The sequence below is a fragment of the Mauremys mutica genome, chromosome 8 (assembly GCF_020497125.1).
Source record: "Mauremys mutica isolate MM-2020 ecotype Southern chromosome 8, ASM2049712v1, whole genome shotgun sequence".
NCBI lineage: Eukaryota > Metazoa > Chordata > Testudines > Geoemydidae > Mauremys > Mauremys mutica.
Window position 1 is genome coordinate 22,269,733 of NC_059079.1, and position 72,089 is coordinate 22,341,821.

Here is a 72,089-nt window from a genome sequence, read left to right on the forward strand (position 1 = left end):
ACATGGCTACCCCTCTGATACTTGATATATTGCATAGCATACTGCGTGGTGTCTCTGCTAGTATGTCGTACACAATCAAAACATCTGTCACTGCACTGCACTACATATTTTGTGGATGTATCACTGTTTTCTTTTTTATGAAATTAGCTGGTACACTAGCACTGCTGATTTCAGCAAGTTTTTTCATAGAAAGAACATGAAGTGACATACACTATACAGAAGGATATAGCACACAGTAACATTGTTGGTGCACTAATGGGATGACAGTAATGTTCTGTGAGCAGTTACACAGTGGGGGGTGGAGGGGCGCAAATACATTTCAATGCATGATATAAGTTGAACCTGTGGAAATAAAGGCACTCACAGTTAGGGCTCCCACTTTGTTCTTATCACACCCTGCTATGCCTACGGATTACAACCAGCTGTTCATATGGTTTGAAAGATTAGAGGTCTATGATACAGCACTGTAACAGTATGCATAACAGAAGGAGTGAAAGGGTGATGGGGTAGCCTTGAATTACCTTGATTTTCTGGGTTTAAATCAGTGTCTTTACATTATTTTAAGGAACTTTTGTATTTAATTATCCAAAAGTACAGTGTCATTACCATTCTGAAAGCTTTTTATTATAAATATTCATATAAGTATGGTCTGTTTTCAAATTACATTGCTCTCCTCTAATCTTGTTTTCATAATGAAATTTATTTAAGTCTAATATAGGCATAATGTAGAGTAATGTATCTTCTGCACCTTAAAATGAATGTTAGGAGTGTAAATTCATTATTTCTTCTTCAACAGATCTCCTTTTTATCTCCCTTCTGTAGACATTAGAGTAATTTTTCCCCTGAATACACTGATGAGGATCCAAAACTAATTTTCATTCAAATGAAAACTCCTTAAAAATATACTCTTATCATATTTTGCAGCCCTTTCAGCTGTACTAGAGTTCTTTACTTTAATCTCAGACTTAATTTATAGATGGCATTATCAATGACCAACCCTGGATGGTAAATTTCTTTCATCAGAGCAGTTTATTACTCATGAATTTTGGTCCGATTTTTACGTTCGACGCAGCCCAGAGAAGAGGAGTAGTGTAAATTGCACTAACCCAGTCCTGGGAGTCAATGTGACTCGAAGATCCTGGATAAAATTCTGGCCCCAACAGAGTAAGATTTAATGAAGCTAGGATTTACTCCCCTGCGTCTAACCTTGCACTGGAGTTATGTGAGAGGAGTAATTTCCTGCTGGCCTCTGCTAACAAGAAGTTACAACAAACCCCACACTGACTCAGCTGTGCTGGCCGGTAAATAGGAGAGGTGCTGACCCAAGACTCCATCCATTCCCTGCTCAGCTGCTCCTTCTAGTATGCCTTGACCTAAGGTATGGGCAGTCTGCATAGATGTGTAAGGGCATGTATTAATCCCTTGTCCAGCCATGCTGTGCAAGTCACAATCTAGCCCTATTTGTATAAAAAGAGAAAATGAACAAAGTTACATAAAGTAACATCCCTTAGTTCTTGAATGTTGGCATTAATAGAAATTTACTCCTATGCAGAGGGCCACTCTTTGGATTATATTTCACTTAAATTTAATTTAAGATTATGGATTTAAATGGTGCATGGACCTCATGCCGGTCCTCTGCATAGGGGTGAATCTGACTTGCTCAGAAAATTTGCTAACAACTGTTATTCCTTAACTATGGAGTTAGTGATTTAACTTAATATTTCTTTTAAGGGAAGGCTGCTAGAAGAAACCCACTGCAATTTTACAATAGATCAATGTAATTTTATCTCTACGCTTTATTCTTCTCACACCCAGTTCTTTTTGTATTGCTCTGTAGACAAATAAAAAATGAAGTCAAATACAGTAGTTGTCCTGAAAGCTATTATCACAAGATTGATTAACTTATACCATTTTATTTTAACAATAGATTTTTGTGAGAGAAAAAAAATACATTTCCCTCACTCTTAATGCATGAAAAAAATTAGACACTTATTACTCAAATCGACGTGGTAAAATCAATACATGTTTCTCAAAGATGTATGCAATTTACTTTAAAAAATTTTACTTATGTGAACTTCAAGTACTCAGAGTTGCTTTGATAATTATTAACAAAGGACATGATTGCTAAAGCTAATAAAATGTGTATACTGAAAATTTTCCAATGTTTCATAGGTTCATAAATCTCACTTCACTGATTTTAAACCATGGTAAATTTTCCTGATTTCACTGAAGTTATTCCTTATTTACAACAGTGGAGGTGAAACAAGAATATACTTGTGTCCTGACTCCCAGTCCCAACACATGACACAAACACCATACGTCTGCTGGCCTCATCTGTAAAATGGGCCTGCATATTAGCAATAGGAAAAGCCTACAGGATTTATGAGGGTCACAGTCATGGGGAGGTGAGTTAGCAATAGCCCATCTTACAGATGTGGGGCAAGTATGAGATACTTCATCTATTCTGTATGTCAGCTGGGTTTGAGAGCTAATAGGAATGCAAACTATCACCGCATGCATAATAATAATTCCATTTCAGACTGGTATTTGGCTATGCAGTTGGCCAGCTGGATATACATATATATAATATCGTATCTTTCCTCCTGGACAGTTATGCATATACGTAGTCTACATATCCTTATGTTTCTATTATTTATTATCCTGGTTTTCCCCTCCTTTTACCTTTCCACTGTGTGTACTCACATGTTAGGCAACTGCTCCTGTTATGTGTAGCATGCAGATAGAGTGTTTTGCCCATGCAGATACTCTGACTCCACCTACATGCTACCCACATTGCAGAATCAGGGCCTCCAATTGTGAGCTCTTTGGGGAAAGGACTGTTCCACTCATCCAGATGGTCAAAGGCAAACTGGGAAAAGTGAGGGAAAATTCAGAAGCAAGACAGACACTGCCTCATATCCAGAATCTGTGTTGTCATTTGTGACCTGAAGAAGAGCTCTGTGTAGCTTGAAACCTTGTTTCTTTCATCCGCAGGAATGGATCCTTTAAAAGATATTACTTCTCCCAGCTTGTCTCTCATATAGCCATTAGAAGAAAGGTTGAGAACACAAATAATTTGAGCACATTTTGCAAATGAAGTCAATCTTAATTTGAGCTACTTGGCAGATGGGGTTTGCCCAGTAAGCTGTCTTTTTTCTTCTTATCTCATGCAATTAAGCAGACTCAGGAGGGACCCTACAGAACTGGCTACCTTCCACTGAACTGCAGAATTTGGGCACCACTATTCTCCACTTTGAAGTCGATCTTCTTTCTCTTTAGGATGGTTTTTTTTCTTGACAAACAGAGCTGAACGAAAGGCTGTACCATGTGCTAACTATCTTCCACAGCTTACTTCCAGCTTGCTCTAGCATTAGATTTCTGAAATCTGGAGGCAGATGCCAAGCTGCTTCACTCCCTGGCTGGCCCTCTTCTACCAATGGAAACCACTTACTCTGTTGTGAGGGTCTCCTTCAGAAAGGAACACTAACTACTTGAGGCACCTTGCTGGCTACTTAGCTCCAATACTGGAAATTTGATGGGTATGAAATATGTCCACCTTTATCAACAATTTCATAGCAGGAATTCTGGTAGACAGGGTGTACAAGGTTTTCTGCAGGTGGCTTAGATGTGATGATCTGAGCCTGTGGAAATGTCTACAGCTTTTACATCATCCATCCATCTTTTCTTTATATAATGTCCATCATCATGGTATATGAGGACCTAGTACCACTGATCAGGGAAATGCTCCTAGGAAAGACATGGAAAGCTAAAGGAGCTCACAGTTTTGCAGTGTTCTCTGTCCAGGCCCAGTGTAATCTTTCTGCCATAGCCTAATGCTGGAAGATAGCATCTTAGGGACACTTGAGTAGAAGCAAGCCCAGTGATCCTGAAGCAGTCTCAGATCCCAACACTTTTCTAACATCTTATACACCTACTTTGTCATAGAAAGTGCCTGAAAACAAGTTTCTCCTGTCTGTCCTGAAAAAGGCCCTCAGATAGGCAGAGTTCCCTGGTTTAACCATAGTGGAGTGGGGAGGAAGGAGCCTCCCTGTCGGGCAGATGTTCAGGTGTCAGATCATGTTAAAACTCATATTCAGGGGAAGAGAAGTCAAACTTTTAGTGCAAGTTTCTCTGTCTTGGGCCTAGCATCATCATAAGTGTCATTGATTATCCTTTTAACAAATAATATGGCATTATTTCCTGATGCCTGTGGCCCAGTCCTGATAGGGTGACCAGATAACAAGTGTAAAAAATCGGGCCAGGTGGTGGGGGGTAATAGGTGCCTATATACGAAAAAGCCCCCAAAACCGGGACTGTCTCTATAAAATCAGGACATCCGGTCACTCTAAGACCATAAAACCCCTATTACTCATGGGAGTAGTCCCACTGATTCAAAGGAACTATTAATGTGAGTAAGGACTACTCATATGAGAGACGGGTTTATAGGATTGTTCCCATATTTTGCATTCCATTGATTCTGTGTTAGTCCTTTGTTCCCATGGCAACCTTGCTCTTGTTCAGTACTTTGATGCTAAGACAATGCAAGGAGACCCTACCATACCTTTGTGTATGCATGTATTGTGGGAAGAAGATAAAATCCTTGGCTTCTTTCTGTTTCTCGTAAAGCATTTTAATTTAGTTAGCAAAGTGGTCTTTTGAATTGTTTCATATTTTTTCTGCTAGTGTTCAGCAAACCTCTTAGCAACACCTAACTATGGAGGTTGCTGAATCTTTCTATTAATTCTAAATCCTCCATTTCTTATTAAGCCACAAGAGATAGCTCTCACTTTGTTTCCAACAGAAGGTAATTTAGACTTTTTTTTTGGTATTTAGAATGTCGCCCGCCATTCCGGATAGGCAGGCTTTCTTAATTGCTTTGTTGCAAAAACAATTTATGAGTTTTTTAATGAGTTTAATTTTCTTTTAAGTTTTCTTTATAAAATGCGGTAGCATTTTGAAACAAAGTAAATTAGCTACATAGCTGAGTCAGTGCTCTGTTCCGCCATCAGTAAACTAAAGACACTGCCTCCGCAAGACTTATTGTATAGAAAATATGTATTCAAAAAGGGAGCCTGAGTTGGCGTGAAGAAAAGGAGAAATAAAGCAAGAGATTATTACCTGTATTCTAAAAAACATCCTCCTACCACCATACTGAGAGCTGAATCCCAACCTAGATATTCCCAGCTGAGATATTAGGGCTTGAAACACTGGTAAAGAAAGCTGAGATTACATTGTAATTACAATGTGACTTTTACCACTCTCTTTAAAGAAACCATAATGTTTGGTATTGGATTTGAATGTTTTTTAAAAGACAAGAATCTTTCAGAAATGTACAACAGTGTCTGTATTTCCTTTTTCTTTAGTTTTCCTGAACCAGCACACTGGCAATTAGTAAGAATAATGTCAGGTAATGACTGTAAGAAAAGAAAAAAATACTGCACAATATACAGAGTAAGTTTGGACACAGATAAAGTGGGCAAAATCAATATGTCAAAATCAAAAATAGTTAATGAAGATTTGTCATTGGAGGCAATGGACATATCTAGCAAAGTTGCTATTTAAGTAAATATTTCTGGTCTACAGCCTGAAAGATCATGACTCATCCATGTTATTCATTTTCATCTGCATTGTGTTCTTGTAATCATATTTTCTATTAATATGGTGCCATGCACCCCAAGAGCTCTACTGTGTTTTTATTTTTTTCTATAATCACATCACCAGCCATTAAAATGTGGATATGCCTGGTAGAAAAAATGGCCACCTCTGAAGAAAACACAGTAACAGGGCAGGAAGTGAAGAGGCAGATCATATCCAATTGAAACTGTAGAGGAAACTTCAGGAAGACCAAATGACCCAAACTGAAATTTGGCAAGGACACTGGAGTAACAGTCCTGCTCTTGTCAAAAAATTCATGGAAATTTTGATTGCTACAAATTCTTGGAAACCTTTTTTTAATATCTCATTTGAACCTGGCACATCCAACAGCATAGCATTTAACAGTGGGCACTTTGTGTTAGAAAAGTGTTTTCCACCACTTAGTAGGGAATCCACTTCCTGCAACAGTCTATGTTTTCCTGGGAGAGCTATCATTTAAGTACTACCCATCTTGAACCTGCTTAACTTGTGAGATATGAGAAACTCACAGATGACAATGGTACATTATGACTGACATTTAACTCTGATTTGCTTCACATTTTGCTATATTTTTGGCATGGTGTTCTCTTTACAAGATATTACATAGAGCTGTCTTATAAATATTGTTTCAGTTGAAATATAGGGTGCCTGGTCTGAGAAGAAATGTGAGCAAACTGGAAGGATTATTTGAGAAAGGAATCACTGCAGGAACAGTAGAATGAATAGTCTGAGCTAACTATAGAAGTCAGGATAAAAGGACAATAGATACCGGCCCATAAACAAAACTAAAGCACTTTGAGGAAGAAAGAAATCATGGCAGAGTGTATTCACTCCACACTGGCACTCTGCTTCCAATGCAGTGGAACATCCAAATGGTTCAATAACTGAGACAGACTGGTCTAATGTTCGCTTGAGCTGGTTCTTCTTGAGTTGGCTTCTGAACAGAGGCGTCAATCCACAGTTCCCAAACACACAGGTATTATGACCAGTGAAATTTGATGTTGTTCCTAAAAAATGACACCTCTGGGAAGTGACACTTCTAGGAATAATATGACAGTGACAGCTAATTAGTGTTTTATGATACTTCAACAATGTCATTCCTGAAAGTATCACTGTCCAAAATGATGAATTAACATGGTGGCTCTTACGGAGAGAATCCAAACAATGACAGCTCGGTAGTCAAGCAAGAATCAACTGTTAGACAGACCTGAGGTTATTGCATTTGGAATTACCTGACATTTTCAAAACAGTCTAGTTCATTTTTTTCATTGACAATAAACAAAGTTTGAAAAGCTATGGAATTCATCTTCCTGCTCAGGAAGCCTATGGGTATTCAGTTTTTGCCTGAATGAAATGCAGCTTCAGAAATGCTGATCATTTCATTCCCTAAGTGTCATCTTCCAAATGAGATACTATTATTATTTATTTATATGGTCATGTGTGTGTGCTTGGCACTTTAGAGACATGCCTGATGACAAGATCTCAGCCCCAAAAGCTGACACTCAGCACACAATCCTGTAAATTCTTCCTATTGGGCATTGTGATGACCACCATCTGTAGTCAATGGGACTTTTATTCCTTTCTCACATGTAGCCTTGTAGTTTCCCTGGATTCCTTGTCAGTCGCAGATCTCCCATATCACTCCCACTGTAACAATATTTATATTACTTCAGTGAGCCATCAGTAGGGACTCTGCCCAATATAAAGGGCTTGTCTACACAGAGAAGTTACACTGGCTTAACTAAACTCTTATATCAGTATAAAACCGGTTTCTATCAGTTTAGCTTGCACTAGATGGACTGATACAAACTTGCTTCAAATTGATATAACAGAGTCCACACAAAAAATTATACTAGCTTAATAAATTAGTTTAACATCATACGGTTTTAATGAAACCAGTGCAATATTTTGAATACTAAGTATTTACAAGCTAAGACCCTAAATAACCAATGCAGATAAAGACAGGATGGAAGAGGCACACAACATAAAAGCAAAGTGACTGGACTGACATACTTGACATATATCTTGTTGGAGAACATCCCTCCACTATTGCTCCATCTCCTATACTCCCTTTCTAGGTAAAATAGCAGAGAAAGTGATGATAGTCATACACTCTATCTGCTGACATCTTGGACTGTTCATCACCAGGCTTTAGTCTTGGACAAATCACAGCGACAGTTCTACTAGCACTAATGGATGGATGACCTCATCATAAGTGCATAGAGTCTCTCTCCCCGCCTATACCCAACTTCTATTTCAGACAAAAACCAATCTAGTAGAGTTTTCTTAATTTCAAGTTTAAGAATATGATTAAAATGATGATTCCACACACCCTTGTCTTATACCAAACTTTGATGTGAACCATTCCTTAATTTCCCACCAATTTTTACAGCAATGCAGAAGTCTTAATGCATAGCTTTTATAATTGCAAATATCTTATCTGGACCTCCGTATGATTTTGCTACTTTCCAGGATGCTTCCCTCCAAACGAAATCAAATGTCTTTGTAAACTCAATTAAAACAGCAACCGTTCTTACTTTTTTTCTGTCAGCTGTTGGAGTGTGAATATCTGATCAATGCAACTTCAATCTGGTCTGAAGCCCTACTGTTCCTCACCTACTATTTCCTCTAAAACTGGCCTTAATCTGTTGACAATTACTTTCATCATGATTTTTCTGGGTATTGACGATAAGCATATAGCTCTGTAATTATTTGGATCAACAGGACCTCTGTTCTTCAAGACTAATACAATTATTGCCCTTAACATGTCATCTGGTACCTCCTCTTGGTCACATATCGGCCTTGTGTATTTTTTCTAATGCTTTGGTAGCATCAACTTTTAGTAGCTCAACTGTTATATTATCTATTCCTGCCGTTTAGATTACTACTGCATGGTCCGGAAGCATCTGCATTAAATGAAACAGACATCAGAAGGCTGGAGGCAGTAGAGAAGAGAGGTCTTCAAAAGGTGTCAAGTTGAATGATTTTAAAACAAAGAAGAAGTTAAGAGGACCAGCAGGATGTGAAATAAGGGTATAGGATTGGTACAATCAACAAGATTATGATGGGGACGGGGAGACACTGCAGAAGAAAAACATGTGACAGGATCAGGGTGGGTGCAAGGATGTTTCACGCCCTAGGCGAAACTTCCAACTGCGCCTCCCCCACCCCCCTAGCCCTGTGGCAGCTCTCTGCCCCCTCAGGCCCCCCCCATGGCAGCTCCCCCCCTCCACCCTGAGGCAGCCCCCCCCCCACGGCAGCTCCCCGCCCACCTCTGCTCCGCCTCCTCCCCGAGCATGCCGTCGCTGCTCCACTTCTCCCACATCCCAGGCTTGCGGTGCCAATCAGCTGTTTGGCTCCACAAGCCTGGGAGGGAGAGAAGCAGAGTGGGGTGGCTTGCTCGGGGGAGGTGGTGGAGCAGAGGTGAGCTGGGCCGGGGAGCGGTTCCCCTGTGTGCCGTGACCTCCTTTACTTGCTGCAGGCGGCCCTCCCCGTGCCCCCCTGCCCCAGGTCCCTCCACCTAAATGCCAATGACGACCGGGGCGGCTGAAGATCCGGCCTCTGCGGTTGCTGCCGAAGGACCCGAAATGCCGCCCCCCAAATGTTAGCGCCCTAGGCGACCGCCTAGGTCACCTAATGGGTTGCACCAGCCCTGGACAGGATTCCAAAGAAAATAATGCAAACACAACCAAGGTCAGCCCCACCTCGCGGCCAGCCACTGACTTGATGGTGGGAAATTGTACACAGCGACATGACCAGGCTGGGATTCCCAGAGGAACATGTCACGGACAGGAATGAATGATGACACTGTACTACTCCCCATATCTGGAAAGATACTCTGAGTTGAAATAATTAAGTAGAGTTTTCTAGAATGGGGGGGAAAACCAAACACTTAATCCTCTTTTAAGTCAAAGGGGGCTGCCAGCACAGCGCCAGTTGCAGGATCAGTGCCTTAGATACTACAATAATGGAGAGTATGGGAAAATCTAAGCTAGGTAGCTAGATAAGGATATTAATAGTTCTATTCAAATATTTTTAAACAAGCTTGCATTCTTTTGCTTTATTAAAATTAATTGTGTGAAGCAACAGCAGTACAATTGGGTGGCCTGTGAATGAGGATTTTGGGTCACCTGTGTGTATCGCTAGGTTGTGGAATTGAGATTCCACCTCAGCTCTACAGAAGAAAAAGCAGCAAAACTAAAATGCATCCCAAATCAGGGAGTGTGATAAATTTCATATATTTCAATTTGCACAATTTTTATTGCCCCAGATCATTTATTTGTTACATTACTGTAAAAACATGAGCCATTACGCTTATCAACGGTCTCTTCTCACAGCAACAAGACATACTGTATATCATACTGACGTTTCCTTTGAAGATGATGCTGGATCATTGTCTAGAAGAGTGAAACTTTTTTTCATTGTCTCCTTTGTAGGCTAATAATATTTTTTTAATTGAAAAGTGTTTAGTTTCTTTCTTGTTTGAAATAAGTCCAGCCTGTGTCAGAAAAATAAGAGCCTGTGTTGCTATTTTTTCTGAAAATGCAATGCTTTTTCCTCTTCTTGCAAGATTTCAACTCTTTTGGCTTTGGAAAAGAAATCACTGTGGAAAAAGTACTTTCTTGAAATGATGACAGAAGCAAAATTTTATTTCTTTGTAGAAAACAGGGACATTTGAAGACAGATTTAACTACTGGTACTTTGTTCTTTGTTCAAGGAAGTTTGAATTCTCAGGTTCTTAGACCATTAATCCATCCCTATTTTATTTTTTGAAGATGAATATTTCAAAAATGAGGTATTGTACTTGCAAGTTCTTTTAGAAAATACCTTTTCCTCCCATCCTATGTTCCAGCTTTGTGATAATTTGCATGATAACTTGACAGTTTATGGCTTTTCCTCATGAATATTTATTTAACTCTAATACAAATAAACTCCCAAAATTATGGCTCAGAATGGTATTATGAAGCAAACTCTCCTTGGAGTGGATTCATATTAATCACAAATGATATGTAATGGGACAAATTTAATTGCACTAGTATAAATCTGGATTAACTATTTATTTCCACACTGAGTTTTCCAGTGTTCAGAGAAACAATGCACCCTGTTTCCCCTGTGCAGAGAGATGAGGGCTATGAACAGTCCTCCTGCCTGCTCTTCTGTGCCAAACGAAGGGCATAATATGCTCCCGGGGACATACCTCTAGGGATCAGCCCCTGTGCTCAGCAAGGGCTATGCAAAGTGAAAGGCTCCCTATGTTTCCCCTGCACCTGATACATGGTGTGTGTGTTTTCTATCCAAGAAAATTTGAATATATTTGGATAGTAATGTTTGATGAGACACTGTAATGCTTGACAAAACCCCAAACCCTTTGCTTTCTTTTCATTATAAATATAAAAAAATCTGAACTGTCAGCCAACATTTGTCCTCTATAAATCACTAAAATGACAGTTACCCTCCAGGGGCAAGTTTGTGCCTCTTCCCCCGTGTGGTCATGCAGTGAAGGGGGAGGGAGTAAGGAGACTCCCCCTCTTTGTGTGGCTCACATAAAGGGAGCCCAAAATTGCAATCCTTGCGCTCAGGGAAAACTGGAATTATCATCAAGTTGCTGTCTACCTCGGAGTAACACTTCATAAAGTGCATGGTGCCGTAATGAGCAGAGTCATGGTTATGTCCCCCATGCACAACCATGCTGGGGAGAGTATGCTGCACTCTTTTCAGGATTTAGTAACTTGCACAATACAACAGGGATCTCTGGGGCGAAGAATGCCTCTTGATGATCCCCCTTGAGCACTGCACTTCTACACTACCCCTTTACTACATGCAGTATCTCAAAGGCACACTCTAACCCTAAACAATTTGTGAATTTTCTCTCCTGATATTTGTCCATTAACTGAGCTGGGATACAAATCAGAGTTATGGGATGATATTTGCTGGGAGCATTCCTCTTTGAATATCAGCACTGCATTACTTTCCCTCCAAACTTCTGGTACCAATGCTGATTTCTACAGCTTTTCAAAAATCAATGGCATGAGATACATTAAGTTAATTTACTGATTCCCTTAGGCACCTTAGGACGCACATCATACAGGCTGGATACACTGTTTATGATCACATTTTCCAGATACTCCTTTAGTCAAGAGCTACTTTCAAAATGACTTTTTAATTGTCCAAACATCTCTTTTTCTTGCTGAAGACAGATTTTAAATAGGATACCCATATTCCATTGACCCTCCTCATTTCTTAATGGACCTGCTTTCCCTATGCTAGATCTTATTCCCTGCTATGTTTATTCAACTCCTTCTTCTACTCATCCACTCCTGGGAGTACTATTTAGTGCCTTACTTCTTTCTCTGCAAACTTTATACTGACTCTCTTGTTTGGTTGTTCGCCTATTTACAGTCAACTTGGTTTTGATTAGAATTCTAAGTTCTCGAGCAGTGCCTTCACGAAGTCATCTTTCCCTTGTTTTTTTTTCCCTGCCTTCTCTCCAGGTCTGCAAAGTTTGTGAAAGATTGTTACAATGATTTTGAGCAAGTTGATTGTAGCCAAGCCTCTTACACAGCCATAGAGTGTAAAAATATACCTTGAGATAGATGTAATATACACAGAATTTAGTCACCAAAATTTAAATGTTCACAATTTTCTGATGAAAAACAATGGTGAATTATTTCTGAATATTTTGGGGAAAAAATTAATTTCATTTTTTCAATCAGCTTTAGTTAATAGGGTTTGCACCTATAAGGCACTTTAGGAGTGAGGAGCAGGAACCCTGCCTCTGTAGGGGGCCAGATGCCTTATCTCTGCACAAGGAGCAGCTGTTGCTATATTAGTTCTACCATATATGTTCTTCACAAGTTCACCAGAAAATGGGCTGGGAGTAGAAATTTACAAATAACTGCTTTTATTTTATTGTTCTTTGACAATTCCGAAAAACAACAAGCAACTTGTCAGCTTGAAACTAGAATGTTTTAAATTTTTTAGCAAACCAAAAAGTTTAATAAAAAAATAGTTTTGAGTTGAATGAAATGTTTTGTTTTTATTTCCATTTTTAAGGTCTTTCTAAAGAATAAAATTGAAGGACAGTTCTAAATGAAAGGTTGTTTTGAATAAAAGTATCAAAACATTTCATTTAAAAAATATCGATATAGAACATTTTGATTTTTTTTAAATTGTTTCAGGGTGAACAATTTGGCAAACCCAACACCAATTTGCATAACGTTTGGTGTTGCCAAATCTGCATTTTTTTCCACTGAGAAAAAGCTTCTGCCAAAATTTCTTGGCCAGCTCAAGTTCGGAGTGATATACTCACTCCTGGCACACCTTGAAGTGAATGTGGCTACTCACATGCTTCAAGTTAAGCATGTACTTATGTGCTTTGTTGGAACAGGGACAGAATGCTCAGTCAGCACCCTGAGGAATCAAGCCCATATTACCTAGTATAATTACCTCTGAGGTAGAGTGCATTTGGTAAATTATTTGATCAATATGTTTGTTTCAGTGGTTCCAAATTTAATAGAACTATACACATTCAGGAGGGCAGAATGGTAGTGATGAGCATCAGCATTGCAAAGGAATCGTCTATAATACTGAATATATATTACAGCCTGGGTACATGAATTAAACTTTTCTGGAGGCGATTTTTTTAATGCACGAGGCATTGTGGTATCTTACTCGCCACAATATATTTTACTAAATAATTTGAGTTAAATTGAAAATATTTCTGAAGCTCCAAAGAAATGTATTGCTGTTCCCATTGTATCTTGCACAGCTCAGTCTGCCTAGAAGGTGACAATCCTTTACCATCAACTTTGCAGGGCTGGTTTTCAGACATGAGTGAAATTGCTTCTTTTGTGAAACTTACCCATAGATTGAATGGAGGTGTGGGATGATTTCAAACAACTTCAAACACTTACTAGAATGAAATTATCTTCCCACTTATCTTTTTGCTTTCATTTCGGCTTATGTCTCATGTTCTCTCTTTCATAGAATCTCTCCCTCTCTCTCTTCTATATTGTATATGTTCTCAGATGGAAGCTATATATTCTTGCAGTGACTATTTGCCATTACACTCCTTATCTTCCTTATTTTAATTATTATTAGGATATTATATTTACACATTCAGCATAGGAATTTTCTTCCCCCACCCCCAGAATTGGAAACATTTTTTAAATATTTCAAGTGGAGGACAAGTTACATGAAATGCTGTGCATATTTGTCTAATCACATCCATCTATTTTCTATATTTTTACATATGTATTCCTTTTTCATGAAAAGTTTTAGGAGACATTTTGCAATTTGGGAAATTTTAATATATTTTATTGTGCATGATAACATTCTAATAGTTGCTACTCTTGTCTGCCTGTGTTACAAAAGTGTCAAATATTTGCTATAGTTAAAATGAACATACAAAAGTTCTCATATGAAGTTTATCTAAAGTTATCCAAACCAAATTAGGATGGAAATCTGACTAGAAATAGCCTTTCTTGTAATATGTTCATATTCCAGCTGAGTAAGAAGTCGTCTCTTCTCTCATGAGATTTCTTCTTCTTGTCTCAGTTTACACCAGGAAGTAACTGAAAATTGAAACAAACCATAAACTACTATATGAATATTAAATATAAACAGGGGTTGACTCAGTTAATCTACTTAATGAAGGTTCTTATCATACAGTGGGCACTGCACTTGATTCAAGAGAACACCACATGTAACAACTCAAATTGTCAACTTTCTCCCTTTATAAAATAGTTTATCGTCATCCATAAGGGAATAAATCCCCTAGATAGATAAATGGTAAACACTGCATGGAGGGGGTGGAGGAGGGGAGAAACTTCACACGTTTTCCTGCCCAGCCAATATTCTTACATGTTTTGTGTTATGGCCCAAAGTATATTAACACCAGACTATGACACATGTGGAAGTGTGAATTTGAGGACCATTCAATGTTGTGAATTTTCCCAGTTTATCAGTTACATAAACATCTCTGCTAACTTTGTGCTGTGAAAATTCAGTGTTCAATAGCCTTAACATTTCTCAGCTCTTAAATGGTGTGGAGCAGTCTAACTGGTTGCATATTGAGCTTCAGATACACACTGGTTCAGGACTCCTCAGTTTTGTCTGTGTGTCTAAGAGAGAGCGGTAGCCTTGTGCTTCCGTGTATTTTAATTGTTTTTCCAGAAATTTCATTAGTTCAATGATTCTGATACTGTAGGTTCTAAAGATGCCACTAGTACTATTATAGAGCAAACAGAAGCCAAACGTAGAATGAGAAAACAGATTAAAAAAACCTAGGGTGACCAGACAGCAAGTGTGAAAAATCGGGATGGGGTGGGCGAGTAATATACGCCTATATAAGAAAAAGCCTCAAATATCAGGACTGTCCCTATAAAACTGGGACATCTGGTCACCCTAAAAAAAAAAAAACTCATATGAGAGCACTAAGACGTAGGGCCAGATCCTCAGATAGTGTAAACTGCCCTCACTCCATTGGCCAGTGTACACCAGGAGAAGATCTGGCTTTCCCCACTTTCAAGTACTCAGAAGCTGCAAACATATATTAAGAAATATGGTTGCATGGAATATAGTGACATCTCCATGATCATAATATAATCCTCCAATGGATCACTGATGTATTTATAAAACATAAGCCACATTGCCAGTAGGAGTAAAATGGCATAGACCCATTTATGAGGATTTGATTACAAAACACACCTTATGCTGGTAAAGAGATTCAAGCAGGAGAATTGATCTAGGCCACAAGAGGTGGGAAAGGTTACCTAAGGATCTGAGGCATCACAGCAATAATGATGAGGTACACTCAGATGAAAGTGGTGAAAAGTGAAGGAGATTAGGGGATCTAGAAGGCAGGATTTCAGACACAACACAGTAAGGGATCAGGAGACATTTATTAAATAGTGGCCAAATTCCTTGCATTGTAACTCCATTTACTTCAGAGTTGCATAAGAATTTGGGTGCAAGTATTAGCATGAAAATGAGAAGACAGGATTTCCTTTTTGGTGTATATTTCCTGGAAAGAACCCATTGTGTCTGGTTTAAAGAGACTGGATATCACTTAAGTACACTTTATTGTTGACAGTATTCTTTAGTTTGCTCTCTTAAACAAATATGGTATTTTGCGGGAACACTGGAATCTATTCAAGGTGATGTCTCTAATTAGAGATTAAAGTAAAATCAGGAAAATTTCCACTGGGAATATATGGGTGAGTGGAGAATAAGGAAAGAAAGGAATATGTAAAGACAGTCATTAAAAATTGAGGTATAAATAGGAAAAGAAAATAAAAGACAGAAACAATGATAGGAAGGAGAGAGTCAAGGTACAAGGGAGGAAAAACTTAGCATGAGCAGGGCCAGTGCAAAGATGTTTCGCACCCTAGGCAAAGCTTCCACCTTGCGCCCTCCCCCCCCCAGCGCCCCTGCCCTGAGGCGCCCCCCCGCAGCAGCTCCCCCACTCTACCCTGAAGCGCCCCCCTTGCAGCAGCTCCTCACTCCCACTCTCCGCCCTGAGGTGCGCCCCCCCTGCCCCAGTTCACCCCTGCCCCACACACGAGCACGAGCACCCCGAGCACGCCGTGGCTGCTTCACTTCTCCCGCCTCCCAGGCTTGCAGTGCCTAAGCTGATTGGCCCCGCAAGCCTGGGAGGTGGGAGAAGTGAAGCGGCCACAGCGTGCTCGGGGAGGAGGCGGGAGAAGTGAAGCGGCCACGGCGTGCTCGGGGAGGAGGTGGGGCAGGGGTGAGCTAGGGTGGGGAGTTCCCCTGTGTGCCACCCCCTGCCCTTACTTGCTGCAGGAGGCCCTCCCCATGCTCCCCTGCCCCAGCTCCCTCCGCCTAAATGCCGGCGGCGACCGGGGCAGCCAAAGATCTGGCCACCGCGGTCGCTGCCGAAGAAAATGGCGCCCCCCAAATCCTAGTGCCCTAGGCAACTGCCTAGGTCACCTAAATGGTTGCACCGGCCCTGAGCATGAGCAACAGACAATGATACAACAACAACAAGGTAGAAGAGAAATCAAAATAACAAAACTATCTTCAGTTAAATAACAGTAGCAGATATGTAACCTTTCCCCCTTACCTCACAGAACCCTCTGAATTGCAAACTCTGCCTACTCCTCCTCTCCATTCACCTCCAGGGAAGGTGAACTTCAAAGCCTACATGAGCCATTTAGGTTGAGATTTTGAAAAGTGCCTTAAGAAATTACACACCCAAATCTTACTGATATTCAGTGAGAGCCAGGATCCTCCCTTAAGCTCCTTTGGAAACCTCAGCCTTAAATGATAAAAATTAAACAAAGTAAGTTCTATTTTTCTCTTAGAAAGAAAAATCAAGAAAATTAAATTTAAAAAAGTAAATATTTGACATAAGTAAGAATTAATGATACAAAAAGTACTAACAGGAGCAAGGCAGGAAGACACCCGCTCCCCCTCCACTGCAGTCAGCAGTGGTGGCTGCCCCAGCAGGTCCCTGTCCATAGGGTGTGGCTGTCAGCTCCAATGCATGGATAAAGTCAATGAGAGGGGCAGAAAGGGCGGGGCTGCGGGGTGGGGTGGAGACAAGGCGGCATTGCTTCAGTAAGGAAGGTGCAGTCCCTGCTTCCAGATGCAGAGCCACAGTGGCTCTGCAATGCTGTGGCTGCTGCCGCCTGGAAACCTCTCAACACCTTTCCCCTCCCATCACAAGCAAACAGATGAAGCCAGTGATTTAGCCTGCAGCTGGCTTCCCCTAGAGGAGTGCAGCAGGACATGCCCAGCCACCTCACAGCTCCTGCAGTGTCACAGCAAGGGAAGGAGGAGGGAGATGGCAGGGGGTATAAGAGTCAGGTTTCATTTTCTGGTTCATCTGTATAAACTCCCAAGAAAGTCCATCTCCATGGAAGACTTTGGGGCATCACTGATAAAGCCTGCCTGACTTATTACAAATATGGTCACACAAATGACCTTTACAAAACCTGTAGTTATAACAGTCTGCTAATTTAGGGCCAGATCATACTGCTGGATCCATGCAGGCACCTGCAGCGCTCACACTCTCCTGGAGAGGGGGAAAGAACAGTTCAGCAGGGCCCAGCAGCTTTGGGAGGGATGGGCTATATCTGCACCTCCGCAGTGAGCATTCCTGGAAGAAGCAGAGAACAGGAGTCTGTAGGACCCTGGGACATGCCTGGCCTCCCATTGCCAGGTCAATGAGTTGTTGCTAAATGAAGCACTTCTCAATCTGCTAACACACTGTAACCCACCTAGTACAGAGTCTTTCCTCCTATGTAACTCAGTGTGCCTGTCCCCTCTAGTGACTGCTCCATGTGAGTGGAGAAGAACCTACTAAAACAACTAGCTGGAGGAATCACCTCATTAGCTCGAGACATAGCAGCTCGTGATTTTAGTTATGACAATCCCAAGTTCAAATCCTAATGACCACCCACATAAGAGAGGGCGGTATTGGTGATATGTTGTAATAAATCTGTGTCAATTGTTATGAAGATATAGGAAGTAATCACAACAAATGTTTTCAAAATAGGCTATTTTTTACATTTTATCCTTCAAAAAATCCAAGCACTTCCAACTCCCCCTGCTACCACCACCACCAAAGTTGCACTTCTCCTGCTTTGAAATCTGATATAAAACCTCTGAAAAAGGCTCAAAGCGCTCAGAGTAATAGTAAGACATCACATTTCACAAACTGTACTGCTTATATTTAGGAATATATTTGACAGTAACTAGTTATTAGAACTGGTCAGAACATTTTTGATACAATTTTTTCTTCAAAATATGCCATTTTATTTCATTTGAAACATGTTGTGGAGTTTATATCAACAAAACTTCTATAGGAATGTTTGTGAAATCTAGGGTGGACTCTCTGGTCTCTTCCAGAGAGTGAGAGTGAGAGAAATAAAAACTTGACTCTTTAGATTTGAAAATGGATGTTTTGACACAATTCAATATTGCAAAAACATCTGAATGGTTTTCTTTTCATTCCTACATGAAACAAATACAATTTTGAAATCTCAAAATTTGTCATGAAAGGTTGTTCTCTGGCTACCTCTACTAGTAATCAAAAATATTACTTATGTGCAACGTAGATGCATAAATGTTAAGAGAACCTGAGCCATATCACTGCATGATTTCGTTTGTTTCAGCTTATTAAATTTAATATTAGACCAATGTAGTTTTTGCACTCATTAGTAGCACTGACATTTTTATGTATCTCATAGCTATTACCTGAATAATTGGGAGTCCAAAGATCAGGAGAAGAATCTCCCCTCACATGGCATCACATTCTAGTCTCTGGGTTTACGGAGAGAAGAGACTTCATGCCAGGCATGAATTATTTTCTTGCACAATTTCAAATTCAGAGGATCTTAGTCTTACTGACCTTGACCTGCCTTTGAGTCATTGTATCAAATAAGTTTCTGGAAGAAGTTTTTGGTTTCTCCTTTATCTAATGCTGAAATAGTGCAGCTGAACAAATAGTGCAGCTGAACAAAGTCTCCACATTATCTCTAAGAGGATATATGTTCAGGAACATTGAGCACATTCTGTTGCATTTGCTTTAACAAAGGCATTTGGTACCATATTCAGGGGGGTTATTTGTTTAGTTAGGATAGGTCTATTTCAGGATTGTTGTTTCATGATTTGTAGTGGTTTTTGTTTGGTAGGCTCTTTCTTCCTCACAAGGCTAATATTCCCACTGGGTATACGATAGAAGATAAACCTGAAAAACCCACCAAAAGTAATGTCGCTGTTGTGGGCACCAAAAGTTCAAACTCTTCGAAGAACAAGAGCTAATGGAGCTGTTGAAATGTCTGGCAATGTCCAAAAGAACATCTCTCCATTGTGAGCTTATTCTGAATGAGAGGGGCCTTATAGCCTGGAATGTACAGCAGTTTCAGAAAGGCAGAGGGACTAAAGCACTAAAAAATCCCTTTGAACTGTTGGTGGTTTTCTTTAAAGCAGTGAGAAACTGAGGATATTGGCTTTTAGGCCCAAAATTTTTACTGGCTGATTTCCTTCGCTGAAATTATGAACAAGGTAGAAAGGAACAGAGAGGTGCATAAACAGAGCAATTCCTAAAACAAGTCTCAAAGCGTGAGGAACTTACTGAGTGTGCTATATTGGGATCTACTCATGTGTTTAAACCATATCAGGAAGGTTACGTGTGTACTTTAGTCTTTTCCTCTAGTATAATTTTCTATCAACTTTTAAGCTGGAGAAGATGAGACAGATATGAATGACTCTCTGATCATTTTTATTTTATAAATGTATGAGAATACAGCACTTTTGAAGGATGCCAAAGGATGTCCCATTTAACCACAGAATAGGCATAGCAGAGGCCCTAACTCAATGCCTGTTCTCTCACCCTGCCTCAGTAAATGACCTCATCTCTGACAGAGAGGAAATACCACTAGAGGTGACAAGATAGAGAAGTCAAGGCCTGACCTGTCAGCAGGACAATGCCAACAAGAGTGCCAAAAATACTAAGCAGGTTGATAGCTCAAGAGATGTGGATACTTTCTACAAATGGAGATGGACCAAGACCAAACTCATTACATACAGATCACTAAACAGTATCAGCTGGTGATATTTAGTCACTACCAGCCAAATCTAGATTTAAAATGTCAACATAAAATTGAAATGCCCCTCACAATATCAGAAAGCACATGCTGAGCCATCCAGTCATAATGCTTTTATCTCGTGCGTGAAACCAGGGCTTGAATTCAGCTGATATGCAGCAGTGTGGCATACCAGCACCTCTTTCATGCTCCTTTCTTGTCTTCCAGAATCCGAACATACATTTAAAATAAACATAAGTCTTTAGCTGTTAGGGTGGCGAGATAGCTTTGAAAATGTGAGCTGAATGTAACTGCATCTGCCTGCCTTTGCAGAACCTGAATCAATAGCTCTGAGAGGTGTGAACTGCCCCATTCCTACAAGTGGGTGGTAACTCAATGCCAATGATAATACTTTAAATGTCAAAATTAATTATTAACTCACTAGTCAAAGCATGTAATGAAGAGGGAGGATTACATTAGGGAGGTCTGCACAATATACTATGAGTGACAGCTCATTTTGGCACTGAGTGGGCTTGGGAGAATACCATTAGTTTTTTTCCCCACCCACAGTAAACAAGGATCTAAGCCCAACATGCGAAGGAGGGCCCAAAGGAGCATCTGATCTCACTAAAGGGGGAGCCATGTTCAATTAGCACAGCAGGCATTACAAGCCTCACTGAGGGGAAGCTAAGGCTGAGAAGCACAGCAAAGCCTGGTGAATCATAGAAGATTAGGGTTGGAAGAAATCTCAGGAGGTCATCTAGTCCAACCCCCTGCTCAAAGCAGGACCAACCCCAACTAAATCATCCCAGCCAGGGCTTTGTCAAGCCAGGCCTTAAAAACCTCTAAGGATGGAGATTCCACCACTTCCCTGGGTAACCCACTCCAGTTCTTCACCACCCTCCCAGTGAAAAACTTTTTCCTAATATCCAACCTAGACCTCTCCCACTGCAACTTGAGACCATTGCTTCTTGTTCTGTCATCTGCCACCACTGAGAATAGCCAAGCTGAATCCTCTTTGGAACCCCCCTTCAGGTAATTGAAGGTTGCTATCAAATCCCCCCCCTCACTAGTCTCTTCTGCAGACTAAATAAGCCCAGTTCCTTCAGTATCTCCTCATAAATCATGAGCCCCAGCCCCCTAATCATTTTTGTTGCCCTCCGCTGGACTCTCTCCAATTTGTCCAGATCCTTTCTGTAGTGGGGACACAAAACTGTATGCAATCCTCCAGATGTGGCCTCACCAGTGTCAAATAGAGGGGAATAATCACTTCCCTCAATCTGCTTGCAATGCTCCTACCAATGCAGCTTCTCGTCCATTTTAATCCCCAGGTTCTTTTCTGCAGAATTGCTGCTTCGCCAGTCAGTCCCCAGCCTGTAGCAATCCATGGGATTCTTCCCTGCTCAGTGCAGGACTCTGCACTTGTCCTTGTTGAACCTCAGATTTTAGCCCAATCCTCCAATTTGTCTATGTCACTCTGGACCCTATCTCTACCCTCCAGTGTATCTACCTCTTCCCCCAGTTTAGTGTCATCTGCAAACTTGCTGATGGTGCAATTAATCCCATCATCCAGATCATTAATGAAGATGTTGAACAAAACCAGCCCCAGGAAAGACCCCTGAGACACTCCGCTTGATACCGGCTGCCAACTAGACATTGAGCTGTTGATCACTACCCATTGAGCCCGATGATCTAGCCAGCTTTCTATCCACCTTATAGTCCATTCATCCAATCCATACCTTTCTAACTTGCTGGCAAGAATACTGTGGGAGACCATATCAAAAGCTTTGCTAAAGTCAAGAGCTATCTTGTCCACCGCTTTGCCCATATCCACAGAGCCAGTTATCTCGTCATAGAAGGCAATCAGGTTGATCAGGCATGACTTGCCCTTGGTTAATCCATGTTGACCTTTCCTGATCACTTTCCTCTCCTCCAAGGGCTTGAAGATGGATTCCTTGAGGACCTGCTCCATGATTTTTCCAGGCACTGAGGTGAGGTGTATTAAGACCCCACCAAGGGAGCACCAAGTCCAAGGAGCCCAGAGACAGATTCCAAAGCCAAAGCCTGGTCATGCATCCAAGGATCGGATTAGCTCTTTTGACCACAGCATCACATTGGGAGCTCATATTCAGCTGATTATCCACCACTTCCACCAAATATTTTTGAGAGTCACTGCTTCCCAGGATGTACATTTACATTTAGATGTATTAAAACAATACTATTTGCTTGCACCTAGTTTAGTACACTATCCAGATTACTCTGAATCAGTGATTGACCACTTTGTTATTAACCACTCCACCCATTTTTGTGCAGACTTTATCAGGAATGATTTTATGTTGTCTTCCAGGTCATTGATAAAAAAGTTAAGTAATGTAGGGCCAAGAGCTGATCCCTGCGGGATTCCACTGGCAACACACCCGTTTGATGATGATTCTCCATTTACAGTTACAATGAGATTTGTCAGCCAATTTTTAATCCATTTGATGTGTGCCATGTTAATTTTATAGCATTCTATAATTATGCAGGATTATGTTTTGAACATAGACACAATGTACAGCAAGCAGTGCCTCCTGTGGGTGGGGCTTGGAAGAGAACCATCACATTTTTTCTCCAATCTGGCCTCTGTGGAAAATATTGCTATATGTTCAGACTCACTTCTTTCTGGAACATTTTAGGCTAGATCCCCAGCAGGCATCAATCAGCATAGTTCCATTTCCTTTAGTGGAGCCACACAAATTTACACCAGCTGAGAATCTTTATTTTTTGCAGCCATTTTAGTTTTGAAAAGCAAAAGCAGGCACCTGAATGTATGTGACTGCTTCCTCCAGCTGACAATGTCTCTCCATACACATTTGCAAGTGTCATCCAAATGCCGGATCAGAAACACAGCAATAGAGAATCCAACTTTTGGAGTAAAATTTACATTTTGGTGCCATCCCAGAAAAGTAATAGTCAGATTTAATTTCCTTTAAAATGAAGAATCGGGAAAATAAAATCTGGATGCCCTTCACTACCCAATTTGTGTGTGATGAGTGAAAATGAAGCCTGAAGCCTTCTGAAGTGTTAGCCATACAGCAGTACTTATAAGCAGATGTCTCATTTATTTTATCACACATTACATGAGTAAATAATAAAGGAGAAACACTGAAAGTACTCTGACAGTAAGAGACCAATTACTGATTGAAACATTATAGGACATTTTAAAAAAATGCCTCTGAAAGTCCAGCTCCAAAATATATGAGTTCATTATTTTCATTCTCAAAGACCCACTTTTCAACCCTCAATTAGCCTGGGTCCCTAGAGACCTGAGGCAAAAGCTAGTCACATGATTATTTGTTGTGATGTTTTGCAATTTTTCATCAACTTGCAAATACATTTTCCCACTCTATAGCTAGCTCTATAGATGGTGCAATAATACTACTCAGATAAATGAGTTGCAAGATTTTAAAAACCTTCAGTTGGCAATTAATTGATTTATGACCATTGTACTCTACCTGTGGCAAAATATCTCTCAGCTACACTTGGGCAAATTCAAATGAAGTGAAGCCCACCAGAAATCAACTGATAATGATGAGAGAGGGCTCGTGGATATATATATATTTAAAACATTGGAAATGACTCAGAACCACCAAATGATGCAGATAGCTAAGCTATGTAAGTCTATGTCAGTGGTCCCCAACCTTTTCGTCTGGCGGGTGCCAGATGAAGGACCGTGGTGGCGGTCGAGCATCTGCCGAAATGCCGCTGAATTTTGGCGGCGACGCCTCTCGATGACGTCGCTTGTCGGCGGCAAGCGGCATCATCCAGAGGTGTCGCCGCTGAAATGCCGCTGAAATTCGGTGACATTTCGGCGGATGCTCGACCACCGGCCAGGACGAGGGCGCATTTAGATGCCCCCGCGGGCGCCATGGCGCCTGCAGGCACCACGTTGGGGACCCTTGGTCTATGTGCTTATTACTGTAACTCTGTCAAACTGTAACTCTGTCACGTTGCCGTGAATGTCAACTTCAGTGCAGACTGTCAAGAAGCAAAGTAGAGACCCCAAATTCATTGTGTGTTCTATAATTAGACATCACCAATCCAGTAACAAATGTGAACTCCTAACGCACTATAACAGTATTACCATGGAGTCACAGTCAATCTCCTTGGGCATTCCAGTCCGTCTTGCCACCCATGCAAGTTGGACTTAGTGATAGCTGGTTGCTATATACCAAAGATCACAAAATATTCAGATTGCTCCCAGTCCCAAGAAACCAGTCACTTGCCTCAGGTCAATTTGTACTTTATATCTCACACCAAAGACAACACTTGTAGCCAGTCCTATAATAAACCATCTAAGGATTTATTAACTCAAAATAAATGAGAGGGTTATTGTAAGGTTAAAGCAGTCAAACATATATACACAAAAGGTGACAGTTGTAGTAATCTGTCAGCTCTGAATGTCTTTTAGGGCTAACCCAGATTGACCCTGGGTTTCTGATCTCTGCTTCTGTTTTGTCGCTCCAGACCTTTGTCAGCTATTTTTCTTTCTTTCTTCCAGAATTGAAACTGATGGGACGAGCCCTTTTACACATTGTCTCTTCATGGGTGTGGGGGAGCAATTAATGAAATCTTTGTATTTTGATGTCCCACAATGACCCATTTAGTTTTGACAGGCCTTCTTGATGGGAAGACAACAATCCCTCCTGACAGGGATCACAGTTTCAGAGCATTTTTTTTTTACACTTACAAAGCAAAAAATTAAATATTACCTTACAGCATGTGATAAGGATATTATAAGTGAGATTAATGCATGCAGCAAAGGAATTTATCGGGTGGGGATGATGGTTGGTCACCTGAGGGCAGGGCAGTAGAGTTCAAACCAATGACCAGAGAGGCGAGAACAGGCCAATCACAGCGCTGTAATCGACCACGGTGTCTACACTGGCAATGCGCACAGAAATCTGTACACCTCACCTTGGGGTGGTTTTTTTAAAAGCACTACAACTGCACCGTTTCTGTGCACAAAGTGGCTTGGCAGTGTGTACACTTCGGGAGTTACAGCACAGAAAGCTGCTTTACTGCACAGAAACTTGCCAGCGTAGACAGGGCCTTAGAAGCATTTCATAAGGTCTAAACGTTAAACACATTGTTATAAGTGCAATACCCACCGTAACCACACTAACACACAGGGGAAACAGACTGGTTCCCAGTAATGAATTTGGCAGTGTTTGGCTGAGGCCTAAGGCCTTGGCAAGAGTTGGCACCTGGTCTGCCAGGGTCACACCCTCATTCTCTTTCCTCTCCACTCCTCTTGCTTGTTAACACTCACTTTCTGCTGCCAAGTGCTACCAATGGCTCACCAAGGCTGCCAATGTGCTACACATTGAAGAAATAGGGCCCTAGATTGGATGTTCTCCAATGCAGGAATGCGTGTGCACACCACCTGGTACAATGGAACCCCAGTCCTGATTGGGATCTTTTAGCTACACAGCGGTACAAATAATAAATACCAATTAACAATGAAGTTACAATAGTATAACTGAGCTAAGAAACTGGCCCTAGACCTTTACCTAAACTAACCATCTTTTACAGCTTGGGTAGCATCATGACAGACAATTATCCAAGTAACTCACTTTAAAGCTCACATAATGGTCATAGTTTCAATGAATGATAGTGGCAAACCAACCAACCTGTGCATGACCCAAAACAACTTGACAAGAGGCATTACAATTGTATGTGAATTTCAAAGAGATGTACTAGATCAGCAATCATTAACCCATTCATTTGTAGTAATAGAAGTCAAGGGTAGATGCTAAATGTATTTATCTGTGTACCTGTATCCTGTTAGACGTTTACCAATGTAACCAAATTAGCTTCTAGATGCTAAATCCTTTTCATGTCTTAATTGTCTTACATTATGTATGAGACTGTGTTCAGTTAACCTTAATATCAAAGATATGAGATACTGCAGGAAACTAATAATATTATCTCCATTGTCTTCAGCTTATCTATCTCTATTATAATGAAGGACTGGCTAATTACCTTATGCAAATGAGTGTAACTAGATTACCTGTATGCAGAGGAAATTGAATGTTAACTTCAAAGTGGTGGGTCCGTGTGTGCTCAAAGAAGAATCCTCACTCACATGCTGTGCTCAAAACACTTAACAGCTCCCTTCAGCTATAAAAGTGAAACCACAGGCCTGATCCTGCATCTGCTGAACTTTAAACAGGGAACCTTTACGCTATGGGACTGAGATCTTTCAAGTAGTTATTTGGAATACCTGGAAAATGCATGGAAAGACTGTAACAGACTTTACATCTAAGCTGCATTTGGATTCCAACATTTTGGGCTGATTCCAGAAAGACTACTGCAAGCCAGCAGACTCATCCATCAGTGCTACAAACCTGATATAAGGGCCTCACAAGCATTTGTAATTTATATAATCTTTTAACCATTCAATAACTCTCTTATTAAAAAAATCTTTAGTTAGTTTACTAATGATTGGCTGACAGTGAGATATTTGGGGAAGAGCTGACACATATTGACCCTGGGGTAAGTGTCTGATGCTTTGAGATAAGTAGAACCTCGCATACAGTGAATTAGGTTTTCAGTAACCCCTCACTATATTAGACCTGTTTGTCTGAATGGGAGCCAATGACTGGAATGCCTAAAGGGGACTCTGTTTGACTTCTTGTTAACCAGTATGGTACTGCGGAACCTCTTTCTTACTGGCTTGGTGAATCTAATTATGGACTAAACTGCCAGTTTGGGGGACTGTCTGCCCTATTTATTGCAGTCTGCCCTGAATGTGGCAGTCTCAGTATGGTCCATCCCAGGCACAGGTCACAGTTACAAATTAATAAACAATCCAACCAGTTTGTTGAACTGACCAAACTGATAAAGTTAGTTGAGAGATAACTGTATTACAGGTAAGGGGTTTGCAGTGGAGATGGAAAAAAGCCCATTCTGAACAGGAAGCACTGACGTTGCAACTGACAAGTTGGCAAATAAAACTACACATTTGCCTATGATAATCAGCTACATCCAAATACCACTTGATCATGCTGGGGACAGACATTGGAACAGCTGTAGATGAGTATTCAGGACATTAAGCAAACAGAAGGGCATCACATTTGCACTTAAGACATTATATATCTCCAGATACATTAAAATATATAAATAATTTGAAAAAACATATATCTATATATCTGACTATAACCATTATGGCAGAGCTCTGACCTTGCCCCCGTGGATCCTGCACTTCCAGGCAGTTTATGCTAGCCTCAGTGGCTCACTGTGACCCGCCACATAGCCCTTCTCTCTCTAGGGCAGGGTTACAGTCTACTGAGCCCTTTTCATCTTGAGGCAGCAAGGAGGTTGGTGAGAGAACTCCCACAGTCTCTGTTGTCCCTGGGGGCTTATTTCAGAACAGTTTAGCCTCCTGTCCTGACATGGAACTAACACGATGTTCATCGTTCATGATTATTTATTTATTCAGAGTGAAGACTGTCTTTTTAGGTATTTCTACTTTACCTGCCACAACAAGGCCCCAATACTAATTGGGTTCTTTGAAGAGTGTATTATAATAAGAACAAATATCAATATAAACTCCCATGTAAATCGGTGAACAAACTGTATGCCTGTAAATGCAGTATGTTTTTCCATCCTGATGTATGCTCCATCATAGCATAAAACATAGGCTGCAATGGACTGCTGAGCCTGCACAGAGCCCCGCTGAAGTCAATACTGCCCATGCGCTATCAATTACAGGATTAGGGCCAGAATCAGTAGCAGAAAATATACAGCTTTCTATGCTATCTTAGAAATAAAATTCCACAGGTGTTCTGGGTGGTTGGAGCAATAATTCAATATACAGTCTCCCTTTTCCAGCTCTTTCACCCTTTTTTTTTTTTTTGGATTAAGCAACGGTACAATAATGAAGAGCAAGCTTTAAAAATATGGTTACTACCTAATGAGTACATTAACTTTTACTAGTTACAGCTACTGATTCCTTATTGTGAACATTATCTGTTTAGTGTTAAGTAAATATGATGTGCTCAGTGCTGTACAAAATTCAATCTGTGAAAACAACAACTGAAAATGTTAGCCCGAGAACAGGGAAGTTGTTTTGTTGTTGCTGTAGCTTGCATTTCAACTGAACTGATCAGTGCTTTGACAGAGTAGGACACAGACCCCTCTATCTACAGAGTAGGTACACACAAGGACCTTCTCCACACTGCCCCACTGCTGTTCCGAAAGCCCCAGCTCTCAGGCTGAGACTGAATCAGTCTCCATATCAATTGAAACCTTGGCCTCTATGCTAAGACTTCCCACAGTGCAGCATATTGTGACAGTATTTTTTGTAATGTGAACCCTCATCCACTCATATTACAGAACAAAAAGCAAATTAATTTGCTGTAATTTTCTATACCCCCATGCTGCTATTTGTGTTTAAATAACAGCCTACTCTCTCGCTACCCAGCTTCTCTTTATACTTAATCCTGCAGGGAAGTCATCTTACTGTTACATTAGTGATGCTATAGTTAATTTTGATTTGGCACTTCCATTCTCAATTCCTGTTTTCAACAGATTACAAAAACTGCTTTTTGGACTGAAAATTTCTTATATTTGGTCTCAGCCAAGATTTGTGTGTGTGTATAATTTTGAAAACTTTTTAAAAAGTTAATAGATTTTTGATAGACTATTTGGATGGAGGTGGGGCATTTTCATTGTCAGTTTCTGCAGATGATTTTTTAAAATACTTGGATCTCTCAGCTTAAAAGTAGTTGTCTTTTAAACCTTCAAACCTGGCAAGAGAAAATTTTTTGGAAATTAGAAAGTTTTCCCACAAGCTCCTGTACTAACATATTCTGAGAATTTCAAAGACACTAAAATCTCAGTGGATACAAATGTACACTTCTGCAATATGGACACCAAGTGACAGATCCTTCCCAGGCACTGACTATCATACAACTGAACTATTCTCAAAGTAAAATAAAAATGCTCATACTTGGTAATGAGTGGTTTCATAGATATCAGGTGAAGTAAAAACAGACAACAAACTTTTGGAAGCTATATTACAGAAACCATTGTGCAAAGGTCCAGCTAGAATTCAGAAAATGACCATGAAATTATAAGAGTACTTTAAAAAATGTGCTCTATAGACCCAGAAAAAAAGCTTCTTACAGCAGACTCTTTGCAGTGTTATCTATAAACTTAAAGCCAGGAGCTAAACAAAAGTTTGGAGTTTGAGGTTGCTACAACTCAAGTATAACCCATTTCTGAAACAAAATATGACAAGCAAGCTCAAAAGAGAAACACAAAAAAACAAACCTTATAACAATTTAAGACAGCAACTATGGATGGATGATCAACAGAAAAACCCAAGACATCTCCACACATAAAAATCTGATTGCAACTATCAAAATGATTTTTGGCATATTATTGGATTCCATACAAGGGACATTGTGTCATAAGAATCCACATGAGGTCAGAAATACTAAGTATAGTCCACAAGGTCCATTTGAGTATTAATATTTTTAAGATCAGAGCCTGCTGTGTCCTATTTAGGCCAAGTGCAAATGCTGCCAGGATCAAGACAGGATCAAGTGTGAAATTTGCAATAAAATAGGAAGGAGAATGCAAAGGAACCACTGAAACCAACTGTGTCTGCTGACTGCCCTTAATCCAACAATGGTGAGAATTGTTTGGATTAAATGTGGAAGAAAAGCTCTTATGAACGGACTACCACTCAAATGACTTGGTGAGTGACGTATTGCTCAACACATTGAGTAGCTATTTGATAACACACTGTAAACTGCAGTTAGCTCATGTTATATTAATTCCAGGCAAATGAAGAACAGATCATGGCCCACAGTACAAGAGTGGCTCATTTCACCATTTGCTGGCTATTTCAACTCAACCACAGTCCAAGCCTTCATTCTACACAAAGTCCGCATCACTTCAGCCTCTGCATACCTCATTCAATGTCAGAGGTCCTTAAGTCAGCACCTGAGCAACTGGTGAGATTTACAGAGGCTGAGCTGATCCTGAAAGATGCTCTGCAGGAAGGCTTCACAATATAGGGGCACCCCTAATTTTGTCAACAACAAAAATAAACTTTACTCATATGACTGTAGGCTGAGAACTTGCTGCTTTATTTAATTGCATCACAACAGAGTGAGGGAAACTCCCATTACCAAAAAAGGAAGCAAGGGAGGGGTGGAACATAGCACCAACCCATAATACTCTGAATAACTCAGTTAACCCCTTGATGACCACTTTACCTCAGTTTTAGTAGAGCAGGCTGGCTGGGGGGTTGTGCACTGCTAAGGTGAGTGTGCACTGAAAGAGAGCAGATGGTGGCGATATTCCCTCTTTCCCACAGACTGAATCCCTTTAGGCAGATGGCCAGGCTGATGCAGGAGATGCAACTTACACAGTCTGTCATTAGCTTGGGTGAATCTCACTATTTAAATCCTGGCTAAAAGCTTTCATTTTTAGCTTTTTTGTTCTCTCCACGTTATTTTTTGGTGCTCTGATTGAAGGGTGGTGTATAAAAATAATAAGATTGTATTGCACTTTATAGTTTCAGGGAGGAAATATGAACATCTGGTGGGTACCAGCAATACAGAGGAGGATACTTTTTCTAAAGTTGCTCTGGCTGAGTGTATATTTCCTACTTTTTTTTAAATACAGATCTCTGTAATCACAATAACACCATGAAAAAATGACCAGCCACAAAGGAGCCCTCTCAGACAGCAGACTCCATTAGAACCCATTTGAAAAGTAACATGTTGGACAGATTGCATTCACAGTAATGAAAAGAAAACAGCACAGAATGTGCTGTGTGCTGATGAATAAATAAATGAAACTTTACTGATTAATTAAACTGCTGTATTAAATCTAGATAACACACTGTCAGTCCAGTCCTTCTTATAGATCAGTCCATGGATCACCTTTTACTCACGCTGACATTTGCAATGGAAGCAACCAACCCTCTGTTTTCTCAGTCATGCATTATTTACTATCTAACAAAGCTGGAAGCTAAATTATGTAGAAGTATTTTTATCATACACTTTTCAGATCACGAGTTATTATCTTCCTAGCATTTCTATTCCTTAACAACTTATGAGGGGTCCAGTGCCATCAGACACTGTTCTGTCAGAAGTCTTTTGGGCTAGTTTATGTCTATATTAAATGTCTGTGTATGTGTGCAGAAAAATATACCGTGTATTATAATGGTGTCTGATGCTATCCTATAGTTAAGGATCTGCTGGCAATTCCATTATAATCCTGTAGTTTGAAAGGTTTATAGCTTGGCTTTTATAATTTGCCAGGATAAGTCTTGACAGAATTCTCAGCCTGGAATTGATTTTTTTACCCCCTCCACACAGATAAATGATATAGGATATATGCATAGCAACATGGGACTTGTGCAAATTATTCTTATTATGCAAAAATGAACAGGTGCATAATACAGTGTGCTGACACGAAACATCATAATGGCTTCTAGGAGTTGATATGATGTATTGTGCAAATGCTTAGTATTCTTATTACTCATCAACAAATAGACCTTGGCAAATGAAATTGCATGTCAGTCAGTAGTAAGAGTATGGAACATTAGTGTTATTCACATAAAGAATGCGTACTACCATGACTCAGGTGGTATTGGTATTTCTGTAAAGACAAAAAATGTTAATTTTTAAAAGGAAGAGAAACAGGGTTTTGGTGGAATATCTACTCACTATTTTATTTCCAGTTTCTTCATATGTCTGTGTTTACTCTGGCTATTTTGAATGTCAATTCCATTGTGAATTCATGGGGATCTAAAGGAGAAACAGTGCATATTTACTCTCAGTGGGATGAAAATACTTGAACATATTTCTCTCAAATCACGGGTCCCAGTTCTGTTATTAGATATGAAAGCTCATATAATCATATTGCTCATAAAGTCTCTTTAAAAAAGACTTTCATACTTGGGCAAACTACCTGCTTCTCCTCAGCAGGTTCAGTCCTTTTTAGCCTTGGAGACACAGGCTTGGGCAAAGCAGACCCTTTTAGGTAGCACAGGGTCTGGCTAATCCTTCCCTCAGTCAATCCCTGGTGCTTGTTTTCTCCCCTTCTGGGGACAGAGTACAGCCTTCCTTGCTGGAAAGGTTCAGAGCCTTGCTGCACCTAACTTGCTGGCAGCTTCCCTACTTCTATGCCAGAGAGGGTTTAAAAAGGTCTCTAGCAGTTGGAGCCAGCTGAACCTAATTAGTTCCCTGGTAACCCCTGTTCCAACTGAACCTTATTTCCCCCTGGTTATCTCTCCTCAGTGGATTGGGAGAGGCCTTTTAACCCCCTGGGACTAATTACTACCCCTCCCTTTGTAGCCATTTATTCTAGGTTTGCCACACTATGTTGTAGATAATAATTCTGGTAGTATACAAGCATAAAGTATCTTAAATGCTGTAGATTAATTATATGTATTACTTTCTGGGAGGGGTTTTGAGAGGCTAAACTGCCATATATTTGCTGGAGTTTTTGTAAGATCCTATACTTTTTAGTTTTTTTGTTGTTTTGTTTTTACAAATTTGAAAAAGGAGTATCATATTTAGAAAGAGAGGGTACCTTTAAACAAAAACTATTTGCTTTGCCTGTATTTTTTCTTCTTTTTCTATTACTAAGTTGTAATTCTTGCTACTTGTGGAATGGTATTTGAAACAAAGCTCCCTTTAGCACACAACACAGTTCTGTGGCTTCTTCATCCTGCTGAGTAGACTGTGTTATTTAGGTACAGCCCTGCAGTTTACAGCATGCCTCCCAGGCCTTTGGGTGTGCATGGGGAGAGCACACTGTGTTCTTATTAAGGCATGGAGAGCAAGTATTTAGCAATTGCATTATATTTATTTAAACATTACATAACAGTGCAGTGAGCATGCTGTTAGATTTAGCCAGCCACAACATATTCTGCCTCCTGCAGTCCAGAACTCACTTTCCAAAATGGAAGGTGATGTTTGGTCTCTTCAGCCAGACCCATCCTTTTATAACAATGACGGATACTCCATATATACATTGCAACATCCCTTCCAGACACACACCATACTTCCTGATCAGTACATCATGGGGATGGAACCATGGCTCTGCCTATTCTCCACCCCTTTATGTCTCCTTTGGGCTGCCATATTCCTTGCTTTAACTTCCCAGAGACACAACAGAGTATTGTTTCCCTCACTCCACTCTCCTCCCCTCAGCTTCAGATTAGCTAGGTCTCCATCCATTCTCCCTCCTCTTCAGTTAAGGGACAGGACTCTCCCTCCCATTTCTTTCCAGGGGAGTGATCTTTCATTGGTCCCCTCTTGTCACTCATGTGTTATCATTAGGAAGAGATAGAGTCATTGTTCATACCTCTCTGAGGCCTTTCACATGGGCAGGAGATCTGTTTGCGCCACTTCACCTGTGGTCTGTGCCCTGAGTTCACGGATGACCCCGACTCTCAAGGCAAAAGGAGCAGTGGGCTGAGCAATTTGTGAGGCCTATAGACACACTCACTGAATAAACTGCTGCTGCTGCACCCAGGGTTCCATATTCCCAAAATCAGAGGCTTGGATAATGGTGCTCCAGGGATCCAGCCTTAATCTGCCAACAAATTGAAAGTTTTTCTTTAAAATAAACTGTGATTAACGGTTAGACTAGTTCTTGTCTGTGTAAACTTCCTCTCAGCCAGCTCTTGACACCAGCTAGGCATGGGTGCAAAGTAAGGACCATGAGAGTAGTGAGATAACTCCCCCCAAGTGAAACACAGCAGGAGAAAGATGACTCTATATGGGAGGCCAACTACTGAAGAGACGCACAGAATCAGCTGCTCTCTGGGCTTGGCCAGTACTATACAGCCGCTGGGACCTTAGCAGAGCAGGGGTTACAGGCACATTGCATTGTCGTGACCCAATTCTGGGCAGACTTTCCATCATCACAGAACTTGAGCTAGGTTTCCATGGGCAGAAGCCAGCCTTAACATGGGAGTGAATCAATTTCAATCTTTGCTTTTAGTCCCAAGAGCCTCATTTCTGTGTCTAGGTTAACAAAGTATTGAATAATTTATCGCCTGTTTATTTTCAAAATACTTGTCTTTGTGTATTTTGTATGATTTGTACCACTGGTGTCCTTACATATAATTTTCTAAGGTCTTGTTATGCGTTTATGTCAGGGATCTGCAACCTTTCAGCAGTGGTGTACCGAGTCTTCATTTATTCACTCTAATGTAAGGTTTCGCGTGCCAGTAATACATTTTAATGGTTTTAGAAGGTCTCTTTCTATAAGTCTACAATATATAACTAGACTATTGTTGTATGTAAAGTAAATAAGGGTTTAAAATGTTTAAGAAGCTTCATTTAAAATTAAATTAAAATGCAGAGCCCCCCAGACTGGCAGTGTGAGTGCCACTGAAAATCAGTCTGTGTGCTGCCTTTGGCACGCATGTACATCTACAGTACAACTAATGTGAAACCCACTAAAAATAAAATTGGCCAAAAAAACTCTCATCTGAAGCAGCAGTGACCTGTAAAATTGAAAAATGGGATGATGGAAGCAGCACCAATAATTTTATCAGACCATCTGCAGTGGGACAAGGGAAATCGGCAGAATAAGTCTAACAAACAAAAACAGTGAATTACAGTTGGTGGAGGAAGCACAAATCAGTGTCTTTTTCTCAGTGTCTCCTTCTATAGTGAACTGTTCAAGACCTATGCTGGAAAAATGAGAAATCAATGCAACTGTCACAGAAAGAAAACTATCTATGGAAAGATAATGCAGTTAGACTGTGGAAGGTGCTAGGTGCAAGGACTCAATGGACAGAAGTATGGGGAGTTATTAAGCATATCTAAATATAACTATCCACCTACTAAACAAAGTTCTCTAGACCCTCAAAAGATTTTCACTGCAACTGCTAATCTTATTCAACAATTTCCTCACATTCTTCCTGTTATGCACTAGGGGGTTCAAATGACATGGTCATTGGAACACCCTTTGTGTCTAAAATGAGGATTTCCTGAAAATCAACCATGATTGATTTAGCACACACCTGCCACATCAAAGATGGGAGTACTAAGGAAAAAACTACTTCAGATGTTTTTGCCACCATGCCATCTAGAGTTGCTCAGAGGAGGTCTATGTGAGTTGGTGGTAGAAATGCTATGGTCAGTCCTCCTAGTGTTACCATAGGTCCTGACTAATGGTGGAAGGAGTCCCTCAAATTCTCTGTACAGATAAGACAAGGCCACCACAATTAACAAGCCTTGTTGAAGCTATTCTTCAAACCCCAAGGTATGTTTATACAATGCTGGGTCACACTCAGTAATCAAATCTCGAAACAGTCTGAGTATAAATATAGTCACAAAGCAAGTGACATGTAGACACATACTTGTCTACAAGAATGTCACAACTTACTGGTTACCCTTCCAAAAAACATCAGCATTAGCCACTAGCAATGACTTTCAGAATCAAAGTGTATTTTGCATCTCTGGCATTCACAAAGATCTCAGAACAGTCAACATGCTATCAGAGCTTCTGAAACCAATCAGTGTGTGCCTTACCTCCCAAGGTCTCTCTCTAGTTTTATTATTACTAATAACAGAGCCATGGTTGCAAGAGCATGGCCAATTCACACATGCTCTTTTTTATAGATTGCCTGAACATGCTGTAGCATGATTTTTTTTTTCTGAAGAATGACAGCAGAATTAAGAGTTTTTCTGGCAGAAGCTCTGGGAATCTGCACCCATTTGAGTCACTCAATAATTAAAATATTTGGGAACTGTAGGAGGAAATTTATCTAACTCACGCCAAAATTAAAATAAGGGTCAGCCTGATCAAACTGGACTTTTTACAGGCTGAAAAAGCTGAGCAGCAAAAATCCACCCCTAAATCACCAAGGACACATGAATTATGCTATTCTGACTCCGGAGAATACAATATTTTGCATCATGTGGCAAATGCAATGAGCACAATTATTTATGTGTGCGTTAGCGCACCACCTCCTACTTATTCTCCATTACACTCAAACTCAAACTCAGAGTTACTTAAGGTCTACCCATTCTACCAATTTCTAAGTTTGCATGATTTAAATAGTGAGGAGGCAGAAAGAAGATATAAATTAAAGGCCAGGTGAGTTTACTTTAAATTGCGTCTTCTTGGCTCTTCTGAGTTTAAGTTACACTACTTTAGGAATGAAGTATAAGGAATTCTCTTTTAGTTTAAGGAGCGCTAGTCTACACACACTCTCTGAATTTGGCCCGCTGAGCTTACGTCACCTAAATAGGTAAGAAAGTCTAAGGGCTTGTCTATACTGCCTTGCAGTTTGGACTATGGGAGTATGAATAGCAGTGTGCACCAAAGTGCTACTCTATAACTCCACCATGTGGACGCTGCATGCTCACACTAAATGGTTCCTAGTTCACATTTATAGAATTCTCTTCAAACAGAATTACATTAATGCGAACTAGGAACCTTTTAGTTCATGCCTGCAGTGCCCACTGTGGGGCAGTGTAGACATAGCTTAAGTAAGTGTGAGGGAGTCTAATGATGTAACAGACATACTGAGTGAAGTGTAAGAAAGTGTAGCAAACTTTTCTTCCCCTTAGATTTGCATAAACTCACCTCTGGATTGTCTGGTATAGTGAAAACTAGGTTGGTATCAGTCAGATAACTTTCCTTAAACATTCTTTTAGAAAGCACACTGAGAAAATCTTAGCAAGATTTTGAAGGTGAAGCTAGGGCACATTTGATACAGCATATTTTAGGATGAAATAATATTTTCCAACCTGGAAGAATGTCCCACTCATCTCAAGCTTCTTAACTTGACCCAAAGTCAAACAGTTTTCAAGTCCCATTTCCTGTTTATATTATGAATTTGCAAACACGCTCTTAGAAGACTGTGAAGTTCTGATACAAACCAATAAGCATCATCTGAGTAGAAAACAAAAAATAGCAAATAAAACTAAAATCTTTCCACAGCATCTCCTGCTTGTTTATCTTCCTAAGCATTGCTGACTGGATTATTTCTTAATTTTTATTGCTGTAAAATGATACAAAGTGTCATAAATAAAACAAAGAAAATCCCATCACTGTGTTTTATCTATCAAACTTTGAGATACAAAGGAACTAATAATGGACTAAATTCCACCCAGATATACACCGCATGCATACCCATTCTCCATACCTCAGGAGCTTCATTCTTCTCACAAATGGTTCTGAAAAGCACATAGCTTTGTCCGAACCTCTTTGAAGTTAATGACTTCAGTGGAAGCAGAGTTCAGCCAATGCTGGGCATTTTTGAAAATCCACCCAGAGTCAATTATTTTGTGCTGCCCTATTTTTATGCCTTCGTTTGAAATTTGACTTTAATTAAGCTTGTGTAAACTTCCAAGCAGGGAGAGCCTGAATGATTTTCTGAAGCTCTCCTGACTCCAGTTGTCAGCATCAAAAGAGAGAAATCATTGCGAGGAGAAAAAGCATGTCTGGGTTCTGTCTCATGGTCGTACCATTGAACCATCGTATTGGTGAACATTGCTGGACTCTGGTTGTGGGCCAGGCAAATTAGTTACAGCCTGATCGAAAGCCCCATTTGAAATAACTGGGTGTCTTTCCAGTCACTTTAATGGGCTTTGGATCTGGCCCTTACACATGACTAGCTAGTACATGACTCATCACACACAGTCTGATGACATGTAAAATATTTTGGACTATATGTGAATCAGTTGGAATGAGTACAATGAAAGACAAATAATCACCCATTAATTATTTATTGCATGAAAGTATCTGACAGACACAGTTACAAGACTTTCAAATTCTATGATAAAATATTTAGAAATGAAATTGGTGTGCAGATATGGTCCATTCTTTATACCAAATCTGTGAATATCCTTAGAAATGTACCATTTTTGGAACTGGTTTAGCCCTGGAATGTATAAGTATCAAGCATTCCTCACATTAAAAAATAACCCATAGACAGTAATTGAACAACTGGATAATGTTCCCACTTGGCAATGGTATCCCGTAAAAAAGCCTACAGCTTTAGATGAGAAAAATGCAGTTGTGGGTGGAATGCCTAGAATGACAATGCTGCCTGTCTAAATGTTTGTCTGACAGCTTTACTACATAGCACTATATCAAACTCTCTGCAGTCCAAATCTCTTATGGGAAGAGAAACATCATCAGATGGTAGTCATTCATAAACAGACCACTGATCAAAGATTTAATTCTCCACAAGGTAGGAGTATAATGAGTGATTTCATTGCAAGGGGGATGAATAATGGGGACCAGGTGAAAAGAAGCTTAGTGAAGCAATCCTTCTACCACAATATATTATTTAATTGGAATAGTCTTCCTCCTATCTCCATCTCAGAATAAAGGCTGTTTTTATGCTCCCGATGCCATCTGGAAAGAAGGCTTTCTGCAGGGTAAGGAAGCCTCTGCTATCTCATTAACAGGGAAATTGGTGACACTGCACTGTCAAGACTGACCGTTATCAATCCAGGACTGAAAACACTGGAGGCTTCATTGAGTCCTTTGACCTCATCTACTATGTCCCCAAACCCCAACATGATTACACAAATGAAAGTTTTCTTTTTACACTGGCTTTTTCCTCAAATCCTTTTCTTCAAGTTTTTGCCCGATCTTTCTCTTTTGTTGGCCCTTTGATAAGACATCACTAGCAACAGATAAATGCTACCCCAGGGAGAACTGGAGTCAAAGTTTCAGAAGAATCAGGGCTGCAAACAACCATTTATAAATATTGTATTAGAACATTCTGTGAAGTGGTTCCACTGATTGCTGAGGATGTTACTAGTGCCACCTCTCATAAGCAATGCTGAATCAGCCACTGAACAAGCACCTGTGACTTTGTGGCAGACAGTCCCCATTTTAACTTAGCCTAATGACTAAAAATGGTGATTGTGAAATTCAATGTGGTCTCCTGTCACTTTAGAGAGCAGTAGCTCATCACTGACAAATTTAACACTTATGCAAAGTCTACATTCTACAGAGTTATTATTTTCCTATTTAGAGTGGTTTTTATGTGCTGTCTTCACATGAAAGGGCCATCTGTGTTTTTAAATGTACAAATTTTCCAGTGTTTGTTTGTTTTTGTTTGTTGTTTTTTCAAGGAGGTGTAGGCAGGAGAATTTCCTGATCAGGGTCAATCTTTGCAGTTTCTTCCATTGGTTTGTCTTTTCTAATCTGAAGCTCAGATTCAGTTTTGGGCCCTACTCTGTTTCTCTCGTCTGCTATTCCCCACTCTAGAAATCTTCTTTGATGACTGGAACAGTACTCACCAGCCTCTTGTGTAATAAACCTTCTGGTTTGGGCATGCTAGGTTTGAACCACTCACAACCTGTCTTGAAACACGGAGACTTCCTCTGTTTAACTGGCATAATGAAACTGCACTCCCCACATACCAAATGGTGCGCAAGATGCCATTTGAAATGGCAGTGATTTGCTTGCACACCACAATTATCTATTGGCAATACCATTAGGGATTTACTGACACAGAGATCATTTGAAGCTAGCCTTAAAGTAACACTTTCACTGATGAGGCATTTCTTAGCCTTTATAGGCTATATATAATCACAGCAAATGTAACTACATCAGACTCCATCCTGGTATCCTGACATACAACTACTACAACAAATAAGTACTAAACATATAATGGGATGTTATCTTTCACTAACTTCACACCTGCTGTCCTTCCCATTGATTTCAGTGGAAGCAGGATTGGGTACTTCATTTCTTCCTGCTGATTCTGAGCAACAGACATCATTTTCCTTTATCCTGAGTTGAAAAGTTTTTTCAGAGAATTGTTAGAAAGTGTATTTAAATTGTTCCTACAGAAGAAGCCTTAACTGACAACCAGTGTTTGATTCCTTATTGTAGAGCTATCCTGCATTCCTAATTCAGGCAAAACTCCCAGTGACATATCCAGTTTCTGGAGCTCTATTCTGAAAATGTGCGGCAGTTCACAAAAGTATCAAACATCAGATTCAGATCTGTTACATCACTAAAAATCTGCAGTAAATCAGTTGATTTTAGTGGAGTTACTGATGTAACTGGGATCAGAGAGTGGCCAATAATCTAATTCCATTTATTGGTATGTGTTTATAAATATAGATATCGATATCAATATGTATTTGTTTTTGCTGAAACTTTCTGAAGGTATTCAACCTGAGGCAGATAGCAAGCATTGAAAATTTCAGTTCCAGCGGTTAAAGCTTGGCAAAATTATAAGCAATTGATAAGGGAGGTTATAATGGGAAGTTTTAGGCACCCTTCACTGCTACATGCTCTACCTATGTAATAAACAGGCTTTGGAAAAGAACTAGTCTTTTGAGGGATTTTTGGCCTTGCTGTATGGGAAATGGAAAGAGTCGTCAGCAGGTTTGGACAGGTAAGGTTAACAAGGAATGACATTTGATGTCATCATTAATACTAATTTGCTGTGGAACTAGCATAGTAAGATCTTAAGGTGGAATTTAATGTATTTCCATTTGCTTGGATGTGAAATCTACATATAGATGCATGCAGTCTACTGAAATATTAGTCTGGATTGTTTTATTTTGATTCAGTGTCTAAATAATTCATTGTTTAAAATATTAATACGGGTACTTGGTCTATTTTTTTTTTCATATGCCTAGATGCTTTTCCTTACAAAAATCAGCAAATATTATTTAGTTTAAGGGAAGTGGGGTTCTTGCAGTGAGATCTTTGCCAGTGTTAAAAGAAACATTATCTTGAAGTCATTGCCTCAGGAAGCAACACTAACTTAGTTTTCCATGTCTTAGTAGTAGAATAAAAAATTATTCTTATTTATATGCATTGCCAAGGCATAAACTCTAATACTGAAATCTAGCTACAGATTGGATATGGACCATTAAGACAAAAACATATCTTACATACACACATCAAATACTCACAAATGGATCTGACTTATTTAAATCGATTTTAAAATTATGCTTATTTTTGGAATATGAGTAGAATATTTATCAGAATGAAGAAGAAAAATTGCAAGGGATAGCATACCATATGATGTCTTTAGTATTCCAGGGTGAGTAAGCAACGCACAGCTAATATGCCGTGTGCCCTTTAAATCCGAAAGGCCACCTGCCAACTCATTCCCATTTTTCCTTCACTGGGTTATCAGATCCATATCAATTAGAGTATTCCTGGGATAAGCAGAAATAGTCATGACATCTATAATAAATAGTGCATTTTGCTATTGAAAATGGTTATAGTTATTGTACTTGGTCTTTCAGACTGTAACAAATTTTAACTGTACTCTCAAATTATATGTATTCTAGATAGTATGAGAAGAATATTTAGTCCTAATCAGTATAATCCTAAAGAAAACAGTACCCACTTTGATATAATACACCAGAGTACTAATTCTTTGTATTTCTATTGTGCCATCCACCTGAATTTTGCAAAGTGTTTTGAAGCATTAATGAATTTAGCCTCAAATCATGCCTTTGACATAGGCACAGTAGCTATTACTATTCTTGTTTTTCAGACAGAGGAAATGAGTCCCAGAAAGTGTACATGACTTAACTTCACCCACGATCATTCAAGTCTGTTGTAAAGTCAGGGATAGAACCCTGACCACCTAATCCTAAATCCTGGGCTTTAGTCACAAGGGTAGCCTACCTTCCAAATTTTTACAGGAACATTTGTAGCAAAACAGTTGTTTCCAGTTCCACTGCAGAAAGCTAATCATTGGCAATACAAATCCAAAATGACAACTGGTTTATATTTGTGCTTCAGAGGCACCATGGGCCTGATCCAAATCCTATTGAAATCAATGACAGCTTTTCCATTGACTTAAATGGGTTTTGGATCAGGCCTATTGCAGGCATAGCGGATGCATTTATCTTTCTCTGTCAGATCTTTTTTTTTATCTTTGTACAGAGAAATGGGAGGTTGTTTAGTAGTTTGTTTTTTATAGACGGTTTAAAGTTACGGCAGTTGTCTTTCTCGGAAAAATGTTCTAATTGTACCTATAATAATCTTGATTGTCAGTTTGCTTTTTCATCAAGATGAGATTTTAGGAGGTATTTGAGAAAGAGGGACTATATACACACATTTGAAATATGGGTGTTGAGATTTTCTTTTACTTCAGTTAAATTTTTTTCCTCTCACGCTTCTTGTTTGGCTCATCCTCTCAGCCCTTCATCTTCTCAATAGAAGAAAATCAGATAAATTGCCTTAGACAATGCTGACTTCATAGTAAATCCTGTAGAAATGTTGACTGTATTAAACATGTTTTAAATATTCTTTAGACTCACTTAGAACTGACTAATGATATCACTTGGAGCAAAAAACAGACTATTTATAATTGCTGATTTTAGCCATTCAGCACACAAAACGGAAGGAAATAAGTATTGCAGGAAGCAGAAGAGTCTAAATTATTGGAATTTTTCTCACTGTAGAGTAGGCTTATGTGACAACTAAGACATTAAGCTCTGAATAATTATGTAATTACCAGTTAGGAGCTATCAAACACTACTCACTTGAGTCTACAGCTTATTGGGAAGTAAAACAAATCCTATCACCTGCTACTGATCTAAAGCATATTCAGATGTCGTATATGTGGCTGAAACTCCAGTCAGATAGCAACAGATACTTTACTACATATGTATTACATGAGATGATGTGTCTGTACTATCTTATATGCCAATTACTGTAAGATGACTCATCTGCTGTTATTTCCAAGAGTGAAAATTCATAGAGATTTTTAGTGGCTACTTTATCCTTTATGTCTTAGCTTATATTACCCTGTGTAATACTAAGACCACTTTGTCACCACTCATAGAACCTGACTTTGTAAAGTGATGAGCATCTCCTGGTAAGACCTTAATGCCCTCAGTTCATGCTGACTTCATTTGGATTTGAGAGCACTCAAGTAATTTTTATTGTCAGTCCCCAGATGAGCATGAAATATCTTAGACATACTATCCAGACTAAACACAATGGAAAAATATAAAAATAAAGACAAAGTCTCTGGATGCATAAGCTGTGAACAATCATCATTCATGCATGAAGTATTAAAATAATAGAAATATGTATTATTAGTATAATAAAAGCATCAGTGTAATCAACCTCACAAATATTGAATTAAATGTTCACCCACAACACGTGTCCAATGATAGCACTAATATACCAGACTTCTGATGTGAAACAATGGTCATCAGTCAGAGGTAAATAAGTTATAAGCACCTCCATAAGTATGGCCCACCACATCTTTCTTATGCAGTGTGCATAGGAGCAGATGAAATGCATAAAATGTGCAGATATGACTTTCACGAAGTATGTGTGTTTCATGATTATATTCATAGAATCATAGAATATCAGGGTTGGAAGGGACCTCAGGAGGTCATCTAGTCCAACCCCCTGCTCAAAGCAGGACCAATCCCCAACTAAATCATCCCAGCCAGGGCTTTATCAAGCCTGACCTTAAAAACCTCTAAGGAAGGAGATTCCACCACTTCCCTAGGTAACCCATTCCAATGCTTCACCACCCTCCTAGTGAAAAGGTTTTTCCTAATATCCAACCTAAACCTCCCCCACTGCAACTTGAGACTATCACTCCTTGTTCTGTCAAGGCATCTCATGCCTTCCAATCGGTGGAGTCTCCTTCTGCTCCCTTCCCTCAGATGTATCATCTAGTCCACTCTCCGCATTAGTACCTGTGGAGAGAACATGAAAACGGTTGCTCACCTGTATCTGCATTGCTGGTACATGGATGATCCTCTTTCTTCTGGAGGTCACATGCTGCCAATTTTCTTCACCATCCTTCTGTCCCCGCTGCACAGCCTGCTCTGATTCTTCAGAATATTGTTCCCACAGAAGTGTATCCTGATGTCTGTCCAGGAAATCTTCATTTTCTCTTATGTAATGCAGGGTTGATACTTGTTTCTCCAGTCCTTGAACCTTCTCTATGGAGACCAGCTTGCACTTTGTACAGACAAAGTCATTTCTGTCCCGTGGAAGAAAGACAAACATTCACAGAGGGACTAACCCTGTTCTGCAAGGTAAGTGCCAGAATTCTAATATAAGGATGGAATTTGTAGGTCTGATTTGTCTCTGCTGCTGTTGGTCAGTGAGAATTTTACCAGTGACTTCAACAGAAGCAGAGTTAAGCCATTGTTGAGTGCTTTTGAAAAATCCCACCTTAAATGTGTACACAATTTTCCAAAGAGGAATTCATTCACTCATATATTTCTGATCAGCACATTTTACCCAGGTCTTTGAGTCAAAAACCAGAGGAAATACAGATAATGTTGGTGTGCAACACAGTAACCATTCATTAAAGTAAGTAGTAAAACATCTCAAAATGAAAGTTTATTTACCGTAAAGTCTATAAGTAACTAGACAAAATAAGTCAGCATTGTTCTTTAACTCTGCGTGTAATTACAATGTATCACCGGTAAAAGGAAATGTGACATTCATATAAATGTTAAATGAATTCTCATATCAGTACTATCAGAGTGATTACCAAATATATTTGTAATTATGAGACCCTTAAATATTACCAGATATAAAAGATCAAACATATATCATTATCAGAGAATATGAGATGAAATGACAGACTATATCAATGTGCCATGCTGCAATGATAAAGATCATGTTACCACTGAATTTTTCATATCCTCCAAAGGTCAAAATCACTTTACCATAAAATTTTCAATGTCACAAACTTTATAAATTGTAAATGTGTTTTTGTTCTAGTCTAGTCATGCACTCAAATTATTGGAACACTTAAATTACTATAACATCAAATAGTAAAATCAGGATGTGATAGTTGTGATCTTGACATTAGTCTGAATATTTCCGAAATATCTAATCCATTGGAGATGGTAATAATTACTGTAAAATTGCTTCTGAAACTAATTTGTTCATGCACGGATAAATGAAAGAGAATTACATTTCCCATTTCTTTTTTGTACAAAGGAGAGAAATGACACCAGCCTCTTTTAAATATTTGGGTTTTACTTAGGTTTTGATCCTTCTTTGAAATTTGCTAATCAAGGACCTTGTTAAAGAAGCAGACTTCATGCTCGAAATGTTATGGAGCTTTAGTCAAGACATTAATTTTAAACAGAGACTCAGAGTAGTCCCACTTTTCTTTGCCTATTACAGTAATCAGAGGGGTAGCCGTGTTAGTCTGGTTCTGTAGAAGCAGCAAAGAATCCTGTGGCACCTTATAGACTAACAGACGTTTTGCAGCATGAGCTTTCGTGGGTGAATACCCACTTCTTCGGATGCAAGTAGTGGAAATATCCAGGGGCAGGTTTATATATGCAAGCAAGAAGCAAGCTGGAGATAACGAGGTTAGTTCAATCAGGGACGATGAGGCCCTGTTCTAGCAGTTGAGTGAAAAGCCATTCACAGTCTTTGTTTAATCCTGAGCTGATGGTGTCAAATTTGCAGATGAACTGGAGCTCAGCAGTTTCTCTTTGAAGTCTGGTCCTGAAGCCCCTCTGCTATGTACATTGGCCAGACTGGACAGTCTCTAAGGAAAAGGATAAATGGACACAAATCAGATATTAGGAATGGCAATATACAAAAACCTGTAGGAGAACACTTCAACCTCCCTGGCCACACAATAGCAGATCTTAAGGTGGCCATCCTGCAGCAAAAAAACGTCAGGACCAGACTTCAAAGAGAAACTGCTGAGCTTCAGTTCATCTGCAAATTTGACACCATCAGCTCAGGATTAAACAAAGACTGTGAATGGCTTGCCAACTACAGAACCAGTTTCTCCTCCCTTGGTTTTCACTCAACTGCTAGAACAGGGTCTCATCGTCCCTGATTGAACTAACCTCGTTATCTCCAGCTTGCTTCTTGCTTGCATATATAAACCTGCCCCTGGATTTTCCACTACTTGCATCCGAAGAAGTGGGTATTCACCCACGAAAGCTCATGCTGCAAAACATCTGTTAGTCTATAAGGTGCCACAGGATTCTTTGCTGCTATTACAGTAATGTAGTCTATAGATATGTCTGCGAACACACCTAAACATATAAAATGCACAGTGTTGTTACAATGACTTTTTTTAGCTCTCAGATGCTTGATGAGAGGTCATTGGATTGGAACGATTAGCTGTTGAGACGATTGACTGCACCATACCTGATCAGCCTCTTGTCAATGAATAGTGTTGACACATGCTCTTTTCTAAGAATAACCACAAGCTTTCTATGTCCTATTAGTGCCTGCTCTAGCTTTGGTGATCTGATGCTTTCATACTCAGCAGCAGACTCTTAAGATAGTTTACCTCTACAGACTCAAGAGGGTCCTTCAAGATACCAGTGAAGAAAGGATTCGGGCTTTTATATTCCTCATTGTCCTTTGCTGCTTGGATAGTTCTGGATTTACAATTTTTTTGTTTTTGTTTTGTGAATACACTGTTTCCTGCTTAGTACTGTCAAAATTATCTTTATTCAGTTTCAAACTGACAGATCAAAGACAAACCTCACAATTTATCATACAGCCAACAGAAAATGTTAATAGTTATTCACTTGTCATCTTTTCACACCAGCCAACTACAAGAGAGTTTGGACTTTTGGAGCATGGCTATATTTATTCAATTTTATTTTGGGTGCTAGCACCAGTGTACATGTCACCTCAGATGACGGGTGTTGCTTAATGAGATACTGAAACTGTCTTTGTGGGCTAGTTATATCTCAGATCACTATGAGAGGTTCACAGAGAGCTAATCTCTGTAAAAAGGTGAGTTCAGTATTTCCAAACAGATTCTTTCCCTTTTTCGGTTTCATAGTTCCCTACCCCTTGCTGTTTCTGCAAGGCCGATGTTCAGTGAGGTGGAGATTAAGCTGTAAACACCTCATTCAATTGAGCACTATTACTCTCCCCCTTCATGGGGTTTTCCAAATAAAGTGAAGATCTAGTCCTTATTAATACATCTGGGTGATCATTGTCACTTGTGGGGACCATTGCCTAGTGGTGAGGGGATTAAGCCCTTCAACATGCAGAGTGGAGGAAAATTGGTAGGGGAGCCTGGGCCCTCCCATTCCACCAGATTCTGGTCCAGAGCCCCATGAGAATGACCAGAGTCTGACAGCGAGGAGCACTGTAAGGCTGCCCTCCCGTGAGCTTCCTACAACCCCGCTAGTGTCCAAAGTTCTCAGTCTGTAACAGAAAAGGGCGAAGGGGGTCAGCTCACCACTTGGCGCCTCTTTGCAGCCAGATGTGGCATGGTAACTCTCTCCCCCTTGGGGCGGCAGCTGCCTCCTCCTGTGCCTTGGCCCTCTGGCAGGTTTCTTCAGTTTCCAGGGTAGTCCATTTAAAAAAAAAAAAGGGAAATTAACACAAACAAACTGAGTCAGTATGTGAGAGAGGGAAGTGCTCCCTCTCAGGGAATAACAGAAACAAGTCCTGCCTTCCCTCAGTCCTGCCTTAGGCAGTTATTGATGGGAGAGATCCTGACTTCCCTCAGCCTTTTCTTGAGGACCTGCAAGGTAAAGGTCCTTTCTCTTCTCTGGTCTGCCCCCAAGTGAGCTGTTCTACGCCCTTTTAACTCCTTTTCCAGTCTTTGTATCTCTTACAGATGTGGGGGGGGAGGGGCTGGCTGAGCCCAGTGTGGGGTTTGTATACTCCATCACAACCTCTTTTGTAGGCCCCATTGCCCAGAACTTTTAATATAACACATACTTCCCTTCACGTAATGGCTGACTCAGCCAGATGAATTCATCAAAGCCAAATGCATCCCTTGTGCAATTCTGCTGGCTTCAGACATGAGGGATAAATCTGGCTCCAATATTTTAATATTATTTGCAAAATGCATTTAAGATCTTTCATCACTATAAGTTAAAGTAGAAGTTTAAGTTGTTGTATTCTTAGCAAGGTATTATTTTAAAATATGCATCATGACATTAGGCACTCAGGTACCATGGCAATGAGCGTGGGATGGATGGGTAGGTAGAGAGGTAGTGAAATAATAGAGGTGTATTTGTGCACAAGCCTGGACTTGATGTTTCTATGTAATGTGTACTGACAGTACTTCTATAGCTCTTCCTCTTTTGTGATGATGGCTTTCAGAGAAATAAAATCCACAGATCCAGTTTTAAGCTACACTCTACAAGTGCTAAGAGCATACTTTTTTTTTCATTGCATCCATTAACACATGAAGGTGAAGTTGTTAGGAAATGAGAGAGAGAGAGAGAGAGAGAGAGAGAGTATATTGGATTTTTTTTAGACTAAAAATACCATCACCATCAAATTTATCTATTGAAAACAGTATCTGGAAGCAAATCAAGCTGTTTTTGAAATAAATAGATTCATAGTAGCCTCTTATTTTTTCTACTGTATGATGATTTCCTACATTCTGTATAATATAATCTTGTAAGAAAACCCAACAGTTTCTTGTAAGTCATGTTCAGTCTTGACTAAGATAGCATTTGTTTTGGGGGTTGTTTTGTATTTGAAATTTCAGAAAGAAAAGATTTAGCAAAGTATGGAGCAAAAATGTATTTATTCTTCAAGCATGAATAGCACAGTTGCTTAATTGTATTTACTACTGTAAGAATGTGCCTATAACACCGCTGCAAATATCACAAGCATTCAAATGCACATATCTGATAGATCTCTCTAAGAAAACAAAGTATGTATTGGTATCCATGACAACCAAGCCACCAAGATCCAAGGGTATGTGAGCAATACTATTTAGCATTATGTAAATTTTAAAAAACTGACATACTGTTACAAGCCAAGAATGTATGTATGCATAAATATTAAATTCATTATTTGCCTCTGTGATTAAGTATATTTTTTAATTATGTGACCAAGAGACTGGAAGGTATTCACCACCAAAATATTTACACAAGAAGGGCCAAATTATGCCTGTCCAGCAAGACATTCTGACTGCCACCTGAATGGGAGTGCTAAAGAAGGGAAAGGAACATACAACACCTTTGTCTCATAGCAAACCCATGCAAGAGGCAGCCATCATTTTGTTGCTGGCGCCAGGGAATTTAAGGAGGAGATCCTGCTTGCTTCACACGTAGCAGTCATTACCAAGACCCTGCACCCACTGAAGCCAGTTGCAAAGCTCCCATTGGCTTTAGTGGTGCAGGATTGGGCCCTAAATGATGCGAATGATGGGGTCCTGTCTGGCCCAGGAATGGGTGAGAGCATTTACACACACACTCTAGCATACCAACAAAAGGCTGAAGGGAGCACGTGGTTGATATTAGGAATAGCAAAAAGTGATGCACACACTGTTCATCCATGGTCCCAGTGGTATGATAAGATTTCATTGGCATAATGCCTCCTTCCACCGGGCACAGATGACAGCTTTGCCAGGAGCAAGGGGCAGAGTCACAATCTGCCTTATGGTCTTTCCCAGAGCACCAGTGTAGCTATGTTAGCCAGTCTCCTGGGGAGCAGAACCCAAGCTCTCTCTACTCCTGCCCATCTGCAAGGTTGGAGTAAGTAGCAGCCTCATGGAGACTGCTTTCTCCCCCATATTGCTACCTATAATCTGGGTAGCTGATGCAAGGGGCTAAGGGCTGCCTAATGCCCTCTTGTTCCTTGGCTGTTCCAGAAGCTGGGCCCAAATCTGGCTCATATTGTTCTAGGGGAGAGAGTTATCCCGTTTTCGTAATGTCTCACAGCAAATGGATCCCGTTTAGTACTATGTTATCAGTTCCTAGGAACTTTTCATTCCCCAAATCCTCAGTATCTACCCATATTTTCTTTACAGATCTATGGAATGAATTTAGTCATGTAAGTATTGTATCTTAATATAGCTCTTAAGTAAAGCAAATCTTAACATGGCAGGGTGAAATCAGAGCCTCACAGAGTTCTCATGTGAAGAGCACATCCACTAAACAGCTGAGAATGTTAAAAAGACAATGTCAATATGAGGGGGAAATCCTCCGTCTTAGTTAAAATATCTGTTTGCGCTGGAGTCTCCTGTCACATCAGGAAGCAGCAGTGCAGAATTACTTTGAGTAGGTATTAAAGTAAAAATAAACTTGGAAGTTCTGCCTCCTCCATCATCACACAGATCAAATACTTTTATTATAAACTCCTGGAAACAGGTTCTTAATGGAACTGTTGGCACTACCTTAATGATAATGGTGTGAATAAGCCGCTGTTATGTATTTACTAAAATGAATTAAAGAATACAAGATTATGTTTAATACTGTAGGCAATCAGACATAGGGCAGTTAATACCAGCCAACCCTCAAAGCCACACTATAGTTTGTCCTCAAATTATTATAAGATGGCAGAAATCAAGTTCACTTTTCTTTGTGTTTTACTTCAAAGAAGGTATAGAGTACATGAAAAGAAATGCTCAATTATGTATCTTTATCTCTCTCTATCTATGATCTCCTATTTACTAAAGGTGAAACTTGCCGTGGAGTGAAGGACGTGTGAAAGGTCCTCCAGCATGTCATTTGAGCCCCACTATGTTTTATGAAGTAGGGTGGAGGAACAAACACAGAAGCCAAAGAAGAGAGCCTCCTGCATGCTGCTGAGACAGACTCCACACTAGATGGAAATACATTGGTACAGGACAGGCCACTGGAGAAGTTGAGAAGAAGGGTACAGAATCCATGCTGACATGAAGCTAGTGTCCCATGCTTCCGGCAAAGGATACAGCAATCACTATTCCAGTCTATAGGCAGTTGAGGAGCTACAGCAATGCAGCCCTGCAAACTGCATACAAGTTGGGGGGTGCTACAGTCCAGTCTTCCAACTCCTGTTTTCCTCCCCAAATCCTTAGTATTCTGGCTTTGTGTAGGGAGAGGTGAATTCTACCCTAAACTCCTTTATCGCTGCATAAGGCCTTGAGAAGGCCTAAGCACCTGCATCTCCCATTGATGTCAACTGTTGTTGGTTGTGTTCAGCCACACTCAGGATTTTACCCATAAATTGATATGCTGACTTTGTGCCTTCCCAAACAGAAAGCGTCTCAGAACTGGATGGAAAAAGAAGAAACAGTGAACTATGTCAACTCAGAAAACATTTTTCTAAAGGGTTTCTAAAATTGTGTCCCAGATGTGTTCTAATGCCTTCTGTCTAATTTGGTGAGAAAGGCTAAGGCCATCAACCATTGGTGTCAGACAAAGGAAAAAAGTAGGTATTTGCTCAGGAAACTGGGGAAATAACTGGTATTTTAAATGTCTGTCTCTTCTCTGCCATTTTATTTCTGCTGTGAGAAGGTAGTAAAGTATGACCCATTTCATCACGTAGCAGAGAGGCCTTAAACTCCAACTGTGAAATGGCAGTTCCTGTGTGTTTGGCTGGCTAGTTCTTGCCAGCTCAACGTCTAACTGATCACCATATGTGGGGTCAGGAAAGAATTTTCCCCCAGGTCAAATTGGCAGTGGCCTTGGGATTTTTCGCTTTTCTTTGCAGCATGAGGTTTGGCTTACATGACAAGTTCTTCTGGGATATCTCAATCAATTTCTTGTTGTTGCAGGGACCTCAGGCATTGGTACATCTCTGTTCCACCTGTGGCACATAATTGTTTAGTCACCTGAGGGCTGTCATACCTTGGTCGAATTTCAGTTGTTGGGTTTCAGGTGCTGAGTGGTGTTTGTGGCCTGTGACATGCAGGAATCAGACTAGCTGATCTGGTGTTCCCTTCTGGGCATAAATTCTATGACTCTATGATGTCACTTTTGTGATAATGCAAGAATAAATTGCATGGGGAAATTCTGAGCTGCAACAATTGCTTACTGACTCCTGTATGTTCTGTGGGAAAACACTGAGTACCCATGTAATTCTGTTGTGATTGAAGTGATCTCTACCATAAATCAATAAATTTTGTCTCTTGTCCAATAACACAAAATACTCGAGCTGCTACAGCCCTTTATCAGCTGGGTTGATTCACAGCAGCTGACATTCAGAAGAGTTCATAGTTGCATCAACATGAACATCTATCACGACTCTGCATTCTTGTCCTCATACATTATTGTACTGTTTCCCCAGATTTAAATATTCATCACTGGAACATATTTACTAATTCTTTTGAACAATGAGTAAGGGACTGGTTCATAGGTTGCTTCACTGGTTGAAATAACACACCCATTTCTTTTGTATCAAGTGGAGCTCAAAATTTGCACAAAGGTATAAATTAATTTGATATGTAGTCTGCAGTAGCAAAGTGCATTATGGAGATGATTATACAATTCACACTTCCTGTACTAAAGCGTATGTGCCTTAATAAAAACCCAACTAAACTGCATATGGAAAATGCAACCCTGAAGATTTATCTATTTTTCTCTATTCTTTTATAGCTTTGGTTTTGTTCTCTTTTTTTACCCCTTTTTGCTTTTATGTTTGCAAGTGATAAATTCTTCCATGTTTTACATTTTATATTTAGTTTATCTCTTTATTTTGTATTCATTTTGCATTGAAAATGGAATGAGTCTTTAGAATAATACAGCTGATATTGAATTTTTAAATTGCTATTGGGTATATACTGCATAAGAAGGTTATCTGATCTCTAACTTAATCATGTGAGAATATTGCTACAGGGGAAACGGGCTTGGTAACAATGAGACACCTATGCTTTCATAAAATTTATTTAACTATAAGCCCATTATAAAGCATTAATATAGAATTCTCTTACTTTCTGTCACAGTTAGGTCAGATTTATTGTATACAGTTACTGGATTCATAAAAAAATAAAAGAATCTGAAAATACAAAATGTTTCTATACTCGATGCTATTTAAGCGTCTCTATAAATATCACTGCATTGAGGCTTTCCTAGTTACAAAAGTAGGTAAAATAAACAGTGTGCTTTTTTGTAGCTTAAAAAGTTGAGATTTGGGAGTCAGATAGGGCATTATATATTTGTTCTACCACAAATAAAGGTAATATAAAATGTGATGAAAACAGTAGATTAAACCCTTAAACATTCCAGTATCTTGCAAAACATTTGACACAACATTGCAGAATGTATAAATGTTGCAGGAACATCATTTGCATTTCTGCCTCAGCTATAAAAATAGGCACATCACTTTCTCATTGTACCCCTTATATTTGTATTGTTTTAATACGTTGTGTAAACATTCATCCTATGTATTTTAATGGAGTTACTGTAACGTAAACTTATTATGGTGCTATGCTGTTACTTAGCAAAACAAGTAGCAATACTGTTGATGGAAATCCTCCGTTTCACCAACAGACCAGATAGTGAAGTTTATTGGCAGACTGGTGTTTAATAGAATCTTGTTCTTTTTTTCCTGTGGAATGTCTGTACTATTACTTTTCTCTACCAAATAATTCCCATTGCCATATTTGAAATGTAAATGCTGCCCTGTGGCTATAAATGATGAAAATCAAGAGCAACTCCACTGGCATTAATGGATTACTCTGGATTCACATAGGGTAACTGTGAGCAGATTTTGGCCCAACATATTGACTCTTAACCATAATGCAAAATGAGGAAGTTTCTACTATTGGTCCAATGCACAGAAAATCAGATAAGTAAATGATAAAACACATCCCCCCTGCAGGTGCCAATGGGGCAAAACACTGGACTGGGAGTCAGGGGACCTGAGTTACAGCACCATCTCAGCCACAGACTTTCTCTGTGACCGTGAACAAGTCATGTAGGTCCAGTTGTTCAAAAATGGTATTGTATTGTGGGTGTCTCAGTTTTTAGGTGCCCAACTTTGAGACTCTGGAGGTGCTAATTTTCAGAGATTCTGAGAACCCACAGCTCCTATTGACTTCAATTAGAGTTGTGGGTGCTCAGCTCCTCCAATAATCAGGTCTGATCATTGAGAACCTGAACGTAAAATAGTCTTCTCTTAGGCGTAATCCCTCCTTGAGCTCCCCCGGAGATAGTGTAGATAAAGAAGGGAGACAAGGAAAGAAGCGGGTCAAGGAAGAAAGTAAAGCTGGTTGGAAAAACCGGTGGCAAAACATTTGCTGGAATTTGCAGATTCATCAAAATCAAAGCGTTCTGCAGAGATCGTTTGATCTCAAGTCCGACTGGAATACTGCCTGCCAGGCAGGTTTTGAAACCTTCCTGGTTTCCTGCCAGTTCACTAGCTTCACTCTTCAGTAGCCAATGTGGCAGGCTGCTGGGGAGCCCTGGTTCCCAGGTTCATGGCCCTTTGGCAGCTCAGGGCTTCCAGGCTCCATGATTCCAGGGTAGCCCAGCAGGTGGACTGCCCAGAGCCAGGCTCCATTTCCTGTCTTGGAGAATTTCAAAATTCTGGCTATTTGTTCAGAGCCGTATTTCAGAGTACTGGATTTTTGCGCCCGAGGCAAGGGACAAGGGCAGCACGTTTGGCTCTTCGGTGGTGGGTTCCTCTCAGAGGGAAGGACCTGCCGCCGAATTGCCACCATTCTTTGGTGGCAGTTCAGTGGCAGGTCCTTCCCTCCAAGAGAGACTGGGGGACCTGATGCTGAATTTCTGCTGAAGAGCCGGACGTGCCGCCCCTCTCCCTTGCCAATGGCCAGTGGCAATTTGGTGGCAGGTCCCTCAGTCCCTCTCAGATGGAAGGACTTGCCGCTGAAGGAGAGACTTTCTGTGCCGAGGCAAGTGCCTCACATGCCTTGCCCTCATTACGGCACTGGATTTGTTCCAAATCAGTATGAGACCAAATTTCAAAATATCAATATCCTCTATGAAGTAGAATTCCCTTTCTCCTCACAGCTCTAGAAGAAAGTGATTTGATTGGGTTGGATTGAAGGATACTGAAGGGAAGAACACCTCAGAATGTTAGAACCTGCTTCAACTGAGCACTCAAAATCTGCAAAGTCAAAGTAGCTACACCGATTTAAACCAGCTGAGGATCTGGCCCTTTGAGATACATCCATCATGACTGTGTCCTCTACACTATGTGCTGTAGAAACAATAAGCACATTGACATGAGCTAGGAATGTAGTGTCAGCCTATATTTGAACTTCTCTGCTTCTTTTGGTTGCATCAAAACCTTATTACTAAACATAATTTGTAATGTGGTAGTATACTAGGATATATGTACATCCTTCTGCATCTTTTATGTATGCAGACAATTTGCCTTTTGAAATGAGGTTTCCTATTTGATGCATTTCTGTATTTCAGAGTACTGGACTTTTCTGTGTATTATTTGGCCTTTAGGACACACCAATTTCAGTAACAAGATATGACAAAGTATGTCACTATGGCTTAGCATCTGCAAATTTCTGAGTTTCATGGAATTCTTGCAGGTTCCCGTTTATTAAAGTTCTTGCATAACAATTATTGCTTTATTAAATAGTTGAACTGTTTTTACTGAATGGTTTTAAATGAGGAAATCATGATTTGTTTCTGAATTTTCACTAAATGTGGTCTTTTTATATAACAGAATATTCACAATCTCAATGTTTTACCCTCCAAAACAACAGTGATTACAAAGAAAACGTTAACTAATCTTTCAATTGCTAATTGTTTTGAAAGGCAAATCTTGACTGGTGCGAAGCATCTTCTACAAAGCCACAAATGTCTCCAGCTCCAATTGACTTCAGTGGAAAGTGAGTACATGCAATACCTCAAACCATCCTAAAAATCCGTTTGGGGTCTTTTGTATCATGTCAGTTTGTTGAAGCAGAATGGGACAGTTTTGTATTTCTATCATGCCACATTTATTTTTTACTAAATTGAGCCCATAATATTTTCTTTCTTCATAGGAACACCAGAATTTCCATGATGGATCAGTCCATTCAGTCTATTATCCTTCTTCTAACAATGGCCAAAACTAATGATTCAGAGGAAGATGTCAAAACCCCTTTATGGATAGTTATGAACTAACCTGTGCAGAGAAGAAGCCATAGTCAAGTAGTGGTTAATTATGCTCTGAAGCTTGAAGGATTAAATCCTCTTTACATATTTCTATTTAAAATAAATGTGGATATTCTTATTATTATCAGTGTCTTATCTTTGTTTAATCCTGTCAAACGCTTGACTCCAGTGACAACTTTCAGCAGGGAGTTCCAAGGATTAATCATGCTTAATGCAAAAGCAGCATTTCCTTTTATCAGTTTTAAATGTGTTGCCTCTTATTTCATTGGTATTACCTTGTGTTGCTTGACCTCCCTTGGAATGTATGCGCTTGTTACATATGTACTGTGACAGGATCCGCAGGGTACAATCTGGAACTGTGGGACCACTGTGCTTCCTTAACTCTCCAGCCTGGTCATCTCATACAATGCTATGCCAAGGACAAGCAACAAAACCTCTCCAGGTGCTGTGATCACTCAGCCAAGAACATGTGGAGCCCACACCCAGCTAAATTGAATTAATGCTCCCTGAGCCACTCGTGAATCATACAGAGAGAAGCACCAGCCAATCACCCTAGCCCCCCACCCTTGCATCCTAGAAATATACACTGCTCAAGACTCCCTTGGACAGTGCAAGCTCATTAATTAGTTTTCCACTTCTTCAAAGCTGAGATTCCCCAGGCATTTCAACCAAAACCACATTGTTTTAGGTAAAATATAAAACAGATCTATTAACTACAGGAAGATAGAGTCTAAGTGATTATAAGAAGCAGGCATAGAGTACAAAAGTGATTACCTAAGGGCATGTCTTCACAAGCAACATTAAAGTGCTGCCGCGGCAGCTCTTTAACGTGGCTGTGTAGTCGCGGCACCAGTGCTGGGAGAGAGCTCTCCCAGTGCTATAAAAAAAACACTTCCATGAGGGGAGTAGTTACCAGCACTGGGAGCCAGGCTTCCAGTGCTGGTTTACTGTCTACACTGTCACTTTACAGCGCTGAAAATTGCAGCGTTCGGGGGAGAAGGGGGGTTTCACACCCCTGAGTAAGAAAGTGGCAGTGTAGACAAGGCCTAAGAAATAAAAATAGAAACATCGTCTAAAGTCTAACTTTAACAGACTAAGCCAGATTTGAATCAAACATTCTCTGACCCTAATAGCTCACAATTTCTAATACACAGACTAAACTCCCTTCCAGCAGGGACCAATCTCCCCAGTTCAAAGTCTTTGTCTTCCAGATGATCTTCCAGGTGTTGAGATGGGGAAGGAGAGAGGCCAAGTGATGATGTCACTGTCCCTATTTTATACTTTCTTTCAGCTGTTAGAAAAGTCCTTGCTCAGTCTCCACTGGTCAGGCAGTCCCCATTGCGTACAGCCTCTGGGAGAGTGGATTCTTCCTGATGGGCCATTAACACCCGTCTGGCCAGTGATAGCTGCTCCTTTGTTGCAAGGGATAGGACAGCTGTGGGCATCTCCCAACCTGACAACATATTTCAGTAACACATATAGCAATACTTCATAACTTGAAATACAATGATAGTACATACAAACTAACGTGATATTAATGTTCAGCAAATCAAGACATCTAAAATGATACCTCACAAGGGATACTTTGTACAAAACATATCAAAATCATATGACAGTATGAATAACAGTGAACTCTTTTAAAATCTTTGAAACTCTTTTAAAATCAAGTCATTACCCTAGCATGAAACCACAGCAGAGAATTAGGCTACCTAAGTGTAATATTATTATATTACTATCTATGCTGATGTAGGTTTACAGAAGTTCAAGAAGAAAGCAGAGTCTTAAAGCAGAGACTATAAACAACTTCTTACAAAATGAGGACAAAATTATATGCAGAAAATGCAAATAGCTTTAATATTAGCAATCTGTGATGCTTAAATGTTCCTGCATTGAAAATATGATTGATAAAATGCATTGTCATGTTTATTGTCCAAAAAATCTATCCAGATGCATTGCATTGTCTGGTAGAGACATAAGATTACTGACCAGCAGTATCATACAGACCCTTACTTTGTAAATCATTGCTCATTCACGTCAAGTCTCATGGTTATGTCTACTTCATGATTGTTTCCATGCGTTTGAATATCTGGAGCGAGATCCTCAGCTGATGTAAACTGGTAACATTCCATGGAAGTCAGTTGATGTATACAAATTTACACCAGTTGAGGTTCTGACCAATTCATCTTTGATCTCAGAAGGTCTTCAGATGTGATTGATCCTCAGCTGGTGTAAGCTGGCATAGCTCCATTGAAGTAAATGAAACTACACTAATGATTTACATTAGGTGAGGTTTTGGCCCATTATATTCTTAGATCTAATTTTGTGCTTGCAATGGAGCTTTCACTTTTGTCTCATTAAATTGTTTTGACAGGCACGACCAACCTGGGAAACAAAAGCCCATGATCAAGAATATTTGTCTGAAAATTGAGAGAAATATGTAATAGCTTACATATTTGACCTTTAAAATAGTCTGTGTTTTGACTGGCTCTCCAATTTATCTTGTCCTCACAGGTTATTGAGATTTAAATAGTGAGTAGAAGTAGCCATCAAATTAAATAACAGAACCCTCCATACATCAAGTTATTGTAGTTTTAATAAAAAGAACAGGAGTACTTGTGGCACCTTAGAGACTAACAAATGTATTTGAGCATAAGCTTTCGTGGGCTACAGCTCACTTCATCGGATGCATGCAGTGGAAAATACAGTAGGAAGATATGTATATATACACAGAGAACATGAAACAATGGGTGTTACCATACACACTACAAGGAGAGTGATCAGTTAAGGTGAGCTATTATCAGCTTCTTTTTCTCGCCTGCTGATAATAGCTCACCTTAACTGATCACTGTCCTTATAGTGTGTATGGTAACACCCATTGTTTCATGTTCTCTGTGTATATATATATATATATATATATATCTCTTCCTACTGTATTTTCCACTGCATGCATCCGATGAAGTGGGCTGTAGCCCACGAAAGCTTATGCTCAAATACATTTGTTAGTCTCTAAGGTGCCACAAGTACTCCTGTTCTTTTTGCAGCTACAGACTAACATGGCTGCTACTCTGAAACCTGTAGTTTTAATGACAGGTTACAGAGTAGCAGCCATGTTAGTCTGTATCCGCAAAAAGAACAGGAGTACTTGTGGCACCTTAAAGACTAACAAATTTATTTTAGCATGAGCTTTCGTGAGCTGCAGCTCACTTCTTCGGATGCATAGAATGGAACACACAGACAGGGGATATTTATACATACAGAGAACATGAAAAGGTGGAAGTATGCATACCAACAGGCAGAGTCTAATCAATTGAGATGAGCTATCGTCAGCAGGAGGAAAAAAAACTTTTTGAAGTGATAATAAAGATGGCCCATAGAAGGTGTGAGGAGAACTTAACATAGGGAAATAGATTCAATTGGTGTAATGACCCAACCATGGGTTCCCTATGTTAAGTTCTCCTCACACCTTCTATGGGCCATCTTTATTATCACTTCAGAAAGTTTTTTTTCCTCCTGCTGAAGATAGCTCATCTCAATTGATTAGACTCTGCCTGTTGGTATGCATACTTCCACCTTTTCATGTTCTCTGTATGTATAAATATCCCGTCTGTGTGTTCCATTCTATGCATCCGAAGAAGTGAGCTGCAGCTCACGAAAGCTCATGCTAAAATAAATTTGTTAGTCTTTAAGGTGCCACAAGTACTCCTGTTCTTTTTGTAGTTTTAATGTTATTCATCAAGAAATATATGATTCCTTAAAATCTAGACACTTCTCTTCATGGTGGTTTAAAAAAAAAGCCTGAAAACTATTATTGTGGCAAAGTTTGCAAAAAGAGAAAGGAAACATAGAAATCCCTCCCATTGTCATTTTGATGGGTTTCAGATACTATCTCTCAAGTATAGGAGGATAGGAGAAGGTGCATTGCCACTTCTGCTATTTAGATAAGGGGTATTAACTAAAAGCTGTGTCACTGCAGTGTTGACAGACTATAAGCACCAAGTATTATGTACTTCATATCATGGCTACAAGGCCAAATCAATGCCCCAGGCTTTGTGTGTGGGCTACCTGTAGGACTCTCGGAACCTGTGTTCAGCCTCTGAGGAAGTTTTAGCCAGTAAATCACGGAGCTACACTGCACTAGGGTGACCAAATGTCACGATTTTAGAGGGACAGTCCCGATTTTTGGGTCCTTTTCTTATATAGGCTCCTATTACCCCCCCACCCCCATCCTGATTTTTCACACTTGCTGTCTGGTCACCCTACACTGCACAGAACTCTCTGGAATGGAATGTTAAATGACTGAGGTAAATGTGGTCTCCATCCTCTAATTCAAAAGATAATTTGAAAGCGAAAAATGTAATCCAAAAATTCTATTTACCATATGTGTACATCATCTAAATTAGGTCATCCAAGCAGACAATCAGTTGTAAAGCTCAGAACTGATACATATTTCATAGCATTTGCTATTCTCATTGTAACCATCATCCATTAGTCCATCTGTTCCTATTTTCTGCCTCTCTAGGAGTGGCCAGTGCATGATAATTCAGAGCAAGGTACTAAAACAACCAAAATACACCATGTACTCATGGAATGCTGTAAACCTTTGTAAGAATACATAATGGTTCAAAATAGTACAGCAGTTCATAGTGTTAAAGCAATATTTTAGAGCATTACTGTCGTATATTTTAAATAAGAGAAAGTGGGAGAGGGTGCCTGAATCCTATAGGCCATCGCATTTGGTCCTGAAGCATCAACTTTGATTACTGTCGTTATCTTTAATATCATTACTACAACTTCTAGCTGCCCTAATAATCTGATAAAATGAGCTGCTATGGCACTGAATCCAGCCAGGTGATATATGCTGCATAATTCAGCTGTGACAGGAAGGTGAACAAAGTGTAAACTTCAGCTCAGCTTTCTCCTCCCCCTTACTGATTCTCAGGGTAAAGGTTCTGAGGGTGAAGCGGTTGCATGGAAGATGGAGAGACGAGAATGCTTTCGGGAAGATCAGGCTCTACACCTGTAATCTTAAAAGGTTGGGAAGCTTTCTGTTCACTCTCTTCTTGTGTTTGCTTATAGTTCTTTCCTGTTATAATCACTAACCGTTTAAGAAAAGGCTTGCTGATGGTAACTGTATTCTTCTATTTGCAGGGCTGCTATGGCTTTTACTTTGCTTTCCATAGCCCCACATGGGACATGAGAAGCACAGAATAGCAGATTGCAAAGTACTGTAGCCTCTGCCCCTCCCTTCCATTAGCTTGACCTCAACATGCCCCCTGGGAGCAGGACTGTCACAGGGGAAACCCCTTTTGTAGGGGTAATCTCTGGGGATCGTTTATGCTCTGGAGTGGTGTGAAGAGCTTTGTGCAACAGAGAATCATCACCATTACATTTAATCTCCCAAATCCCTCAACATGTTTAAATACATCTGGAATCTCTCACCTGTGCTCCATAGATTTTACTAAACAAAACAACTGAGCTTCATCAGAAAACTTCACCCACTCACAATCCGCTCCCTCCCCCAAATCATTAATAAATTTAGCATACAAACCATCTGTGCTCCTAATGCAGGGTTCTTAAATAGCCTCCAGGCTGAGACTATGTTTCTAAAGTCTTTATGTGTGTGTGTGTGTGTGTGTGTGTGTGTGTGTGTGTGTGTGTGTCTCAGCCTGCTGTTAACCATTTCCCTGACAGTTTTGATATCTGTCTGTTTAAAGCTCATTGTCACCACGTTACCCTTTGAGAAGACACCTCTGTTATTCCCAGGAAAAAAACTTGACACCTTAAGGTTGCTACAGAAAGTGAGACAAAGAAAGTTAGCTTTTAAAATGCATATATACAAAAATGGGCTACATTGGGCAGTTGGGCGCTGCAATAGATAGGACTAGAGCTGGTTCGAGAAATTTTGACAAAACCATATTCAGTTGGAACATGCAGTTCTGCTAGAATCAAGATGCTTTGCAAAAATGGGTTGATTTTGGTGGAATTTCATTTTGGGAGAAAACCAAAGAAAAATGTTTTTGACAATGTCATAAACAGAGTTGGGAGAATAACTTATTTTTCGATTCAGTGGCAAAAAATTGGGGGAAGGAGACCCAAATTCAAATCCCTGTTCTAATGAATATTTCATTATTTACACACAGAGTAGCAGCTTCAGCAGGAGAGGTTGAGAGAGGTCTACTGCCAGAGCAGGCACTAGCCTGGTGATTAGAGCACTCACCATGGAGAAGTCCCTCCAACATTCCAGATGAGTGCCCTCACCACTAGGCTTAATGTTATAAGGGGACCTGCACGCCCACCATCTCCTCCTCCAGCTGTTTTCTGAATGGCACCTAAATCCTCTTATCATTATCACCCTGTGAATCTAAACCAAAGATTGATTTTGGCCAAAAGTATTTGGCAAATTTCTTAATAGTTTTAGGTTGATGAAAAGTGCATACTTGAGTGAATAAACTATTCATCTGCACAATTTCACCAAGCTCTAATCATAACATTTCAACATTTTCAGAATGAAATGTTCTCAGATTTTTTGTTGTTTTGAAATTACTAATATATTACAAAAAGGTCAAAATCAAAATCAAATGGTGTGCTCAACTGGAAACAATTCCCCCCACCCCCCGAACTTTCCTTCAGGGAGAATTTTCAAATTTTCAGGTTTGTTCTAATTCACAACAAAGTCGGGGTTTGAAATCTTGCAAGTGCTCCATGAATAGAACTTTCATCCTTTGCACAGCTCTAGGTAGGACATTGCCCTGGTTCTCAGGAGACCTAAAGATTCTATTCCTCATTCTGCCATTAACCGGTTGCATGAACGGGAGCAATTCACCCCACTTCTTTGTGCCTCTGTTTCCCTTCCTATCCATTCTCTGTGTTGTGTATATAAGTTCTTTGGGAGCAGAGACAGTTTATATGACTAGGCCCTGATTTTGGTTGGGGCACCTAGGTATTGCTGTAATCTAAATAATGATGATAAGGTATGTCGTGGGGCTCAGAGTCAGGGCCAGCTCCAGGTTTTCTGTGCCCAAAGCAGCGAAAAAAAAAAAAAAGCTGATTGGCAGCACTTCGGCGGCAGCTCAATCACGCCTCTCCATTCTTCGGCGGCAAGTCCTTCACTCCCTCTCTTCCTCTTTGGCGGCACTTCGGCGGCCGCTCAAAGAGAAAGAGAGGGACTGAGGGACCTGCCGCCAAATTCCTGCCCAAGACGGATTGCCGCCCGTTTGTATTGGCCGCCCCAAGCACCTGCTTCCTTAGCTGGTGCCTGGAGCCAGACCTGCTCAGAGTTAAGGGTATTATTTGAAAGTCTAACGTGAATTCTCACACAGGCAGATTTTTGTTAGAGAATGTCTGAACTGTAAGGGCCTTTGAATCTGTATTTATGTTGCTCTTTAACTCTGAGACAAAACAGTGGCATTGTACTGATGGCCGAAATAAGTGGTGATAGAGAGGTGATGACTTCAGAGCAGTAGGTCAACACTGAGTCCCCTTCTCCATTACTGGAGTTGCACTGTAGAACACTTCTGGAAGGTTCCGATTTGCATTGCTTGATTTGGTCCTCATGCCCATAAGAGCTTGCTTACACTAATTGCATTTCTGCAGGCTGCAGCATATCATGGGTGCTGAGAACACAGAGTGTCCTGTTGGAGAGACAGCTCTGCCTGAAGCCAAGCAGAGCTAATCAAGCAATTTGTACTTTTCCTTATGACCCCATGTTGCTGTGCAGCTATGGGTTTGAAAGAAACACAAACCTGCTTTATACTCAAGGACAAAGAGAAAGGAAGGGATCACCCAGAAGCCCTCTTCCTAGCAGACAAGTGAAAGGGGAGAAAAAAAGGTTCCTTCCTTCCTTCCACACCACGTTTTCCTCTTTTCCCCAAACCTTTAGGAACTGACTAGTCTGGAAGTGAAACACCTCAGGGAGCTAGTGTCCTAAGGCTGAAGGAGATGTCCAGGGTTTCTACTTTGGAAATCTGATTGTCCTAATTTCAGATGCTGAGAAAAAAATATAAGGGCAGATTTTCAAATGCCTCAACCTTTCACTTTGCAGTTTGTTCCTTACAAAAATGAATTGTGGGTGCAAATTGGCATATCTGCACTCTAGTTATCTAATAGTGGGTGCAAATCATGCATCGAGTAGCATAAATTGTCTGATTTGCCCTGTAATTGAATTGTGGGTACAAAAATGTTCCTACAATTAATTTTTGCAGGTGTAAAGTGGGAGTGCAAATTGGGCGTGTACAAATTGTATCTGCAAAGGGGGAAGCTTGGCCTTTTGAAAATCTTGCCAATTGTGAGAACAGCACATATGTCAGGATTACATGAATTCCAGTGATAAATAGTGTCTGACTCCAGGTTTAAGGATTTATTTATTTAAAATCTTCCTGACTGGATAGCCTCATGATATGAGATACACATTTCCTCTTTATGAGGCTCCGGGGAGGACACTGGTCAGACCAATTCTTCTTCATGAGGGCTCCAGGGAAAGTATCAGTCAGTCTATCTAGTATAAGGATAATTAGTACTTTGCTTTAGCCAACTCCCTTAAACCATTTGCTACTCATCCACTATTTATGCTGCCTGGTGATTGATTGATTGATTGATTGCCACTGGTCAATTTAAACCTCTCTGAGGTCATTTGACAGGCTCGGTTTGACTCACCAGCACAATAAAAAACAAACAGACAGCCCCAATCAGCAATAGGCAGCAAATGTAGTTGCTCATAGTCTTTATTCTGGCCAGAGAATGTTAGACCTGCGACACCCGCATTTTTGTTTACAGCAATAATAATAGAAAATAAGGCAATTTTAGTGATCGCTATGTTGAAGATTTTTAAATTAATTTGGACTGTGGCAAACAAGGATGCTGTAGACAGTTTGTGCATGAGCTGCTCTCTGACAGCACATACACCATTCTCTCCCTGTTTCAGTTCACCTGTCAACTTTGAACTAGACAACATGAGATGCCTGATTCTCCATGCAAGCTGCTAACTGAAAGAAACACTGAGTTGCGAAGGGGTGGGAGGAGAATTGCTCTGAGGGCTTCCACATGATTCCTCGTTCCTAGGGAAACCACTTTTTCTTTTCTCTACAGATTCACAGCAGCTTCTGTAACATGAGAAGCATTTGTTTAAATTTTTATTATCATTATTATTTGAACTCCAGGGTTAGAGTAATTAAAAGCCAGATGTGGTCATTTTTGTTTTCTCTTCTCATTTTAAACCCATGTATTTTATAAGCAGGTTTAAAGGAAATCTGGGTGTGGGACTACAATGGGATTGAGGGAGTGAGATAAAAGCGTGAGTTATTTTAGTTTAGTGATATATTCATCCCCATATAGTTTGGGACCTACAAGCAGTTGCTATTTAAATCAACATAAGCAAACAATTAACACCTAGTATTGTCTGACATACCAGTTTTCCCCCATGTATCCGCAAATACAGTCACTAGAGGACTAGAAGAGATCACCACTCTGTGCTTTATCTAGACTATTTCAGTCTACAGAGATACTTGGGTTTGCAGTCTCTGTGTTTAAATGGGAGGAATTTGGAGGGAAAGCATTCCAAGGAAGGGTTTTCTGAAATTCACTTTCCCTCTACAGCTGGCTGAAATTTTACTTTTTTGATTAAAAATGGCTCCTTTTGTCAAAAATTTTCCTTTTCAATGGATTTTTCCAGTTTTTCACTGAAAAATTGGACATCACAATTTTTTTCCAAAAATGATTTTCAGAACTAAACACTTTTGAAAACAGTTTTAAGTTTCATGTTTTCACAAACAAATAAAGGTTCCGGAAGTTTTGACAAAAACAAACTAATGCTAAACTCATTCAAAATTTCCTGCAAAAGATTGCTGACATTTTTCAATCAGTTCAGTGCACTTCCTTTGCAGTGACAGAGTCAGAGTTCATTGGACTTCAGAGAATGCTGCAAGACCTGGGGAAGAGGGGTATTGTATGTGGAGGTTTAATAGTCTTTTCGATGACTGTATTTTTAATGTAACCATTACATTTGTCTATTATGAAACATGCCCTATAAATAAAAATAAATTAAATCTACAAACTGGGGAGGATAAAACTAGAACATTATTTTAATTTTAACTACAATGTTTGTTTGCACTAGGCTCCTGCTACTCCTGCCACCTCCAACCCAGTGACTCTTTTCAGAACGGATTTTGTTCCCCCCTTTCCTACTGTATTCTATTAATTGGATGTTGAAAAGGGAATTTACAAATGTAGCTTTTTTATTTTTAACCGGTATTGCCAATGACAGCCTAATTCTGTCAACAGCTGAGCACTGTCCCCTGGAGACCAAGAAAATAAGCGGACAGAATTATTTAGACAATAATTTGGAAAAAAAACTTTCAGGTGTAATTCTGACTCCATTGAAGTCAATATAAATTTTACCATTGACCTCGCTGTGGCCAGGAGTTTGTCCCTTATATTTACCTTTGTGTCCAATAGTTTAACAGACTTTCATTGTCTAAATCTAGTCGTACTGTACAATTGGGTGCAATATTTGGCTACTACAAAGTTTATCTATTCTTAATCTGTTTTTTTCTTATCTTTTGGGCTGTGTCAGTGTGTGTACCATGGGCTTCATAATCCTGTCGAAGTCAGACAAGGCTTTGCCTTTGACTTCAGTCAACAAACTTCTGACAACCTTGACTCACAATGAGTAACACCTTACTCTACACATATTCCCATTGAAGTCAGTGTGGCTCTTTGTGGAGTAAAAGGCTACCCTGTGGTAGTAAGGATATCATAATCCGTCACACCGTCAGAAGGATCAGGTCTCATATGATTAAAGATAAAGTTTCAAACCTGGGTGCCTGACATCAGGCTTCTAAATCCATATTTAGAGGTCTCATTTTCAGAGGTGCTGAACACAGGCAGTTCCCACTAACTTTGAATATCGTCTTTCTATCTAATTTATTAAAATCAATAATAATTTGTTTTGACAACCTATCTGTTAAGCAGTGATCTGGTAGAATTCTTCATTTGTGGGAGGAAGGCTAAGAAAATCACCATATCCGATTTTATTATAAACCAGGTCATTAATTAGGAGATAATAGGCCAGATCCCCAATTCCTGCTGAGACCCTGAGATTACAGGGGCAATGGTCGCTCTAAAACACCTTTCTTTACCTGTTTTTTAGCCTGACCATGGCCTGGACCCAACCCCCGCCATAATTTAGAATAGCTTCAAGTAGCTAAATGTACACTGGTTAGCTCAGTCCCCTACAGACTGCTCCATCATCTGTGAAATTCTGATGTGCAGGTCTGTCCCCTCTGACTCTGGCCGTGGCCCATTCAGGGAGACCCCTATGCTGGGACTGGAGGCAGAGGAAAGTAGGTGGTAGCTGCAGCAGCACAAAGGGATGGAGTTGGGTTCCAGGATCTGGCCCATTGTGGGACTGGGTAGCTATCAAAAACAGGAGAGAACAAAGAGTATTTTACACATTTTGTTTCCATGGATTCCAAAATGTTCCAGAGAATATTTATAAAGTTTATTTTTTCCTATCTATTTCAGTTGTACCATGTGCAGGTTGCAAGGACCCATTTATTTATACAATAGGTGCTTTCTTAGGGGTCATTTCTGTTTTTTAATAGAGACTGCTATATTTTTTCTGAATGTATATACATAATTCCAACTGGCATTAATGGGATAGTTGCATGTATGTACTAAAGGGCTCCTCTCATCAGATCGCTTCAAAGTCACAGCATCCAGCATTTCATGTTACATGTAGATGAATCAAGTGGGATGCAAACTGAACCATAAGATTTTTCTCCATAATGTACAATAAAAATTCATTGGCTAGCAGCTGATGCAAAATATGTTTTCAAATAAGTAAACCAGATATGAAATCAGGAATCAGTAAGTCATAAAGTAATTCGGCATGATACTGATAAACCTATTTTTCTGGCACATATGGAATAACTAGCTCATTCTAATTCCTTATAAATAACAGCTAACAGCTTGAGAGGCATGCTTTATGTGATTTATTTTTATTACTCTGTCTCCTCCATCCTCGATGCTCTGATGACATTAGGAGAGAGTGTGTATTTTGCATTCTTTCTTGCTTTCCTCCTCTCCATTCCCTTATAGCATGGCTATCATTCAAAAAGTAAAGACATATATTGTGTACATAAAAAGTACTGCATAAGCTAACATGGCTAGAGATCATCCCATTAGTAACTTTTTATGTAATTTATTTCATTTATCCAGCCTCATACATCTCTGTTGTTACTTTTTAATCAACACTCCCACTAGGCATTGTTTTCCTATGAAGACAGTAACTCAATGAGCTGAGAATTAGCTCTATATTACATCAGCAGTGGGCACTGCAGATATTATGGACACATTAAAAAAGAGATTCAAATGAAACAACCAAGAGCATGTTGTTTCCTATTCCAGGAATTGATCCTGATTCTGCAGTTTAGCAGCTGAACAGTACTCAGGAGGCAGATATGAGATTTCCCACAAACAAGCTATGATATGAGATCGGTAAGTGAAATAAGATTACTGTTACCCTGTAATTTCATTTTTCTTTGTTCTTTGAAGATGGAGTAAGTTGAAAGAAGATTGATCCCCCATTGTGGTAACTATGTCAGAGTGATTTCAGGCTCTCTCTTTCTGATACCTAGAAGCTCTAGCACTCAATATGACTTACCTCAGCTTGGACCCACATCCTTTGTGTCTGGTTAAGGACAGAGGAAAGCTGCTGACTGATGGAAGTAGTTAATGCTTTTAATTAGAGAGCAATGGTATACCTGCCCTTCAATGTGTAGCAGTCAAATTTTCTTACTGTCAACACCATGATAAACCAGCAGTGAGTCGTTCATCTTCACTCTTTGGGAAAGACTATTGAGCAGAAAACATCAGAGTAGCTGCAGTCCCAGCTGCATCAGTCTGTATTCCTTTTTCCATCTCGGAGGAGCAAGTGGATGATCATGTTTTATTATATGATCATTTCAAAGGAAGCCTAATCAGGGGTGCAGTATAGTGGTCTAATCTGGATGTGATGAAGGCCTGGATAAGTGTGGCAAAAGTCACATCTCAGAGAAGCAGTCAATGTTTTCTCATGGAGGTTGTGTTGTACCAATAGTCAAGCAGGCCTCCAGGAAAATCACAAAAAGTGGGAGTGTGCTAATAAAGGTACTGGCAATATGGAGGAGGACTGCAATATCATACAAGAAGATTGGGAGGGCTTTGAAAACGGGAGCAATAGAAATGGAATTAAATTTAATAGGGCAAAGTGCAAGGTCATGCACTTAGGGACTCACAACAAGAAAATGTGCTATAAGGTTGGAACATTTCAATTGGAAGCAATAAATGAGGAGAAGAAAGACCTGGGTGTATTGGTTGATCATGGGATGCATATGAGCTCTGAATTACTACAGAAAATTCTTTCCCAGGTGTCTGGCTGGTGGATTTTGTCAACATGCTCAGGGTCCAACTGATCACCATGTTTGGGGTTGGAAAGGAATTTTTCCACATTAAAATTGACAGAGACCCAGGGAAGGGGGGTTCACCTTCCTCTACAGGAGGTTTAAACTAGTGTAAATGGTAGATTCTCTGTAACTGGAAGGCTTTAAATCATTATTTGAGGAGTTCAGGAACTCAGCCAGAGTTATGGGTCTATTATACAAGTGGGTGGATGAAGTTCTGTGGACTACAATGTGTAGGCCAGACTACATGATCATGATGGTTCCTTCTGGCATGAAAGTCTATAAGTCTATGCAGAGAGCAGTCAAGAGTCACATCTCATCAAACGATGCACCTGTTTCACCAGTAGCAATGAAACTCCCTGAATAAGATGCACAAACCACCAAGCAGCTCCCAAGGACACATCCCCTTGTCCAGGACACATCCCCTTGACCAGAACCTCCTCATTTTCACCTGGGTATATATTTCATTATGGTATGACTTGAACATACAATTGGGTACTCCAGAGAAAACTTGGTGTGATAAATGAAGTGTGTGTGGGGGGGAGAGTAGCTCCCTTTTATGGACTCAGCCGGCCAGTTAGCTACAAAATCCTTCGTAGTAGCTGTTCTCTACTTGCTTTACCTGTAAAAGGTTAAAAGTCACTGTAATGCATAGGTAAAAGGAAATGAGTGGGCACCTGGCCAAAAGAGCCAATGGGAAGGCTAGAACTTTTAAAAATTGAAACAAGACTCCCCTTTTGTCTGTCTGTGGTTGTTCTCGCGGAGCAAGGGGACAGGGCAGAACTATGCTGTAAGAAGCTTGGGGCCAGGTATGGAAAAATCATCAGGATCATACTTAGAAACTACTCATTTAAACCCCCAGATATGTAAGCAGATCAGGAAATGTCTAGGAAGATGCGATTAGGTTTATCCCTTTTATTTCTTTATGGCTTGTGGACAACTCTGTGCTAACCCCAGGTGCTTTTGTTTTGCTTGTGACTTACTGGGTCCTCAAAGGGGTTTTGCACTTGGGTGGTGGCAGCATCTATCAACCCAAGATCAGAGAAAAGCTGTAACCTTGGAAGTAAAATACAAGCCTGGAGTGGCCAGTATTAATTTTTAGAGTCCTTGTGGGTCCCCAGAGTGCCAGAGTGGGGAATCAGCCCTGTACAGCTGGCTTTCTGTGTGTCTCTTGGGTTATTGCATGAGCCATACTGAAAGTCATCACTAGGGACACTTTATGGAGGATTCCCATGTTCCCCAAGTTCTGTCAAAGCCCTCTTCAGCTTCCCCACCTAGCAGTGCTGCTTTTTAGTGTTTCTCTGTAACTTCCTCTTCTATTGTCTCCCCACTCGATCGGCATACACTCTGCCCCATTTCCCACACTGCAGTTGTGAAGGAGATCTTCTACTGCAAACGCTCTTATTCCCTTATCATACTTCACCAAATAGCTCTTGCCTTGAAAAACAAGGTCTAATCTTTGGCCCCCTAAGTGCTCACCCCCACATCATCTATGGAGCAGAAACATGTGACCATCTATATAAAAAATCGGGGAGTGAAATAAGTAGCTCATGGAATGAAAGAATAAAACATCAGTAAGTGATGTCAAGCCTAATATTTCTGTGGTGAAGGCACAAACAAAGACTAATCTTACCCTTCATAAGACTATGAATATTATGTAAGTAAAAGCTTAAAAAACCCTCAGAGAGAAAGGAGAAAAGGAGAGGGTAGATGCAGTGATTGACCTGTCTGAATGCTTAAACACAAGTTCAAGGAAGTGCCATTATCCAGTATTAGCTTTGGCTGGCTATTAACTTGTGGGTACAAGGATAGATTAGCAAGATCCAAACTCACACAGCAATAGGACACAGGAGCATTAGTCATACATTGCAGAAATATGGAAAAACACCTTCAGACAATAGAGATTTTCTATTCGACTAATAAGAGTAGACACCCTCTGAACTGGCTAGCCTACTATAAGAACAAAAGTAGTTTTCTATGTCAGCAGAATTGTAGATTTTCACTTTGAAAGAATACATTCTTTTAGCAACCAAAGCTACCAGGGAAAGACATTTTTGCACACATTTATTTAGACTAAACTTTATATCCAAGAATAAAATACTAAATCCTGAGGTAAAATTATATAAAATTATACTGATGGGGGAATGGGGAGGCATGTCCTAGATTTGCCATGTTTCATAGACAGATAAACGCACGGTATGGTAAGAAGAGTTATGTAAGGAAAAATTCTATAAAGAAACTACATAAGCTTGGTCTAAAAATTAACAGAAAAAAAAGTTATCCCAGCATGAACACTGATTTTAATATAGTCATAAAATCACTGAATCATAGGACTGGAAGGGACCATGAGACGTCATCTAGTCCAGTCCCCTGCCCTCATGGCAGGACTAAATATTATCTAGGACAACCTGCTCTTAAAAATCTGTAATGATGGAGATTCCACAACCTCCCTAGGCAATTTATTCCAGTACTTAACCCTGACAGTTAGAAAGTTTTTCCTAATGTCCAACCTAAACCGACCTTGCTGCAATTGATTGGACTTTCGTACTGAAACTGGGATATCAGCTGTAAATATAATCACTTGGTGACTGATCCAATGTCCATCAAGTCAATGGAATGACTGAGGAACTTCAGAAAGCACGGGACTGGGCCTTTGCATCACAGCTCACTAAACGTCTGTTGAAACTAACGAGCACTTCCCTATT

General features: G+C 40.0%; 1 long non-coding RNA gene across 1 annotated transcript; it reads right to left on the bottom strand.

The window, feature by feature from the left end:
• Positions 1-14,183: 14,183 nt before the first annotated feature.
• LOC123375457 lies at positions 14,184-37,047 on the bottom strand. Its single transcript, XR_006581457.1, has 4 exons — positions 36,971-37,047; positions 33,564-33,794; positions 31,919-31,999; positions 14,184-14,207 (listed from the first exon to the last, which is right to left on the bottom strand). It is a non-coding gene; the product is annotated as an uncharacterized LOC123375457 (long non-coding RNA).
• Positions 37,048-72,089: the final 35,042 nt, after the last annotated feature.